Source organism: Hippocampus bargibanti, unplaced genomic scaffold, assembly GCF_051943395.1.
Source record: "Hippocampus bargibanti isolate YZ-2025 unplaced genomic scaffold, ASM5194339v1 Contig00087_ERROPOS6900000+, whole genome shotgun sequence".
In the NCBI taxonomy this organism is placed as follows: Eukaryota; Metazoa; Chordata; class Actinopteri; order Syngnathiformes; family Syngnathidae; genus Hippocampus; species Hippocampus bargibanti.
In genome coordinates this window covers 1,265-73,353 of record NW_028296999.1, presented here as the reverse complement: position 1 = coordinate 73,353, position 72,089 = coordinate 1,265, and the positions used below count along the sequence as shown (strand labels likewise).

The following is a 72,089-nucleotide window of genomic DNA, read 5'->3' as shown; positions in this document are numbered from 1 at the left end:
TCCCCTTCATGCATTTGTTGATACAAAACCTTTGTGTAGTTCACCTGAGAATTAGTTATCATATTCATTAGCGTTGCTCTTAAGCATGGAATAATACAACCAATGACTAAGAAAATAAGTACAATCACGATCGCGATAGGCATAAACAGTCTAAGCAAAGTCGTATACCAAGGGCCCCCAAAGAGCATGTCGAAGCTCCACGGGTGATTAATCCGTCGTTAGCCATACCATCTCTGAGATCCCTGATAACAGAAAAAGCATTAGTCATGTTGGAATTGGAAAGGAATTCACTTCTTCGGGTATGTACATACAACAAGTGTCACACACCATAGCATAGACGCCACCTTGTGGGGCTGTCAAAAGGTCCAAAACCATTCTATTTTGCAGCACCATTTGTCTAATTGCTGCAATTTCGGTGTCTTGCATTTCATCCACTTTCAAGCTGGCATTTACAAACACTTGAAATTTGTAACCAATTGTTTCAATTCGTAGCATGTTTTTAGCCACTCCAATTTGTGGAAAAAGAGCTAACATTACCTTACTACCCGTGCTATGGTGTTCTGGAACATCAGTTCCCCAGATCGAATCAGGGGGCTTAAACGATACTCTTCTTTTCACATGATGGTGCACTGTACGACTACGTCTGTGTAAGCTCTCAGTCGTACAGGAGTGGTCCATCGATGAGAACGTTTCTTCAGCCGTCATCTGTACAAAAGTGAAGGTTTCGGACGTTTCACCTCCTATCCAAGAGGCTTCGTCAGCGAACTAAAGTCTGACTGGTCGTATCGGCCCCATTTATATATCCCTAATGTCCAGACATGGTGGCGCCGGACACAGCTATGATAGGTCCCTACTCTCAGGTTGGGGGGGGCAAGGGGGTCCCTGTGGCCCCACTGATTGTTCCTACGTTTCTGAAAAATTACAAAGAGTCCTTTGGCAACATAAAATTCCTACTTATTTCAAACCGATAAACACGTTAAGGCAAAAATTAGTGCATCCAAAAGATAGGCTACCAAATGAAAAACAAAGTAATGTAGTTTATTCCATACATTGTAAGAATGAAAATTGTAAAGAGCAGTACATTGGGGAGACTCAACAAATTCTCAAAAAAAGACTTTATCAACATCGCAGGGATAATACTAGTGGGCCTCAATCGGCAGTACATTTGCACCTAAAAGCTAGCAACCACTCATTTGACGACAATGAGGTCAAAATCTTAGCGAAAGACCATAGATGGTTTGAAAGGGGGGTAAAAGAGGCGATTCTTATAAAACAACAAAATCCTTCATTAAACCGGTCTGGTGGGGTGAGGTTCAATTTGGATCGTTCATACAATAGCCTGCTTAGGCAAAACAGGTTAGGCAACTTTCGCAATGCTGATGAGGGTCGTTATGCTGATGAGGTGATACCGGGGGGAGTGGGGGTAATAGGCCAGTCGTTAGTCAGGAATGTAGGAACAATCAGTGGGGCCACAGGGAGGGGTCCCTTGCCCCCCCCAACCTGAGAGTAGGGACCTATCATAGCTGTGTCCGGCGCCACCATGTCTGGACATTAGGGATATATAAATGGGGCCGATACGACCAGTCAGACTTTAGTTCGCTGACGAAGCCTCTTGCGGGTTACATGTTAGGGTTAGGGTTACTTGTTAGGGTTAGGGTTACTTGCTGGGGTTACTTGTTAGGCCTATGGTTACTTGTTGCTTGTTAGGGTGAGGGTTACTTGTTAGGGTGGGGGTTACTTTCTGGGTTTACTTGTTAGGATTATTTCTTAGGGTGAGGGTCACTTGTTAGGGTGAGGGTTACTTGTTAGGGTTAGGGTTACTTGTCAGGGTTAAGGTTACTTGCTGGGGTTACTTGTTCGGGTTACTTGTTAGGCTTAGGGTTACTTGTCAGGGTTAAGGTTACTTTCTAGGTTTACTTGTTAGGGTTAGGGTTACTTGTTAGGGTTAGGGTTACTTTCTGGGTTTACTTGTTAGGGTTACTTGTTAGGGCTAGGGTTACTTTCTGGGTTTACTTGTTAGGGTTACTTGTTAGGGCTAAGGTTACTTTCTGGGATTACTTTTAGGGTTACTTGTTAGGGGTAGGGTTACTTGTCAGGGTTAAGGTTACTTTCTGTGTTTATTTGTTAGGGTTAGAGTTACTTGTCAGGGTTATGGTTACTTTCTGGGTTTACTTGTTAGGGTTACTTGTTAGTTTTAGAGTTACTTTCTGGGGTTACTTGTTAGGGTTACTTGTGAGGGTTAGGGTTACTTGCTGGGGTTACTTGTTAAGGTTACTTGTTAAGGTTACTTGTTGGGGTATTTGTCAGTGTTACTTGTCAGGGTTAAGGTTATTTTCTGGGGTTAGTTGTTAGGGTTACTTGTTAGGGTTACTTGTTAGGGTTACTTGTTAGGGTTACTTGTTAGGGTTACTTGTTAGGGTTAGGGTTACTTATCAGGGTTAAGGTTACTTTTTCGTTTACTTGTTCGGGTCACTTGTTAGAGATACTTGGTAGGGTTACTTGTTCGGGTCACTTGTCAGGGACACTTGACAGGGTACTGTCATATTCTATGATATATATGATGATATATTCTCCTCGGTGTCCCTCAGCAACTTTTCCACAAGCTTCAACTGGTCCAGAATTCTTCAGCCGGGCGCCCCCAGATCATCGCAGGCAGCCCATCCTCTTGCCAGGTCACCCTGGTCCTCCAAGAGCTCCTACCCACTCCCGGTCAAAGGATAGAATCAACTTTTTAAATGTTTCATTTAAACGCCAACTGACGCCACCAGACAAGTTGTGTCCATCATTTGTAAAATCGCTTCGCTTACTTGTTAGGGTAAGTGATACTTGTTGGGGTTACTTGTTAGGGTTAAGGTTACTTTCTGGGATTACTTGTTAGGGTTACTTGTTAGGGTTTGGGATACTTGTTGTGGTTACTTGTTATGGTTACTTGTCAGGGTTAAGGTTATTTTCTGGGGTTACTTGTTAGGGACACTTGTTAGGGTTAGAGCTACTTGTTAGGGTTACGTTGTTAGGGTTACTTGTCAGGGTTAAGATTACTTGTTAGGGTTAAGGTTACTTGCTGGGGTTACTTGTTAGGGTTACTTGTCAGGGTACGGTTACTTTCTGGGGTTACTTGTTAGGGTTACTTGTTAGGGTTTGGGATACATGTTGTGGTTACTTGTTATGGTTACTTGCCAGGGTTAAGGTTATTTTCTGGGGTTACTTGTTAGGGTTACTTGTTAGGGTTAGAGCTACTTGTTAGGGTTACGTTGTTAGGGTTACTTGTCAGGGTTAAGGTTACTTGTTAGGGTTAATGTTACTTACTGGGGTTACTTGTTAGGGTTACTTGTCAGGGTTATGGTTACTTTCTGGGGTTACTTGTTAGGGTTAGAGCTACTTGTTAGGGTTACGTTGTTAGGGTTACTTGTCAGGGTTAAGGTTACTTGTTAGGGTTAATGTTACTTACTGGGGTTACTTGTTAGGGTTACTTGTCAGGGTTATGGTTACTTTCTGGGGTTACTTGTTAGGGTTTGGGATACTTGTTGTGGTTACTTGTTATGGTTACTTGTCAGGGTTAAGGTTATTTTCTGGGGGTACTTGTTAGGGTTTGGGATACTTGTTGTGGTTACTTGTTATGGTTACTTGTCAGGGTTAAGGTTATTTTCTGGGGTTACTTGTTAGGGACACTTGTTAGGGTTAGAGCTACTTGTTAGGGTTACGTTGTTAGGGTTACTTGTCAGGGTTAAGGTTACTTGTTAGGGTTAATGTTACTTACTGGGGTTACTTGTTAGGGTTACTTGTCAGGGTTACGGTTACTTTCTGGGGTTACTTGTTAGGGTTTGGGATACTTGTGGTTACTTGTTATGGTTACTTGTCAGCGTTAAGGTTAGTTTCTGGGGTTACTTGTTAGGGTTACTTGTTAGGGTTACTTGTTAGGGTTAGGGTTACTTGCTGGGGTAACTTATTAGGGTTAGTTGTTAGGGTTACTTGTTAGGGTTAGAGTTAATTTTTAGGGTTAGGGTTACTTGATAGGGTAAGGGTTACTTGTTAGGATTAAGGTTACTTGTCAGGGTTAAAGTTATTTTCTTGGTTTACTTGTTAGGGTTACTTGTTAGGTTTAGGGTTACTTTCTGGGGTTACTTGTTAGGGTTAGGGTTACTTGTGAGGGTTAGGGTTACTTGCTGGGGTTACTTGTTAAGGTTACTTGTTGGGCTACTTGTTAGTGTTACTTGTCAGGGTTAAGGTTACTTTCTGGGGTTAGTTGTTAGGGTTACTTTTTAGGGTTATTTGTTAGGGTTAGGGTTACTTATCAGGGATAAGGTTACTTTTTGGTTTACTTGTTCGGGTCACTTGTTAGAGATACTTGTATCTCTAACAAGTATCTCAAGTCATATATATCATATTGTATGATATATATGATGATATATTCACCTCGGTGGCGCACAGCAACTTTTCCACAAGCTTCAACTGGCCCAGAATTCTTCAGCCGGGGGCCCACAGATCATCGCAGGCACCCCATCCTCTGGCCAGGTCACCCTGGTCCTCCAAGAGCTCCTACCCACTCCCGGTCAAAGGATAGAATCAACTTTTTAAATTTTTCATTTAAACGACAACCGACGCCACCAGACAAGTTGTGTCCATCATTTGTAAAATCGCTTCAAATGACTTCTCCTTGTTACTTTCTGGGGTTACTTGTTAGGGTTAGCGATACTAGTTGGGGTTACTTGTTAGGGTTAAGGTTACTTTCTGGGGTTACTTGTTAGGGTTACTTGTTAGGGTTTGGGATACTTGTTGTGGTTACTTGTTATGGTTACTTGTCAGGGTTAAGGTTATTTTCTGGGGTTACTTGTTAGGGACACTTGTTAGGGTTAGAGCTACTTGTTAGGGTTACGTTGTTAGGGTTACTTGTCAGGGTTAAGATTACTTGTTAGGGTTAAGGTTACTTGCTGGGGTTACTTGTTAGGGTTACTTGTCAGGGTACGGTTACTTTCTGGGGTTACTTGTTAGGGTTACTTGTTAGGGTTTGGGATACATGTTGTGGTTACTTGTTATGGTTACTTGCCAGGGTTAAGGTTATTTTCTGGGGTTACTTGTTAGGGTTACTTGTTAGGGTTAGAGCTACTTGTTAGGGTTACGTTGTTAGGGTTACTTGTCAGGGTTAAGGTTACTTGTTAGGGTTAATGTTACTTACTGGGGTTACTTGTTAGGGTTACTTGTCAGGGTTATGGTTACTTTCTGGGGTTACTTGTTAGGGTTAGAGCTACTTGTTAGGGTTACGTTGTTAGGGTTACTTGTCAGGGTTAAGGTTACTTGTTAGGGTTAATGTTACTTACTGGGGTTACTTGTTAGGGTTACTTGTCAGGGTTATGGTTACTTTCTGGGGTTACTTGTTAGGGTTTGGGATACTTGTTGTGGTTACTTGTTATGGTTACTTGTCAGGGTTAAGGTTATTTTCTGGGGGTACTTGTTAGGGTTTGGGATACTTGTTGTGGTTACTTGTTATGGTTACTTGTCAGGGTTAAGGTTATTTTCTGGGGTTACTTGTTAGGGACACTTGTTAGGGTTAGAGCTACTTGTTAGGGTTACGTTGTTAGGGTTACTTGTCAGGGTTAAGGTTACTTGTTAGGGTTAATGTTACTTACTGGGGTTACTTGTTAGGGTTACTTGTCAGGGTTACGGTTACTTTCTGGGGTTACTTGTTAGGGTTTGGGATACTTGTGGTTACTTGTTATGGTTACTTGTCAGCGTTAAGGTTAGTTTCTGGGGTTACTTGTTAGGGTTACTTGTTAGGGTTACTTGTTAGGGTTAGGGTTACTTGCTGGGGTAACTTATTAGGGTTAGTTGTTAGGGTTACTTGTTAGGGTTAGAGTTAATTTTTAGGGTTAGGGTTACTTGATAGGGTAAGGGTTACTTGTTAGGATTAAGGTTACTTGTCAGGGTTAAAGTTATTTTCTTGGTTTACTTGTTAGGGTTACTTGTTAGGTTTAGGGTTACTTTCTGGGGTTACTTGTTAGGGTTAGGGTTACTTGTGAGGGTTAGGGTTACTTGCTGGGGTTACTTGTTAAGGTTACTTGTTGGGCTACTTGTTAGTGTTACTTGTCAGGGTTAAGGTTACTTTCTGGGGTTAGTTGTTAGGGTTACTTTTTAGGGTTATTTGTTAGGGTTAGGGTTACTTATCAGGGATAAGGTTACTTTTTGGTTTACTTGTTCGGGTCACTTGTTAGAGATACTTGTATCTCTAACAAGTATCTCAAGTCATATATATCATATTGTATGATATATATGATGATATATTCACCTCGGTGGCGCACAGCAACTTTTCCACAAGCTTCAACTGGCCCAGAATTCTTCAGCCGGGGGCCCACAGATCATCGCAGGCACCCCATCCTCTGGCCAGGTCACCCTGGTCCTCCAAGAGCTCCTACCCACTCCCGGTCAAAGGATAGAATCAACTTTTTAAATTTTTCATTTAAACGACAACCGATGCCACCAGACAAGTTGTGTCCATCATTTGTAAAATCGCTTCAAATGACTTCTCCTTGTTACTTTCTGGGGTTACTTGTTAGGGTTAGCGATACTAGTTGGGGTTACTTGTTAGGGTTAACATTACTTTCTGGGGTTACTTGTTAGGATTACTTGTCAGTGTTAAGGTTACTTTCTGAGGTTACCTGTTAGGGATACTTGTTAGGGTTACTTGTCAGGGTTAAGGTTACTTTCTGGGGTTATTGTTAGGGTTGCTTGTTAGGGTTTGGGATACTTGTTGTGGTTACTTGTTATGGTTACTTGTCAGGGTTAAGGTTACTTTCTGGGGTTATTGTTAGGGTTGCTTGTTAGGGTTTGGGATACTTGTTGTGGTTACTTGTTATGGTTACTTGTCAGGGTTAAGGTTATTTTCTGGGGTTACTTGTTAGGGACACTTGTTAGGCTTAGAGCTACTTGTTAGGGTTACGTTGTTAGGGTTACTTGTCAGGGTTAAGGTTACTTGTTAGGTTTAATGTTACTTGCTGGGGTTACTTGTTAGGGTTACTTGTCAGGGTTACGGTTACTTTCCGGGGTTACTTGTTAGGGTTTGGGATACTTGTTGTGGTTTCTTGTTATGGTTACTTGTCGGGGTTAAGGTTATTTTCTGGGGTTAATTGTTAGGGACACTTGTTAGGGTTAGAGCTACTTGTTAGGGTTACGTTGTTAGGGTTACTTGTCAGAGTGAAGGTTACTTGTTAGGGTTAAGGTTACTTGCTGGGGTTACTTGTTAGTGTTACTTGTCAGGGTTAAGGTTACTTTCTGGGGTTACTTGTTAGGGTTACTTGTTAGGGTTTGGGATACTTGTTGTGGTTACTTGTTATGGTTACTTGTCACGGTTAGGGTTACTTATCAGGGTTAAGGTTACTTTTTGGTTTACTTGTTCGGGTCACTTGTTAGAGATACTTGTTAGGGTTACTTGTTCGGGTCACTTGTCAGGGAAACTTGACAGGGTAGTCTCATATTCTATGATATATATATATATATATAACCAAACTTAAACCGGATCACATCTGCCAATTATTAGAAATCTGCCTTAATACTACGTATTTTCAATTTCGGGAAAAAAATTTATAAACAAATTCATGGTTGTGCTATGGGCTCACCAGTTTCACCCATAGTGGCTAATCTTTACATGGAAGATATGGAGAAACAGGCCCTCGCATCCTTCCCGGGGACAAAACCTAGACACTGGTTTAGATATGTGGACGATACTTTTGTCATAATTAAGAAACGAGAAATTCAATCCTTCACAGATCACCTCAACTCTGTAGACTTCAACATTAAATTTACTCGTGAGGACATTCAAGAGAACCAACTAGCCTTCTTGGATTGTAAAGTAATTATAAAAGAGGACAGAGCGCTAAAAACAGAAGTCTTAAGGAAGGCTACGCACACTGATCAATACTTACTTTTTGACTCTAACCACCCTTTACAACATAAACTAGGAGTTATCAGAACCCTCCAGCATAGGGCTAAACCAATACCAACTACCACTGAAGGTAGTGAAAAGGAGTCAAAACATATCAGGAGAGCACTCACTAACTGTGGGTACCCTCAGTGGTCATTCAACAAATGTCAGAAAGAAAGAATAGCGAACGAAACCAATAATTCTCAAGATTCTAAAAGGAGAGGAGTAGCAGTACCGTACATTGCAGGAGTTTCTGAAAAATTACAAAGAGTCCTTTGGCAACATAAAATTCCTACTTATTTCAAACCGATAAACACGTTAAGGCAAACATTAGTGCATCCAAAAGATAGGCTACCAAATGAAAAACAAAGTAATGTAGTTTATTCCATACATTGTAAGAATGAAAATTGTAAAGAGCAGTACATTGGGGAGACTCAACAAATTCTCAAAAAAAGACTTTATCAACATCGCAGGGATAATACTAGTGGGCCTCAATCGGCAGTACATTTGCACCTAAAAGCTACTAACCACTCATTTGACGACAATGAGGTTAAAATCTTAGCGAAAGAACATAGATGGTTTGAAAGGGGGGTAAAAGAAGCGATTCTTATAAAACAACAAAATCCTTCATTAAACCGGTCTGGTGGGGTGAGGTTCAATTTGGATCGTTCATACAATAGCCTGCTTAGGCAAAACAGGTTAGGCAACTTTCGCAATGCTGACGAGGGTCGTTATGCTGATGAGGTGATACCGGGGGGAGTGGGGGCAATAGGCCAGTCGTTAGTCAGGAATGTAGGAACAATCAGTGGGGCCACAGGGAGGGGTCCCCTGCCCCCTCCTACCTGAGAGTAGGGACCTATCATAGTGGTGTCCGGCGCCACCATGTCTGGACATTAGGGATATATAAATGGGGCCGATACGACCAGTCAGATTTTAGTTCGCTGACGAAGCCTCTTGGATAGGACGCGAAACGTCCGAAACCTTCACTTTTGTACAGATGACGGCTGCAGAAACCTTCTCATCGATGGACCACTCCTGTACGACTGAGAGCTTACACAGACGTAAAGCACAAGTTGTGTCCATTTGCAAAATCGGTTCAAATAACTTCTACTTGTTCGGGATACTTGTTGGGGTTCGGCTTACTTGTTAGGGTTAGGGTTACTTGCTGGGGTTCCTTGTTAGGGTTAGTGTTACTTTCTGGAGTTACTTGTTAGGGTTGGGGTTACTTTCTGAGGTTATTTGTTAGGGACACTTGACAGGGTACTGTCATATTCTATATGATATAAATGATGCTATATTCTCCTTTGTGTCCCTCAGAAACTTTTCCACAAGCTTCAACCAGCTTCAACCGGTCCAGAAATCCTCCAATAGCTCCTACTGTCTCCTGGTCAAAGGTTAGAATCGACTTTTGAAATTTTTCGTTTAAAGGACAAGTTGTGTCCATTTGCAAAATCGCTTCAAATAACTTCTACCTGTTCGGGATACTTGGGGTTAGGCTTACTTGTTAGGGTTAGCGTTACTTGTTAGGTTTAGGGTTACTTGTCAGGGTTAAGGTTACCTTCTGCGTTTACTTGTTAGGGTTACTTGTTAGGGTTATGGTTACTTCTTAGGGTTAGGGTTACTTTCTGGGTTTACATGTTAGGGTTACTTGTTAGGGTTAAGGTTACTTTCTGGGTTTACTTTTTAGGGTCACTTGGTACGGTTAGGGTTACTTGTTAGGGTTAAGGTTACTTTCTGGTTTACTTTTTAGGGTCACTTGGTACGGTTAGGGTTACTTGTTAGGGTTACTTGTTAGGGTTACTTGTCAGGGTTAAGGTTACTTTCTGGGTTTATTTGTTAGGGTTACTTGTTAGGTTTAGGGTTACTTGTCTGGGTTAAGGTTACCTTCTGGGTTTACTTGTTAGGGTTACTTGGATTGGATTGTATGTGCCATTATTAGTCTCACAGTGGAGAAATTTACATTTAACAGCAGCAAAGTGATGAAAGGAATGAAAGTAGAAAAACAAAATACATGAGCTGCTGGAAAGGCAGCCACTCTCGCGGCGCCGTCTTGAAGTCAAAATAACAAAAAAAAACTAAATAACAAATAATATAACAGCATAGAGACACTATGACAAAACAAAGACACAGAGAGACATTCATTCTTCAGGACTTGCTGTACCCTCTTTGTGATGACATGAAGCAGTTATAGATGAAAGAGGAGGGATCAAAGCGTCTTTCCACCAGTGGATCAGGGACATCATGGTGGAATGTGCACGTCAACTACAAGCTAAATGTTGAAAGCAAACACGCAGCTGTAGCATCCATTGATGAAAAGAGATTGTCTCACATCTCCTGTTCCACATAAATCTGCTTCAATTGCAAGCCGCAACAGCTCCACATACGCATCGGCGGTTTGCGCTGACGCTCCTTTCTTCTTATCGTGGGTTCCTCAAGCCATGCATCCATCCAGCCGCAGACTGTCCAACAGCACTGACCTTTCGCTAAACAAAGCGGGGCTGTGAAGATGCTGCCCATTACAGGCGCAAAAAAAGCACAATGGCCCCAGTGATGTCCAGCGAAGACAGTGGAATGGCACTACTATGGTTACTTGTTAGGGTTACTTGTTAGGGTTAGGCTTCTTGTTAGGGTTAGGCTTACTTGATGTGGTTACTTGTTAGGGTTAGGGTTACTTGTTAGGTTTAGGGTTACTTTCTGGGGTTACTTTTTAGGGTTACTTGTCAGGGTTAAGGTTACTTGTTGGGGTTAGTGTTACTTGCTGGGGTTACTTGTTAGGGTTAGGGTTACTTGTTGGGGTTAGGGTTACTTGTCAGGGTTAAGGTTACTTGTTGGGGTTAGTGTTACTTGCTGGGGTTACTTTTTAGGGTTACTTGTCAGGGTGAGGGTTACTTGTTAAGGTTAAGGTTACTTGTTAGGGTTAGGGTTACTTGTCAGGGTTAAGGTTACTTGCTGGGTTTATTTGTTATGGTTACTTGTTAGTGATAGAGTGTTTATGCACATTAGTAAACGTATTATGTTATCCCATGTTAGTTTAGTTCATATTATGTTATTGCATGTTCAATTCAGTCGAACCGTATGAAAGCAGGATGTAACGAGTATCAAGTTTCCGTCTATGTCCAGCCAACACTGAGTTGTCCGTAGCTGATTGGACAACAGATCGCCGCTGTGGACGTTCAAAAACTAGTCAGAGCGGAAGCTCTACCCTCTTTGTTCCTATCTTTGTTCGTGTGCTCTGACTTCGCTCCTGCCTAGACGATAGAAGTGCTTTTTCTGTCTCACTAGAATAAAGTAGTTTTTTGTTCACCATCTATCATCGTCACTGATATTTTTATCACTGAACTTCGTTGAACACCGAACCAGAAGAGAAACAAGAATTTGAACCGAACATTAATTGGTGCCGAGAAACCCGTGCCAGTCAACCAGCCTGAGCGTTTGAAGAGTGCCACCTGTGTGCCCCAGTCAACAGGAGACGGGAAAAAAACTCAAAAAGCTCCCGGGTGGTTTTGCCCGTTAAAGAATCCCGTACGGGAGACGAATGTAGGAAAGTCGGTCCTCCTCGGTGAGCCTGCCTCTTGATTGCCGCCAACCGACGAGAGACGGAGAGTTGTTTTTTTTTTTCATCTCTACGGTGGAGTTGCCCGTAATCGCGGGAGACATGAAGACCATAATCTTCTTGGAAACACCTGCTCGTATCGGCTGTAAATCTCCCATCGTTCTGACTAGGTGAGTGACACGCTAGGCAGCAGCCATTATTTGAATGTATTGTGAGATTCCTTTTTGGCCAGAGGTGTCTTATTCATGTAACCCATGTACCTACCGGTGTAATGCGGTTTTCTTTGGACTAAGGTGAGCCCAAAAAAGAAAACGGAACGGTGCACGCGACGTCTTCTGGTGCTTATTTATGGGCCAGATGCGTTTGGTTTGTCCACACGCCGACTTGATTCGGAAGTCTTCCAGCGAAAAGATTATTCACAAGGTGGTTATACCCTGGGATTCAGTTCTGTGTGAGGGCCGTTTTTGGATTGGAATACCGAAAGGTTTTGAATTCTGATGCGGACGTTATATGTTATTTTAAAGAGCAGCTGCTACGGTACTGGGTTATCTGAAATTTAATACATTTTAAATTGGTTGTTCTATGCTAGAATATTGATACAGAAAAGTTTCTTTGTCTCACAAAGAAAAAAAAGGTGGGGCGAAGAAGTCATTTGAGCCGTTAGTGCGCGTATCAGTGCGCGTGTGTGTGCGTGTGCGCGTAAGTGCATTCATTGTGTGTGCGTGAATGCGCATCGTGACTGAGGATTGGTGCGGTTCGCGCCCCTTTGTTCTTTGTGTTCGAATCAACATCATGGTGTGCCCTTTTCTGAGTGATAGTAAACAGAAGGAATTTGTTTGTTGGAAAATTGCAAATGGGTGCATTTTTTTTCCAAAAAGACTCCAATTCACCAGGATGTTGAATTTATGTCTAAAAAGTTGCAAGGAAGTGAACTTTATTGCAAGAAGTGGATGAACGTGGTGAATTTTCTGGTGCTTTGCAAGTTCAGCCATTGAAACTCCAGGAGGCGTCTGCGGTTGGCAGATCTCTCCAAAAGATCCGTGATGAGATTTTAGCTTGTGATAGATGGCTTATACAAGCGCGAATCAGAGAGCATGAATTGGAAGTGAAACGAATTTAAAAAGATGGCAGATCGGATGCAGCCATTGTTACAAATTGCAGAACACCCCCATGGGAGACCAAGAGGAGAGGCTGTGGGCTGCCCCGGGCAAGCGCCTCAGACCCCCCTCCTCCTTCTACCCCTCCTTCGCTGCTCTCAAGAAAGGGGAGGAAGCCATCTGTTCAACCCCTGTGGGGCGGGTGCCCCCCCCCCCCCTGTGATGACTGCCTCTTGGGCAGACCAGCAGCATGGAGCGCTCATGACCCCTACTGGAGGAATATGAGAATTACTACCGGATTTTGCAAATCCGATTGTTGGTGACGGTGATTGTGTTTCTTTGCGTACAAGGAACGAAGCAAATTGTTCTGAACAATTGTATCCGCTTGAAGAATTGAAACAAGGTGTCTGGGACATCATTGGATTCGGGTGAAAGGGTGTTATTCTGGTAAAACATAGACGGGATCAACCATTACGTATGAGGAGGTGACAGCCCAACGGAGATTGGTTTGTGAGAACATCCGGACATTATGGAAAATATCCACCGGAGTAGGAAATTCAACATTAAAAAAAAAAAACAAATGGGATACATGTGAAAACATACTGAAAGGACGCTTTCAATGTGTTTTTCTGACACCCCAACTGTATTCTTTTCTGACATGATGAGGATTCCATATATGTTGACCAATTCAAGCAGATTGGAAAGAATGAAAAAGCTATGTCTTCAAAGATGGCCGCTGAAGAAGTACCTCCTGCCTTAGAAGGACAAAGGAGCTCATGTTCTTAAAATCGCCATTGCTGAGACAGAGAATTAACCGATGCAGTAGGCGGGGCGAGCTGTGGAATGGGGAATTTGAGCTTGGAGTCAGAGGTCAAGGGGGGGGGGGGGGGGGGGGGATCTTCGCGCGGGGTCCACTCCACCACTTCCTCGAGAAGGCTGCCCTCTCTTTTCCCCCCATTCACTCTCCCCCGTCACCTTACTGCTTTATGTAGACCAGGTGTGGGTTAGGATAAGAAAAGATTGGAACATACGTACCCTACTGGGGACACTCAGTCGTTACACCATTTTTTTCTCACAAGAAATGTCTTCATGTATTGTTGACCTTAAAAAAGAAAAAAAAATCGATGACTTGTCAAATTCTTTTGTACGTTGACGACATCTTAATTGCTTCACCGACTGAAGATGAGAACAAGACTGTATCAATAGCTTTGTTCCAATATTTAGTGAATACAGGTAACAAAGCTTCTTTGGATAAGTTACAGTTTTGCCAAAAATAAGTTGTTTTTCTAGGACATCTTTTGTCAAGAAAGGGAAGAGAGTTGACAACTAAAAGAAAACACACAATTTTACAGGTTCCTTGACCTAAGACGAAAAAACAGATGATGACGTTTTGATGTTTTTGGGACTGTGCAATTATTGCAGAACTTGGATTTCGCATTATGTACAAGTTACTCAACCATTATCAACACTTATATACCAAGACGAGATGGCACTGAAAGACTCTATTCAGTGGACTGAAGAGGACAGTAAAGCATTTACAGAATTAAAAAAATTGATAGCAAACACTAGTGTTTTAGCTTTGCCTGACTATGACAAACCCTTTGTTCAAACAGTTGACTGCAAAGACAAATACATGACTTCAGTCCTGTTACAAAAGCATGGACAAAAGCTGAGACAAGTTGCATTTTATTCTAAAAGACTGGATGCAGTGGCTGCAGCTCTTCCAGCATGTGTTAGAGCAGTGTGTGCCGCAGCGTTGGCAGTTCAGGCGTCAGCTGAACTAGTACTTTTTCATCCCACAACGCTGATGGTACCACACTCGGTTGACTTATTGATTACAGGCACGAAAATGACTTTTTTTTCACCAGCACGACATTTGTCTATCATGACAACTTTGCTGGAACAACCACACATAACTGTTGAGAGGTGCAATAGCATTAACCCAGCGACACTTGTATCTCTACCTGTTGACGGAGAACCACATTCATGCATTGACAGAATAAATGAGAACTGCAAACCACGACCAGACTTGAAAGACACACCTTTACCTGACAGCATCTACCTGTACGTTGACGGCTCTGCGTCTAGGTCAGATGCAGGGGCTAACAGGGTAGGCTATGCTGTTGTGACCGATGTTGAAATTATTGCTGATGGCTCATTACCAAACGTATTCAGCACAAGCAGCAGAAATTGTTGCATTGACTGAAGCGTGTAAATGGGCGGAAGGGAAAACAGTGACGATTTTTACAGACAGTCAATATGCGTTTTTCACACTTCACTGCTTTGCAACTCTGTGGAACCGCAGAGGAATGACTACATCGAACGGAAAATCTGTTGAACATGCAGATTTATTGAGAGGCTTATTGAAAGCTATCCTCCTTCCAAAAAGTGTAGCTGTATGCAAATGTGCAGCGCACACGAGGGATAAAGACAGAAATAGCAGAGGTAATGCTAGAGCAGATGCAGCCGCCAAGAAGGCTACTCAGACTACTTTCAATTTGGTAAATCAAGAAATGCGTGAATTAGTGCCTACACAAGATTTGCAGGACATCCAAGCGTTAGCTACAAAATCCGAAAAAGATTTGTGGCTTGCCGATGGTGCTAAGCTCGTTGATGAGCTGTATAAAATAGACAGAAAACCATGTTTACCGAGAGACATGTTCCCTTTGGTGGCTCGATTGAGCCATGGTAGGTCACATGTATCAACAGGGGGCATGGTGTTTATAGCAGGGAAAGTATTCCATTTAAGCAGAGGTTTCAATTCGCATGCAAAAAACTTTTGTCGGAGTTGTTTGATTTGCTGTAAACACAATCCACAAGGTAACATGCGACCAAAAAGAGGAACATTTCCACAGGGGTCATACCCATTTGAAGTGGTCCACATGGATTTCATTGAACTAAGCACAAGTAATTCTTATAAATACTGTTTGGTGTTAATTGATTCATTCACCAAATGGGTGGAAATTGTGCCTTCAAAGAAATCCGATGCATTATCCGTTGCAAAAGAATTATGCAAACATATTATTCCAGAACATGGCATAGCAAGAATAATTTGGAGTGATAATGGGCCACATTTTGTTAATGACGTAATAACCAAAATTTCTGAACATGTAGGTATTAAATTAAAGAACCACTGTGCATATCATCCACAGAGTGCAGGATTAGTTGAAAGAATAAATGGTACGATAAAAAATCGACTCAGAAAAACTATGGAGGCAACGGGCAAACAATGGCCTGAATGTCTGTTTTTGGTTAAACTATATATGAGAATAACTCCCACTAATAATGGCTTAACACCTTTTGAGATATTGCAATGGAAGACCATTCTTCCTCCCATTATGGGAAGGTGAACTTTGGGCAAAAGAATGAATCAGATCCAAGCGCTTTGTTGGCAAAATCGTTGTGTGAAATTTTTACAACAAAAAGAGGTCCAGTCAGTATGTGTACTGCCGCAGTCCTTTTTGTTCCCTCCACAGGCACAGAGGCTGCTGCGCCCCGTAGACGCGGTGCTGATCAAGGCGATCAGGAGGCAGTCCTGGTCTGCACCAAAGTCGGAGGGGCCATTCACCGTGCTGATCAAGATCGCCGAAAGAGCCACCTGGGTGCATCAAAGCCACTGCAAGATCGCTCACCAACCATATCCTGAGCAGGTGGAAGGGAGACGGAGCCAAACTACTCAATAGTCATGGGTTTGGTCCACATCATCTTGCTGTACGAATTCGCGAAGACAATCCAAATGACACACGTAGAACCTCCCATTCCATCAGCCTGCGAAATTCCACTAATACATCCAACAAATTCAGAAAGTTGCCCTAGCATGGCACATCCTGTAGCCTGCTTGCCACTACAAGATGCATGAATCATCTCATTTCCTCTTAACATCCTCATGAACGAAGCACGACAAAATGGAAGTGATTATCCTCATGGTTCTTGGTACGCTCGTATCAAGTCAGGGAAGCACTGGTTGCGACTCCGTTGTGGTCGATTCTGAGCCCAAAACAAAATGGGTTCGAAATAGCTGTGCCCAAGAAGCAAAACGAATTGTCACAAAGATAACTCGAGGGAACTGGTTAGGAACTGGCACAATGACAGATATCCAACTCGTTATCGTAACTCACAAGGTTGCAGGATGCATGGACTTGAGACTCTGTCCTGATTTTCGTGAACATCACATTGGTTTTCCCATAACTATATGCATGATGTCATCTGTGACATCACCAGTCGTAACATCGCCTTTCCAGCGCAAACCACACATCAAACTGACAGCCTGGATGGAAAAGGACACCCCCATTTCCCCGGTCTGCCCAACATTACCAGAACCTACCGTATCTCCGCCCTCTGCCCTACAGATCCACGAACTGCACGTTAGACGGCTCTTCAAGCAGCAGAAGATCAAGAAAGCTGCAGGACCTGACAGAGTGTCCCCCTCCTGCCTGAGAGTCTGCGCTGACCAGCTGGCTCCGGTCTTCACACAAATCTTCAACAGATCCCTGGAGCAGTGTGAAGTCCCATCCTGCTTCAAACAGTCTACTATCGTCCCAACTCTTTCAACAGTAGCCAAAATGGAACTGTATCGTGCCACTTAGCAGTTTTTTTTGACAACGATACTAGTGCAGCGTGTTCTACCGGAAACAAATTCCTTGTGTGTTCTACATACTTGGCAATAAAGATGATTCTGATTCTGATTCTGAACACCTGACAAAAAGGCCCAAAATTCAGTGTTCGGTTCAAATTCTTGCTTCTTTCCTGGTTCGGTGTTCAAAGAAGTTCAGTGATAAAAATATCAGTAACGACGATAGATGGTGAACAAAAAAACTACTTTATTCTAGTGAGACAGAAAAAGCACTTCTCGTCTAGGTAGGAGCGAAGACATGAGCACACGGACAAAGATAGGAACAAAGAGAGCGAGCTCCCGCTCTGACAAGTTTTTGAATGTCCACAGCAGCGATCTGTTGTCCAATCAGCGACGGACAACTCGGTCTTAGATTGAAGTTGGAGCCGTTGCTTCTTTGCAACGACTATTGAACTAATAAGATTGATAATGCTATTAGACTGAAATTAAACGTGCAATAATCATAATGTGTACTAAGCTAAACATGAAATAACATAATATGTTTACTAATGTGCATAAAACACTCTATCATTCAGGTGTCATGGACACATTATATCAACCGTTTGCAGGAGAAAAACATGACTGGAATCCATTGTTATCAAACACGTGGTATCGTTATGCTACATTAATTGCTAAACAAAATAGGAAAAGTAATTGTTTTTTATGCCTCATTCAGTGACAACAACGTGTGCATTCAAAAGTATTTGGAGATAAAATGGTTCGAGCTGCGTATATGTTAATATCTTCGCATAAACCTGATCAACATTATCCAGTTCTTCTCAATGCTTCGAGAGGAGAGATTGTTCCAAGTTTAGACACCATTTTGGAAACTGAAAATCAGGTTATGACCAAGAGCGGGTTGCGATTACCAGTATGCGTTGCAATATACGGTACAGGTCAAAACTTAGAAAGTATATTCTTTTATTCCTCCGAGAGCCTACGGTATGTGTGCACCTGTTACTGTAACTGACAATACTCTCATCATTACCAGTCGTCCAGCGCACCATCATGTGAAAAGAAGAGTGTCGTTTAAGCCCCATGATTCGATATGGGGAACTGATGTTCCAGAACAATTCAAACACCATAGCACGGGAAGTAAGGTAATGTTAGCTCTTTTTCCACAAATTGGAGTGGCTAAAATCATGCTACGAATTGAAACAATTGACTACAGGTTTCAAGTGTTTGTAAATGCCAGTTTGGAAGTAGATGAAATGCAAAACACTGAAATTGCAGCAATGGTGCTGCAAAATAGAATGGTTTTGGACCTTTTGACAGCCCCACAAGAGGGCGTCTGTGTTATAGTGGGTGACACTTGTTGTACGTACATACCCGAAGAAGCGAATTCCATAAACATGACTGATGCTTTGTCTGTTATCAGGGATCTCAGAGACGCCATGGCCAAAGATCGACGGACTGATCACCCGTGGATCTTTTACGGGCTCTTTGGGGCCCTTCGTATCGGACTTTGGTCAGAGTGTTTATCCCTTTCGCAACTGTGATTGTACTTATTTTCTTAGTCATTGGTTGTATTATTCCATGCTTAAGAGCAATGCTAATGAATATGATAACTAATTCTCAGGTGAATTACGCAAAGGTTTTGTATCAACAAATGCGTGAAGGGGACCCTGTGTTGTAGCTAGGAATAGTACACCATGGCCAGAGTGTGGTTGCTCCAACAAACAAAAGCAAAAAGAGAAACGGAGAGCCGAGAAGGAGTTTTCCTCATTAAAATGTAAAAACCCACGAAAAATGGAGAGGTTATATATCACAGCAGCAAAATTGTGATAGAGGTTTTTCGCCTTCTCCATGGTTAGTTAATATTAGACGTTGGATAGATTAGATTAGTATGGTTCCCTGTGCAATTAGTATGACGTGCATGCATGAAAACTTTTGGAAATGTATGAACTGATGTTTAAATGTACAACAGGAGGGAATGATAGAGTGTTTATGCACATTAGTAAACATATTACGTTATTTCATGTTTAGATTAGTAAACATATGTTATTTCATGTTTATCATAGTACCCATTATGATTATTGCACGTCTAATTTAGTTAAATAAAATTATCAAGTTTATTAGTTCAATAGTTGTCGCAACAGCAAATACAGTCTAAGACCCTCCCAACACAGAGTTGTTCGTAACTGATTGGACGGGAAGATCAACTTGTCCGCAACTGATTGGACAACAGATCGCCACTGTGTATGTTCAAAAAGTTGTCAGAGCGGGAGCTCGTTCTCTTTTTTCTCTATCTTGTGATGTGCTCATGTCTTCGTCCCACCGAGACGAGAAGTGCCTTTTCTGTCTCATTAGAATAAAGTAGTTTTTTGTTCACCATCTATCGCCGTCACTCACATTTTTCATGGGACTTCGTTGAATACCGAACCAGGAAAGACGAACAAGAATTTAATTCGAACAGGGAGCTTGATCTTAGTTTGAGACTTGATGCCTCTTACCTGTAGACCTGTCACCTTTTCGCTGGACACAACTTTGGTTTGAGAAGTGATTGTAGATATCTTAAGCTTTACCTTATCTTTCTTCACATTCATTGTGTCAGCTACATCCTTTAGAATGAAGGTAGTGTCACTTTGAGTGTCGAGTAATGCGTACACCAACACTTCCTTGTCTGGTTCGGTCGGTGTGGAAACATAGACCGGAACGATTGGTGAAGTGTAAGTGCTGCTCCTCTCCTGTACAATTCTAAGAGAGGTAGCTACATCGGACTCTTGTTTGGTTGGTTTAGACTCCTCTTCTTCGTCCCTTTCTCTGGGCCGGTCTCGTTGTCCTTGCTTGTACTCTTTCCTGTCACAATTTCGATGTAAGGATGTTGGATGGTGCCTTTCACATGTGTCACATGTGCTTCTAGATCTGCAGTTCTTTGAAAGATGACCAGCTTCACGGCAACCAAAACAAAGTTTCTCCTGCTGCACAAACTTTACTCTTTCCTCTATTGGTTTTCCCATAAACCTTCGACACTTGTGGAGAGTGTGATTTACTTTCTTGCAGAACGGACATTGAATGTCTGTCCTTTCACTTGAACTTGTAGTGAAAGTTTTGGCATCAATGTTTCGTTTTCTATATTCCTTCAAGTTGAGTTGCTGGCTTGCCTTTGTTTTCTCATCTTTTGGGTTCATAGCTTGCCACGATGTTACAGGGTGGCAGGCAATACGAGCCTCCTTTCTGAGGAATGACACAAAGGCCTTAAAATCAGGAAGCGCATTGGTTTCATCCTCGATCGTTACAACTGCACGATTCCAGCGTGAGCTGCACCAATCAGGCAGTTTGGCTGCTATTCTTTGGTTCTCCAAGCAGTCATTGAGAACTTGCAGTCCTGGTACATAAGGCATGGCTGATTCAACGCTGCTGAGAAAGTCTGCAAATTCCCGTAGGTCTTGATTATCCTTTGGGCCAATTTTGTGCCATGCATGTATCTTATCCCTGTATGCTTTGCTAATTAAGAAAGGATTTCCATATCTGTCTTCCAATATACTCCAGGCGGCACGGTAAGCAGATTCTGTACCTACCAGAAAATGTCCTTCAATAGCTTTCTTTGCCGAACCACCGACGTACTTTCGTAGGAAAAACAGCCTTTCTTCAACTGGCAGGTTCTTCCTATCAATCAGCGTTGAGAACGAAAGCTTCCAATCGTTAAACTGGAGGTGATCTCCTATAAAGACAGCAGGCTCTGGGATTGGAATGCGATTTGCTGTAATGGCTTGAGCTAAGGTTTTCACAAGATCATTACAAATGTTATGAGATGTAGTTGTATGAGTGTATGAATGGAAGTTAGGTTGGTGTACTGGAAGTGTGTGAGTAAAAGGCTCTTGTGGGGGAAGAGCTAGAAGTGATTGTTTGGGAAAAAGAGGTAATGAGTGCTTATCCTCTTCGTCATCACTTTGAACACTTTCAGAGTGAAATTTCAGTTTAGCTTCTGCTGCGCTGAGCCTTTTGAATTCCTTTAATTGCTCAACTTCTCTCCTTTTCTCCTCTAACCGTGTTTTTCTATCAGCACTTGCTGCAAAGAAGAGAGCTCTTTTCTTTGCATTCTCTGCTTCATTTTCGGCTCTCCATGTTTCGTCTTGTATCTCCAGTCTTCGGATTTCTTCTTCCTTTTCACTAATTTCTTTCATGGCTCTGAGAGCTTCTCTTGACGATGCTGCTTTAGCTGCAGCTTGTCTTGCGTCTTGGGGGACGTACGAAGACTGCTTAGTGTTCGTGTTGTGTGAAGATAAGGAGACATTGGAGAGTGTAGTCTCAAACACGGATTCGTTGTCTGGCCAAGATGAGATTTCTGACCTATGATCTTTGAGGACTTGCTGAGCCTTTTTATTGGCAGTTTGGGTGAGTGCTTTACATGTGTCATTCTTTCTACGGAGTTCTGAGTCTGGGTGCTCTGGATGTAGAGTGTCTCTGATCTTTAAGTAAGTAACATCAATCACATATTGAGCTGTATTTATTCTGCTCATTGTATTCGCTAGGTCAGAATTGTCATGGTATTTGATGGCCCTTTTTAGTCCATTAATATCGTTTTTCCACCTTTCATAGGTCACTTTGAACTTTGCTCGCAGATCTTTCAACTTGGCAACTACAAGTGCCTGTCCCTTTTCAGTTCGTGTGCGAGTGCGTTCACTTGTCTTAGGCAGTGTGGAATAAAGAGGGATTTTCTGGCACAGTCCCTCTCTTACGGCTATACTACCCTGAGAACGCCCGATCTTGTCTGATCTCGGAAGCTAAGCAGGGTCGGGCCTTGTTAGTACTTGGATTGGAGACCGCCTGGGAATACCATGTGCTGTAAGCTTTTTTTTTTTTTTTTTTTTTGCAGCCGCCCCAAACTCTGTGGGCCGAGAAATGGTCTCTCCCGTTCGCGATCCGATTTCACTTCACATTTCACGATCAACCCCGACGCGATTTTAAACGGCTTCCCACACGTTGATTTTACTCTTGAGTCGCTGCGTGTAACGATATGGCTTTCCGGCAGAGGGAGCTGTCCGCATGGGGGACCGTCATGACAGTACTCGTACGCGAAGCAGAACTGGGCTTCTGCGTGCTGGACAGCTTCTTTTACTCCCCTTTCAAACCATCTATTTTCCTTTCGCTACAATTTTAACCTCATTGTCGTCAAATGAGCGGTAGCTAGCTTTGAGGTGCATATGTACTGCAGATTGATGCCCAGTAGTATTATCCCAGCGGTGTTGATAAAGTATTTTTTTTCGAGAATTGGTTTAGTCTCCCCAATGTTTTGCTCTTTATAATTTTAATTTTTCCAATGTATTGAATAAACTACATTACTTTGTTTTTCATTTGACAGCCTATCTTTTGGATGCACTCATTTTTGCCTTCAAGTGTTTATCGGTTTGAAATAAGTAGGAATTTTGTGTTGCCAAAGGACTCTGTAGTTTTTCAGAAAGCTCTGCAATGTTACGTAATGCTACTCCTCTCCTTTTAGTATCTTTAGAATTTTGGGGTTTAATTCCCTATCCTTTTCTTTTGACATTTGTTAAATGACCACTGAGGGCAACCACAGTTTGTGAGTGCTCTCCTGACATGTTTTGACTCCTTTTCTCTACTTTCGACGCTGGTTGGTATTAGCCCTATGCTGGAGGGTTCCGATAACTCATTGTTTGTGTTGTCAAGGGTGGTTGGATTAAAAAAGTAAGTATTGGTCAGTGTGTGTGGCCTTCCTAAAGATTTCAGCTTTTAGCGCTCTGTCCTCTTTTATAATTACTTTACACTCCAAAAAGGCTTGTTGTGTCTCTTTAATGTCGTCGCGAGTATATTTAATATTGATGTCTACCGAGTGCAGGTGATTTGTGAAGGATTGAATTTCTTCTTTTTTAATTATGACGAAAGTGCCCTCCACATATCTAAACCAGTGCCTCGGTTTTGTACCCGGGAAGGATTTGAGAGCCTGTTTCTCCACTTTTTTCATGGCCAGATTGTCCACTATGGGTTAAACTGGTGAGCCCAAAGCACAACTGTGAATTTGTTTATAATTGTTTTTCCCGGAATTTAAAATACGTAAAGTTCAGGCAAGTAATCACGTAATAAAGTAATCAGTGTAGCCTCAGGGTATAGTCCTCTGCTCTCCCCAACCTGAGAGCAGTGACCTATCATAGCAGAGGTCTGGCACCGCCACCTCTGGACATTAGGGATATACATATGGGGCCGAAACTACTAGCAAATTTTAGTTCGCTGACGAAGCCTCTTCGATGAGAAACGAGACGTTCAACACCTTCAAAGAAGTACAGGTGATGGCTGAAGAAACATTTTCATCGATGTTTATTTGTTAGGGTTAGGGTTACTTGCTGGGGTTACTTGTTAGGGTTACTTTTTAGGGTTAGGGTTACTGTTGGATTATTTTTATCGTTCGCCCTTGGTTCATTGCTTCGACGGGTGTTGATGGAGATCGATGGTTAAATCATCAAGGAGCCACGTCTTGAACAGACAGTTGATTTAATTTGGGAGAGCGCGGAGGGAGCATGGAGAGAGAGAGAGAGACGAACGGGCTGCAGGAGAATTTATGCGGCGCATACTAATGACGCGACAGGATGTGACGTAATGAAAATGTGACATAATGTAAAGGAAGGCATGATATGACGTATGAAGAAGTTCAAAATGTAAACAAAGATTACGGAGCGATGTTTAGAGATGTTTGTATGGCGAATTACCCCAACATCTCCCCCCTGACGAACATTTTTAACATCGGTCGAGGTGAACAGAAAGAAGGAAAAAAAATCACAATGGAAACATTCTCAAATCAAAGTCATGTCATTCGCTAGCTACAATAGTCAAATCTTCATGGCATCCTGGATGGTGATCACCAGGATCCGCAACCGGTCCATCCCACTTTGGCGTCGCCCACGTCGCCTTCTTCAAACCGCAGCTCTGTCTTGTGGAGAACAAAAGAAGACTTGTGCCAGGTCACATGTCGAAAGGATGGTTTCATTCTGGACATCAAACTTTCTTGCCGTTTCTTTCCCTATCAAAATCTGTCTCATCGTTTAGGCTCTGCAATGCATTCTCTCACAGAAATGGCAGACATTGTTATTGGTAGATGTTAGTTGGTTAGTATATGTTATTGGTCAGTGAGTCTGCATTTCTGGAGGGCACCACTTTCTTGGGGAATGACGTAGCAGCCAACATCAATCACCACCAAAAGTGAACATTTTGGCAATGATGATCTATTGTCACTCCCCCCTGTTGAGACATGAAAAGTCTCAATTTGCCAATTGGGAACGTGTTTGCGCGGAACACGATCCGTCTTTGACATTGCACAGATCATCAATTTGCATAAAACTGTTAATCATTGGTCAAAAATTTTGGAGGCCAAATTTTGCATTCGAACCAATTCATGTAAGGTGTACCACGAAAATTTTGTACATTGAGCACAGCTTCTCATGCTGTTACTCCTCTGCTGGCACCCAGCAAATCATCTCTGCAAAAATGTGTTTTTGGTGGACATTTGCATGTCGCCAAATTGTATCGGTGGAGGACAGCCTTCTACAATTTGCACAAGTTGACATGGTCGTCAACATTATGGCGATCTGTGTAAATGGTCATCTCATACTCGCCTTTTGTCATTCAGTTGGAGGGCACCAGTTGTCAGTCATTTTCGCTTCTGCGTAGGACAGTCATTTGCGCAACCCAGCTTCATCTGCGGCCACCCTGGCACGGATTCTGCAGGAGTCCTCCCCTTCTGAAGGATCTCCTTCTCTCAATTCTGAAAGAAGCTGGTTAGCGTGGAAGCCCTACACAATATATCTGATTTCGCCTGAATCTCTGGCTGACATCGGTGCCCACTCAACTCATTTGCCAATTTCATTCTTACCGGTGAGAAATTCCTTTAATGTGCACTGCAGTCAATTACTTCAATGTGCACTGCAGTCAATTACTTCAATGTGCACTGCAACCAATTCATAACAGTAATGATAATAATCCGCAATCCTGACAGGTTTTCCTGCACTTTTTGTCGTAACTATAAACTACTTTTGAACTGACAAATGTCATCGCTGTACGCAAAGGCAGCCAGAAGATAAATTAGCATCTGCATGCTGTATAAATAAACGTTGGATTTCATCCACTGCATCTCCAACATTGAATACTTTCCATTCAATCAAGCCTAATTGTAACAATTCGTTGCTCGCTAGATGGTTGGATGAGAAATATGTGCAATAAAAATTGTCATGCATTACAATAAATGCCACACATTATGCTTTTGGAAAACAAAACTATTCTAAATATGGGCTTTGTCATCGATCCCAAATCATCAGGTGGGTGTGCCAACTCTAGTTGTGCAGGTGCATCCCACCAGCCATTGTGGCCTCTCCTTTGTTGGATCTCCTATGACAATTCAAGCGGAGATTAAACTTTGTTTCCAAAAACACCAAGAATGCAAATTCGGTTCGGATGATACTCCGGATGAAAATCACAGGATGGGTGGATGCAAATGGCTTGTGCACCCCACAGTTCATCAATTCATCCTGCAAATGGAACAATTTCTCAACCATCATCCCAGCTCTGTTTGCGAATTGTTGCTTTACACATCATCTGCACAAAAAGCATAATGAAAAAAGTTCAGTCATCAAATTTTGCAACTACATCTTTTCCTTTTGAAATTAATTTCTCTGCTCAGAAACTAATAAAGGTGCATCCGATCAAATTCAATTTATCGTTTTTATGAATCAAATCATCTGCTCTTTGATTTCAGGGGATGACAATTGTCAGGTCAAAACCATTGTAATGATCACGTCACAATAATTATCTTAATAAATCTATAACCTTTCCTTCTATGAAATGTCCAACAATATCAACTGGTCAAGGACTTAATCACCAGCAAATTTAGTTACATTTACCTTGCCAATTCCATCCAATTCAAGATAAATGTTCCTGTTATTCAGCCCAATTTACTGACCATTTTATTTACTTTTTCCAATTGAACCGTCGTTTACGAGCCAGCACAGTGGGGCCCCAAAATTGTCTCTGGGTGTTTTAAACCCGTCTTTGAAGCTCTGTGCTGACAAAAACCCTTGATAAGAGGCATCGTAAATAACTCTGGCTTGTTTCAAATGGCTTCAACAAGCTGTGGACAGAACAAGGTTCAGCTCAGTTTGACAAAACTAAACTGATAATTTTATAAAGTCACTCTTTGATTCTGTCATTTTATACAATTTCCATTTCATTTCGTATTTGCCCAAATCAGGATTTCAAAATGATTTGTCTTTCATGGAAAAGGGCATGTAGCTTCAAAAGTGTGAATTAATCATAATCATTGTCACATCTCGTCGCCGTCCTGGGCGCGCCCCGCCCCTCCTGTCACCTCCTCCGCTGCTCCCGGGGAGACGGCCCTCTCCCATCATCACGCACCTGGGTCCCCACAGCTGATTGTCATTCCCTTGATTGTGCCTTCTGACTATATCTACCGATCGCGCTAGACAGTCGCCGTCGGAGTATTCTGGAAGCTATAATATTCACCCCTTCACCGTCTTCACTGACCATAAGAACCTGGCGGCCATCCGGTCGGCCAAGAGACTGAACTCCCGTCAGGCCCGATGGTCACTCTTCCTCACCCGTTTTAACTTTTCTCTCACCTACTGCCCAGGGTCACAGAACACCAAGCCCGATGCCCTATCCCGCATCCATGAGCCGGCAGAAAAGTAGGAGACTACCACCAACATTCTGCCGGCCCAGCGCATCCTGGGTGCCCTGAGGTGGGAGGTTGAGAGAAAAGTCCAGCAAGCCCAGGGGACGACCCCCATCCCCAGGGGCTGTCCGAAGGATCGCCTGTTCGCCCTCCCCCCCCCCTCTTCGCACGGAGGTGCTCGTCTGGGGGCACACCTCCAGGATTGCCTGTCACCCGGGGGTCAACAGGACGATCCAACTCATCGCCCAACGATTCTGGTGGCCGGGGTTCCGGAGGGACATCACCCTCTTCGTGAAGGCCTGCCCGACCTGTGCCTGTGGGAAAGCCTCCCATCAGCCCCCGGCAGGACTCCTCCGGCCGCTACCGGTACCGTCCAGACCCTGGTCCCACATCTCCGTCGACTTCGTGACAGGCCTCCCCCCCTCCCGTGGCAAGACGGTCATCCTTACCGTTGTGGACCGATTCTCCAAGTCGGCCCACTTCGTCCCGTTAACCAGGTTGCCGTCTGCCATCGAGACGGCTCAACTCCTGGTTAACCACGTCGTCCGTCTCCACGGGATTCCGACGGACATCGTGTCGGACCGGGGACCGCAGTTCGTGTCCAAGGTATGGAAAGGTTTCTGTCGGTCCCTAGGGGCGTCGGCGAGCCTGTCGTCTGGATACCATCCCCAGACCAACGGACAGACGGAGAGGAAGAACCAGGACCTGGAGGCGGCCCTCCGGTGCGTGTGCCTCCACAACCCGGCGTCGTGGGCCCTGCACCTACCCTGGGTGGAGTACGCCCACAACTCCCTGGTCTCTGCAGCCACAGGTCGGTCCCCATTTATGGCCGCCTGTGGCTATCAGCCGCCCTTGTTTCCCACTCAGGAGGGCCAGGTGGAGGTCCCGTCTATTGAACATCACCTCAGACGGGCCCACCGAGTCTGGAAGGAGACCAGGGACGCCCTGACACGCACTGCATCCCGGAACCAGCGGGTGGCGGACCGTCACCGGAGACAGGCACCCAACTACCAGGTCGGGCAGGAGGTGTGCTGTCGACGAGGGACCTTAGGCTGGCAGGGTCTTCAGCCAAGCTGGGCCCACGCTTCACGGGTCCCTTCCCCATCGAGGCCATCCTCAGCCCAGTCTCGGTGAGGCTCCGGCTGCCACCCACCATGAGGATCCACCCCGTTTTCCACGTTTCCCTCCTCAAGCCAGTGGAAACCTGCTCCTTAGGGGGGGGGGGGGTCACTGTCACATCTCGTCGCCATCCTGGGCGCTCCCCGCCCCTCCTGTCACCTCCTCCGCTGCTCCCGGGGAGACAGCCCCTCCCATCATCACGCACCTGGGTCCCCACCGCTGATTGTCATTCCCTTGATTGTGCCTTCTGACTATATCTACCGATCGCGCTAGGTTAATTCCTTAAAAATTTTGGAGTCCCTTTTCTTTTAAAAAATTGAAAGGGGGGCCCCGGGGAGGGGGGGGGGGGGGGGGAAAAAGGGGGCCCCCCCCAAAAAAATGGGGGTTTTAAAAAAAAGTTGGTAAAGGAAAAAATTTTAAACAAAGGGGGGGTTTTTGGGGGTTTTTTGGGTTTTTTAAACCTTTGGGGGGGGGGGGAAAAGGAAAAAATTTAAAAAAACCCAAAAAAAGGTTATTTTTTCCCCCCAAAAAAAAAGGGCCCGGGTTTAAAAAGGGGCCCAAAACCCCAAATTTTGGGGGGGGGCCCCCCCAAAAAAATTTTTTAAAAAAAAAAAAAGGGTTTTGTTGGGAATTCCCCAAGAAACGTCCGAAACCTTCACTTTTGTACAGATGACGGCTGCAGAAACCTTCTCATCGATGGACCACTCCTGTACGACTGAGAGCTTACACAGACGTAAAGCACAAGTTGTGTCCATTTGCAAAATCGGTTCAAATAACTTCTACTTGTTCGGGATACTTGTTGGGGTTCGGCTTACTTGTTAGGGTTAGGGTTACTTGCTGGGGTTCCTTGTTAGGGTTAGTGTTACTTTCTGGAGTTACTTGTTAGGGTTGGGGTTACTTTCTGAGGTTATTTGTTAGGGACACTTGACAGGGTACTGTCATATTCTATATGATATAAATGATGCTATATTCTCCTTTGTGTCCCTCAGAAACTTTTCCACAAGCTTCAACCAGCTTCAACCGGTCCAGAAATCCTCCAATAGCTCCTACTGTCTCCTGGTCAAAGGTTAGAATCGACTTTTGAAATTTTTCGTTTAAAGGACAAGTTGTGTCCATTTGCAAAATCGCTTCAAATAACTTCTACCTGTTCGGGATACTTGGGGTTAGGCTTACTTGTTAGGGTTAGCGTTACTTGTTAGGTTTAGGGTTACTTGTCAGGGTTAAGGTTACCTTCTGCGTTTACTTGTTAGGGTTACTTGTTAGGGTTATGGTTACTTCTTAGGGTTAGGGTTACTTTCTGGGTTTACATGTTAGGGTTACTTGTTAGGGTTAAGGTTACTTTCTGGGTTTACTTTTTAGGGTCACTTGGTACGGTTAGGGTTACTTGTTAGGGTTAAGGTTACTTTCTGGGTTTACTTTTTAGGGTCACTTGGTACGGTTAGGGTTACTTGTTAGGGTTACTTGTTAGGGTTACTTGTCAGGGTTAAGGTTACTTTCTGGGTTTATTTGTTAGGGTTACTTGTTAGGTTTAGGGTTACTTGTCTGGGTTAAGGTTACCTTCTGGGTTTACTTGTTAGGGTTACTTGGATTGGATTGTATGTGCCATTATTAGTCTCACAGTGGAGAAATTTACATTTAACAGCAGCAAAGTGATGAAAGGAATGAAAGTAGAAAAACAAAATACATGAGCTGCTGGAAAGGCAGCCACTCTCGCGGCGCCGTCTTGAAGTCAAAATAACAAAAAAAAACTAAATAACAAATAATATAACAGCATAGAGACACTATGACAAAACAAAGACACAGAGAGACATTCATTCTTCAGGACTTGCTGTACCCTCTTTGTGATGACATGAAGCAGTTATAGATGAAAGAGGAGGGATCAAAGCGTCTTTCCACCAGTGGATCAGGGACATCATGGTGGAATGTGCACGTCAACTACAAGCTAAATGTTGAAAGCAAACACGCAGCTGTAGCATCCATTGATGAAAAGAGATTGTCTCACATCTCCTGTTCCACATAAATCTGCTTCAATTGCAAGCCGCAACAGCTCCACATACGCATCGGCGGTTTGCGCTGACGCTCCTTTCTTCTTATCGTGGGTTCCTCAAGCCATGCATCCATCCAGCCGCAGACTGTCCAACAGCACTGACCTTTCGCTAAACAAAGCGGGGCTGTGAAGATGCTGCCCATTACAGGCGCAAAAAAAGCACAATGGCCCCAGTGATGTCCAGCGAAGACAGTGGAATGGCACTACTATGGTTACTTGTTAGGGTTACTTGTTAGGGTTAGGCTTCTTGTTAGGGTTAGGCTTACTTGATGTGGTTACTTGTTAGGGTTAGGGTTACTTGTTAGGTTTAGGGTTACTTTCTGGGGTTACTTTTTAGGGTTACTTGTCAGGGTTAAGGTTACTTGTTGGGGTTAGTGTTACTTGCTGGGGTTACTTGTTAGGGTTAGGGTTACTTGTTGGGGTTAGGGTTACTTGTCAGGGTTAAGGTTACTTGTTGGGGTTAGTGTTACTTGCTGGGGTTACTTTTTAGGGTTACTTGTCAGGGTGAGGGTTACTTGTTAAGGTTAAGGTTACTTGTTAGGGTTAGGGTTACTTGTCAGGGTTAAGGTTACTTGCTGGGTTTATTTGTTATGGTTACTTGTTAGTGATAGAGTGTTTATGCACATTAGTAAACGTATTATGTTATCCCATGTTAGTTTAGTTCATATTATGTTATTGCATGTTCAATTCAGTCGAACCGTATGAAAGCAGGATGTAACGAGTATCAAGTTTCCGTCTATGTCCAGCCAACACTGAGTTGTCCGTAGCTGATTGGACAACAGATCGCCGCTGTGGACGTTCAAAAACTAGTCAGAGCGGAAGCTCTACCCTCTTTGTTCCTATCTTTGTTCGTGTGCTCTGACTTCGCTCCTGCCTAGACGATAGAAGTGCTTTTTCTGTCTCACTAGAATAAAGTAGTTTTTTGTTCACCATCTATCATCGTCACTGATATTTTTATCACTGAACTTCGTTGAACACCGAACCAGAAGAGAAACAAGAATTTGAACCGAACATTAATTGGTGCCGAGAAACCCGTGCCAGTCAACCAGCCTGAGCGTTTGAAGAGTGCCACCTGTGTGCCCCAGTCAACAGGAGACGGGAAAAAAACTCAAAAAGCTCCCGGGTGGTTTTGCCCGTTAAAGAATCCCGTACGGGAGACGAATGTAGGAAAGTCGGTCCTCCTCGGTGAGCCTGCCTCTTGATTGCCGCCAACCGACGAGAGACGGAGAGTTGTTTTTTTTTTTCATCTCTACGGTGGAGTTGCCCGTAATCGCGGGAGACATGAAGACCATAATCTTCTTGGAAACACCTGCTCGTATCGGCTGTAAATCTCCCATCGTTCTGACTAGGTGAGTGACACGCTAGGCAGCAGCCATTATTTGAATGTATTGTGAGATTCCTTTTTGGCCAGAGGTGTCTTATTCATGTAACCCATGTACCTACCGGTGTAATGCGGTTTTCTTTGGACTAAGGTGAGCCCAAAAAAGAAAACGGAACGGTGCACGCGACGTCTTCTGGTGCTTATTTATGGGCCAGATGCGTTTGGTTTGTCCACACGCCGACTTGATTCGGAAGTCTTCCAGCGAAAAGATTATTCACAAGGTGGTTATACCCTGGGATTCAGTTCTGTGTGAGGGCCGTTTTTGGATTGGAATACCGAAAGGTTTTGAATTCTGATGCGGACGTTATATGTTATTTTAAAGAGCAGCTGCTACGGTACTGGGTTATCTGAAATTTAATACATTTTAAATTGGTTGTTCTATGCTAGAATATTGATACAGAAAAGTTTCTTTGTCTCACAAAGAAAAAAAAGGTGGGGCGAAGAAGTCATTTGAGCCGTTAGTGCGCGTATCAGTGCGCGTGTGTGTGCGTGTGCGCGTAAGTGCATTCATTGTGTGTGCGTGAATGCGCATCGTGACTGAGGATTGGTGCGGTTCGCGCCCCTTTGTTCTTTGTGTTCGAATCAACATCATGGTGTGCCCTTTTCTGAGTGATAGTAAACAGAAGGAATTTGTTTGTTGGAAAATTGCAAATGGGTGCATTTTTTTTCCAAAAAGACTCCAATTCACCAGGATGTTGAATTTATGTCTAAAAAGTTGCAAGGAAGTGAACTTTATTGCAAGAAGTGGATGAACGTGGTGAATTTTCTGGTGCTTTGCAAGTTCAGCCATTGAAACTCCAGGAGGCGTCTGCGGTTGGCAGATCTCTCCAAAAGATCCGTGATGAGATTTTAGCTTGTGATAGATGGCTTATACAAGCGCGAATCAGAGAGCATGAATTGGAAGTGAAACGAATTTAAAAAGATGGCAGATCGGATGCAGCCATTGTTACAAATTGCAGAACACCCCCATGGGAGACCAAGAGGAGAGGCTGTGGGCTGCCCCGGGCAAGCGCCTCAGACCCCCCCTCCTCCTTCTACCCCTCCTTCGCTGCTCTCAAGAAAGGGGAGGAAGCCATCTGTTCAACCCCTGTGGGGCGGGTGCCCCCCCCCCCCCTGTGATGACTGCCTCTTGGGCAGACCAGCAGCATGGAGCGCTCATGACCCCTACTGGAGGAATATGAGAATTACTACCGGATTTTGCAAATCCGATTGTTGGTGACGGTGATTGTGTTTCTTTGCGTACAAGGAACGAAGCAAATTGTTCTGAACAATTGTATCCGCTTGAAGAATTGAAACAAGGTGTCTGGGACATCATTGGATTCGGGTGAAAGGGTGTTATTCTGGTAAAACATAGACGGGATCAACCATTACGTATGAGGAGGTGACAGCCCAACGGAGATTGGTTTGTGAGAACATCCGGACATTATGGAAAATATCCACCGGAGTAGGAAATTCAACATTAAAAAAAAAAAACAAATGGGATACATGTGAAAACATACTGAAAGGACGCTTTCAATGTGTTTTTCTGACACCCCAACTGTATTCTTTTCTGACATGATGAGGATTCCATATATGTTGACCAATTCAAGCAGATTGGAAAGAATGAAAAAGCTATGTCTTCAAAGATGGCCGCTGAAGAAGTACCTCCTGCCTTAGAAGGACAAAGGAGCTCATGTTCTTAAAATCGCCATTGCTGAGACAGAGAATTAACCGATGCAGTAGGCGGGGCGAGCTGTGGAATGGGGAATTTGAGCTTGGGAGTCAGAGGTCAAGGGGGGGGGGGGGGGGATCTTCGCGCGGGGTCCACTCCACCACTTCCTCGAGAAGGCTGCCCTCTCTTTTCCCCCCATTCACTCTCCCCCGTCACCTTACTGCTTTATGTAGACCAGGTGTGGGTTAGGATAAGAAAAGATTGGAACATACGTACCCTACTGGGGACACTCAGTCGTTACACCATTTTTTTCTCACAAGAAATGTCTTCATGTATTGTTGACCTTAAAAAAGAAAAAAAAATCGATGACTTGTCAAATTCTTTTGTACGTTGACGACATCTTAATTGCTTCACCGACTGAAGATGAGAACAAGACTGTATCAATAGCTTTGTTCCAATATTTAGTGAATACAGGTAACAAAGCTTCTTTGGATAAGTTACAGTTTTGCCAAAAATAAGTTGTTTTTCTAGGACATCTTTTGTCAAGAAAGGGAAGAGAGTTGACAACTAAAAGAAAACACACAATTTTACAGGTTCCTTGACCTAAGACGAAAAAACAGATGATGACGTTTTGATGTTTTTGGGACTGTGCAATTATTGCAGAACTTGGATTTCGCATTATGTACAAGTTACTCAACCATTATCAACACTTATATACCAAGACGAGATGGCACTGAAAGACTCTATTCAGTGGACTGAAGAGGACAGTAAAGCATTTACAGAATTAAAAAAATTGATAGCAAACACTAGTGTTTTAGCTTTGCCTGACTATGACAAACCCTTTGTTCAAACAGTTGACTGCAAAGACAAATACATGACTTCAGTCCTGTTACAAAAGCATGGACAAAAGCTGAGACAAGTTGCATTTTATTCTAAAAGACTGGATGCAGTGGCTGCAGCTCTTCCAGCATGTGTTAGAGCAGTGTGTGCCGCAGCGTTGGCAGTTCAGGCGTCAGCTGAACTAGTACTTTTTCATCCCACAACGCTGATGGTACCACACTCGGTTGACTTATTGATTACAGGCACGAAAATGACTTTTTTTTCACCAGCACGACATTTGTCTATCATGACAACTTTGCTGGAACAACCACACATAACTGTTGAGAGGTGCAATAGCATTAACCCAGCGACACTTGTATCTCTACCTGTTGACGGAGAACCACATTCATGCATTGACAGAATAAATGAGAACTGCAAACCACGACCAGACTTGAAAGACACACCTTTACCTGACAGCATCTACCTGTACGTTGACGGCTCTGCGTCTAGGTCAGATGCAGGGGCTAACAGGGTAGGCTATGCTGTTGTGACCGATGTTGAAATTATTGCTGATGGCTCATTACCAAACGTATTCAGCACAAGCAGCAGAAATTGTTGCATTGACTGAAGCGTGTAAATGGGCGGAAGGGAAAACAGTGACGATTTTTACAGACAGTCAATATGCGTTTTTCACACTTCACTGCTTTGCAACTCTGTGGAACCGCAGAGGAATGACTACATCGAACGGAAAATCTGTTGAACATGCAGATTTATTGAGAGGCTTATTGAAAGCTATCCTCCTTCCAAAAAGTGTAGCTGTATGCAAATGTGCAGCGCACACGAGGGATAAAGACAGAAATAGCAGAGGTAATGCTAGAGCAGATGCAGCCGCCAAGAAGGCTACTCAGACTACTTTCAATTTGGTAAATCAAGAAATGCGTGAATTAGTGCCTACACAAGATTTGCAGGACATCCAAGCGTTAGCTACAAAATCCGAAAAAGATTTGTGGCTTGCCGATGGTGCTAAGCTCGTTGATGAGCTGTATAAAATAGACAGAAAACCATGTTTACCGAGAGACATGTTCCCTTTGGTGGCTCGATTGAGCCATGGTAGGTCACATGTATCAACAGGGGGCATGGTGTTTATAGCAGGGAAAGTATTCCATTTAAGCAGAGGTTTCAATTCGCATGCAAAAAACTTTTGTCGGAGTTGTTTGATTTGCTGTAAACACAATCCACAAGGTAACATGCGACCAAAAAGAGGAACATTTCCACAGGGGTCATACCCATTTGAAGTGGTCCACATGGATTTCATTGAACTAAGCACAAGTAATTCTTATAAATACTGTTTGGTGTTAATTGATTCATTCACCAAATGGGTGGAAATTGTGCCTTCAAAGAAATCCGATGCATTATCCGTTGCAAAAGAATTATGCAAACATATTATTCCAGAACATGGCATAGCAAGAATAATTTGGAGTGATAATGGGCCACATTTTGTTAATGACGTAATAACCAAAATTTCTGAACATGTAGGTATTAAATTAAAGAACCACTGTGCATATCATCCACAGAGTGCAGGATTAGTTGAAAGAATAAATGGTACGATAAAAAATCGACTCAGAAAAACTATGGAGGCAACGGGCAAACAATGGCCTGAATGTCTGTTTTTGGTTAAACTATATATGAGAATAACTCCCACTAATAATGGCTTAACACCTTTTGAGATATTGCAATGGAAGACCATTCTTCCTCCCATTATGGGAAGGTGAACTTTGGGCAAAAGAATGAATCAGATCCAAGCGCTTTGTTGGCAAAATCGTTGTGTGAAATTTTTACAACAAAAAGAGGTCCAGTCAGTATGTGTACTGCCGCAGTCCTTTTTGTTCCCTCCACAGGCACAGAGGCTGCTGCGCCCCGTAGACGCGGTGCTGATCAAGGCGATCAGGAGGCAGTCCTGGTCTGCACCAAAGTCGGAGGGGCCATTCACCGTGCTGATCAAGATCGCCGAAAGAGCCACCTGGGTGCATCAAAGCCACTGCAAGATCGCTCACCAACCATATCCTGAGCAGGTGGAAGGGAGACGGAGCCAAACTACTCAATAGTCATGGGTTTGGTCCACATCATCTTGCTGTACGAATTCGCGAAGACAATCCAAATGACACACGTAGAACCTCCCATTCCATCAGCCTGCGAAATTCCACTAATACATCCAACAAATTCAGAAAGTTGCCCTAGCATGGCACATCCTGTAGCCTGCTTGCCACTACAAGATGCATGAATCATCTCATTTCCTCTTAACATCCTCATGAACGAAGCACGACAAAATGGAAGTGATTATCCTCATGGTTCTTGGTACGCTCGTATCAAGTCAGGGAAGCACTGGTTGCGACTCCGTTGTGGTCGATTCTGAGCCCAAAACAAAATGGGTTCGAAATAGCTGTGCCCAAGAAGCAAAACGAATTGTCACAAAGATAACTCGAGGGAACTGGTTAGGAACTGGCACAATGACAGATATCCAACTCGTTATCGTAACTCACAAGGTTGCAGGATGCATGGACTTGAGACTCTGTCCTGATTTTCGTGAACATCACATTGGTTTTCCCATAACTATATGCATGATGTCATCTGTGACATCACCAGTCGTAACATCGCCTTTCCAGCGCAAACCACACATCAAACTGACAGCCTGGATGGAAAAGGACACCCCCATTTCCCCGGTCTGCCCAACATTACCAGAACCTACCGTATCTCCGCCCTCTGCCCTACAGATCCACGAACTGCACGTTAGACGGCTCTTCAAGCAGCAGAAGATCAAGAAAGCTGCAGGACCTGACAGAGTGTCCCCCTCCTGCCTGAGAGTCTGCGCTGACCAGCTGGCTCCGGTCTTCACACAAATCTTCAACAGATCCCTGGAGCAGTGTGAAGTCCCATCCTGCTTCAAACAGTCTACTATCGTCCCAACTCTTTCAACAGTAGCCAAAATGGAACTGTATCGTGCCACTTAGCAGTTTTTTTTGACAACGATACTAGTGCAGCGTGTTCTACCGGAAACAAATTCCTTGTGTGTTCTACATACTTGGCAATAAAGATGATTCTGATTCTGATTCTGAACACCTGACAAAAAGGCCCAAAATTCAGTGTTCGGTTCAAATTCTTGCTTCTTTCCTGGTTCGGTGTTCAAAGAAGTTCAGTGATAAAAATATCAGTAACGACGATAGATGGTGAACAAAAAAACTACTTTATTCTAGTGAGACAGAAAAAGCACTTCTCGTCTAGGTAGGAGCGAAGACATGAGCACACGGACAAAGATAGGAACAAAGAGAGCGAGCTCCCGCTCTGACAAGTTTTTGAATGTCCACAGCAGCGATCTGTTGTCCAATCAGCGACGGACAACTCGGTCTTAGATTGAAGTTGGAGCCGTTGCTTCTTTGCAACGACTATTGAACTAATAAGATTGATAATGCTATTAGACTGAAATTAAACGTGCAATAATCATAATGTGTACTAAGCTAAACATGAAATAACATAATATGTTTACTAATGTGCATAAAACACTCTATCATTCAGGTGTCATGGACACATTATATCAACCGTTTGCAGGAGAAAAACATGACTGGAATCCATTGTTATCAAACACGTGGTATCGTTATGCTACATTAATTGCTAAACAAAATAGGAAAAGTAATTGTTTTTTATGCCTCATTCAGTGACAACAACGTGTGCATTCAAAAGTATTTGGAGATAAAATGGTTCGAGCTGCGTATATGTTAATATCTTCGCATAAACCTGATCAACATTATCCAGTTCTTCTCAATGCTTCGAGAGGAGAGATTGTTCCAAGTTTAGACACCATTTTGGAAACTGAAAATCAGGTTATGACCAAGAGCGGGTTGCGATTACCAGTATGCGTTGCAATATACGGTACAGGTCAAAACTTAGAAAGTATATTCTTTTATTCCTCCGAGAGCCTACGGTATGTGTGCACCTGTTACTGTAACTGACAATACTCTCATCATTACCAGTCGTCCAGCGCACCATCATGTGAAAAGAAGAGTGTCGTTTAAGCCCCATGATTCGATATGGGGAACTGATGTTCCAGAACAATTCAAACACCATAGCACGGGAAGTAAGGTAATGTTAGCTCTTTTTCCACAAATTGGAGTGGCTAAAATCATGCTACGAATTGAAACAATTGACTACAGGTTTCAAGTGTTTGTAAATGCCAGTTTGGAAGTAGATGAAATGCAAAACACTGAAATTGCAGCAATGGTGCTGCAAAATAGAATGGTTTTGGACCTTTTGACAGCCCCACAAGAGGGCGTCTGTGTTATAGTGGGTGACACTTGTTGTACGTACATACCCGAAGAAGCGAATTCCATAAACATGACTGATGCTTTGTCTGTTATCAGGGATCTCAGAGACGCCATGGCCAAAGATCGACGGACTGATCACCCGTGGATCTTTTACGGGCTCTTTGGGGGCCCTTCGTATCGGACTTTGGTCAGAGTGTTTATCCCTTTCGCAACTGTGATTGTACTTATTTTCTTAGTCATTGGTTGTATTATTCCATGCTTAAGAGCAATGCTAATGAATATGATAACTAATTCTCAGGTGAATTACGCAAAGGTTTTGTATCAACAAATGCGTGAAGGGGACCCTGTGTTGTAGCTAGGAATAGTACACCATGGCCAGAGTGTGGTTGCTCCAACAAACAAAAGCAAAAAGAGAAACGGAGAGCCGAGAAGGAGTTTTCCTCATTAAAATGTAAAAACCCACGAAAAATGGAGAGGTTATATATCACAGCAGCAAAATTGTGATAGAGGTTTTTCGCCTTCTCCATGGTTAGTTAATATTAGACGTTGGATAGATTAGATTAGTATGGTTCCCTGTGCAATTAGTATGACGTGCATGCATGAAAACTTTTGGAAATGTATGAACTGATGTTTAAATGTACAACAGGAGGGAATGATAGAGTGTTTATGCACATTAGTAAACATATTACGTTATTTCATGTTTAGATTAGTAAACATATGTTATTTCATGTTTATCATAGTACCCATTATGATTATTGCACGTCTAATTTAGTTAAATAAAATTATCAAGTTTATTAGTTCAATAGTTGTCGCAACAGCAAATACAGTCTAAGACCCTCCCAACACAGAGTTGTTCGTAACTGATTGGACGGGAAGATCAACTTGTCCGCAACTGATTGGACAACAGATCGCCACTGTGTATGTTCAAAAAGTTGTCAGAGCGGGAGCTCGTTCTCTTTTTTCTCTATCTTGTGATGTGCTCATGTCTTCGTCCCACCGAGACGAGAAGTGCCTTTTCTGTCTCATTAGAATAAAGTAGTTTTTTGTTCACCATCTATCGCCGTCACTCACATTTTTCATGGGACTTCGTTGAATACCGAACCAGGAAAGACGAACAAGAATTTAATTCGAACAGGGAGCTTGATCTTAGTTTGAGACTTGATGCCTCTTACCTGTAGACCTGTCACCTTTTCGCTGGACACAACTTTGGTTTGAGAAGTGATTGTAGATATCTTAAGCTTTACCTTATCTTTCTTCACATTCATTGTGTCAGCTACATCCTTTAGAATGAAGGTAGTGTCACTTTGAGTGTCGAGTAATGCGTACACCAACACTTCCTTGTCTGGTTCGGTCGGTGTGGAAACATAGACCGGAACGATTGGTGAAGTGTAAGTGCTGCTCCTCTCCTGTACAATTCTAAGAGAGGTAGCTACATCGGACTCTTGTTTGGTTGGTTTAGACTCCTCTTCTTCGTCCCTTTCTCTGGGCCGGTCTCGTTGTCCTTGCTTGTACTCTTTCCTGTCACAATTTCGATGTAAGGATGTTGGATGGTGCCTTTCACATGTGTCACATGTGCTTCTAGATCTGCAGTTCTTTGAAAGATGACCAGCTTCACGGCAACCAAAACAAAGTTTCTCCTGCTGCACAAACTTTACTCTTTCCTCTATTGGTTTTCCCATAAACCTTCGACACTTGTGGAGAGTGTGATTTACTTTCTTGCAGAACGGACATTGAATGTCTGTCCTTTCACTTGAACTTGTAGTGAAAGTTTTGGCATCAATGTTTCGTTTTCTATATTCCTTCAAGTTGAGTTGCTGGCTTGCCTTTGTTTTCTCATCTTTTGGGTTCATAGCTTGCCACGATGTTACAGGGTGGCAGGCAATACGAGCCTCCTTTCTGAGGAATGACACAAAGGCCTTAAAATCAGGAAGCGCATTGGTTTCATCCTCGATCGTTACAACTGCACGATTCCAGCGTGAGCTGCACCAATCAGGCAGTTTGGCTGCTATTCTTTGGTTCTCCAAGCAGTCATTGAGAACTTGCAGTCCTGGTACATAAGGCATGGCTGATTCAACGCTGCTGAGAAAGTCTGCAAATTCCCGTAGGTCTTGATTATCCTTTGGGCCAATTTTGTGCCATGCATGTATCTTATCCCTGTATGCTTTGCTAATTAAGAAAGGATTTCCATATCTGTCTTCCAATATACTCCAGGCGGCACGGTAAGCAGATTCTGTACCTACCAGAAAATGTCCTTCAATAGCTTTCTTTGCCGAACCACCGACGTACTTTCGTAGGAAAAACAGCCTTTCTTCAACTGGCAGGTTCTTCCTATCAATCAGCGTTGAGAACGAAAGCTTCCAATCGTTAAACTGGAGGTGATCTCCTATAAAGACAGCAGGCTCTGGGATTGGAATGCGATTTGCTGTAATGGCTTGAGCTAAGGTTTTCACAAGATCATTACAAATGTTATGAGATGTAGTTGTATGAGTGTATGAATGGAAGTTAGGTTGGTGTACTGGAAGTGTGTGAGTAAAAGGCTCTTGTGGGGGAAGAGCTAGAAGTGATTGTTTGGGAAAAAGAGGTAATGAGTGCTTATCCTCTTCGTCATCACTTTGAACACTTTCAGAGTGAAATTTCAGTTTAGCTTCTGCTGCGCTGAGCCTTTTGAATTCCTTTAATTGCTCAACTTCTCTCCTTTTCTCCTCTAACCGTGTTTTTCTATCAGCACTTGCTGCAAAGAAGAGAGCTCTTTTCTTTGCATTCTCTGCTTCATTTTCGGCTCTCCATGTTTCGTCTTGTATCTCCAGTCTTCGGATTTCTTCTTCCTTTTCACTAATTTCTTTCATGGCTCTGAGAGCTTCTCTTGACGATGCTGCTTTAGCTGCAGCTTGTCTTGCGTCTTGGGGGACGTACGAAGACTGCTTAGTGTTCGTGTTGTGTGAAGATAAGGAGACATTGGAGAGTGTAGTCTCAAACACGGATTCGTTGTCTGGCCAAGATGAGATTTCTGACCTATGATCTTTGAGGACTTGCTGAGCCTTTTTATTGGCAGTTTGGGTGAGTGCTTTACATGTGTCATTCTTTCTACGGAGTTCTGAGTCTGGGTGCTCTGGATGTAGAGTGTCTCTGATCTTTAAGTAAGTAACATCAATCACATATTGAGCTGTATTTATTCTGCTCATTGTATTCGCTAGGTCAGAATTGTCATGGTATTTGATGGCCCTTTTTAGTCCATTAATATCGTTTTTCCACCTTTCATAGGTCACTTTGAACTTTGCTCGCAGATCTTTCAACTTGGCAACTACAAGTGCCTGTCCCTTTTCAGTTCGTGTGCGAGTGCGTTCACTTGTCTTAGGCAGTGTGGAATAAAGAGGGATTTTCTGGCACAGTCCCTCTCTTACGGCTATACTACCCTGAGAACGCCCGATCTTGTCTGATCTCGGAAGCTAAGCAGGGTCGGGCCTTGTTAGTACTTGGATTGGAGACCGCCTGGGAATACCATGTGCTGTAAGCTTTTTTTTTTTTTTTTTTTTTTTGCAGCCGCCCCAAACTCTGTGGGCCGAGAAATGGTCTCTCCCGTTCGCGATCCGATTTCACTTCACATTTCACGATCAACCCCGACGCGATTTTAAACGGCTTCCCACACGTTGATTTTACTCTTGAGTCGCTGCGTGTAACGATATGGCTTTCCGGCAGAGGGAGCTGTCCGCATGGGGGACCGTCATGACAGTACTCGTACGCGAAGCAGAACTGGGCTTCTGCGTGCTGGACAGCTTCTTTTACTCCCCTTTCAAACCATCTATTTTCCTTTCGCTACAATTTTAACCTCATTGTCGTCAAATGAGCGGTAGCTAGCTTTGAGGTGCATATGTACTGCAGATTGATGCCCAGTAGTATTATCCCAGCGGTGTTGATAAAGTATTTTTTTTCGAGAATTGGTTTAGTCTCCCCAATGTTTTGCTCTTTATAATTTTAATTTTTCCAATGTATTGAATAAACTACATTACTTTGTTTTTCATTTGACAGCCTATCTTTTGGATGCACTCATTTTTGCCTTCAAGTGTTTATCGGTTTGAAATAAGTAGGAATTTTGTGTTGCCAAAGGACTCTGTAGTTTTTCAGAAAGCTCTGCAATGTTACGTAATGCTACTCCTCTCCTTTTAGTATCTTTAGAATTTTGGGGTTTAATTCCCTATCCTTTTCTTTTGACATTTGTTAAATGACCACTGAGGGCAACCACAGTTTGTGAGTGCTCTCCTGACATGTTTTGACTCCTTTTCTCTACTTTCGACGCTGGTTGGTATTAGCCCTATGCTGGAGGGTTCCGATAACTCATTGTTTGTGTTGTCAAGGGTGGTTGGATTAAAAAAGTAAGTATTGGTCAGTGTGTGTGGCCTTCCTAAAGATTTCAGCTTTTAGCGCTCTGTCCTCTTTTATAATTACTTTACACTCCAAAAAGGCTTGTTGTGTCTCTTTAATGTCGTCGCGAGTATATTTAATATTGATGTCTACCGAGTGCAGGTGATTTGTGAAGGATTGAATTTCTTCTTTTTTAATTATGACGAAAGTGCCCTCCACATATCTAAACCAGTGCCTCGGTTTTGTACCCGGGAAGGATTTGAGAGCCTGTTTCTCCACTTTTTTCATGGCCAGATTGTCCACTATGGGTTAAACTGGTGAGCCCAAAGCACAACTGTGAATTTGTTTATAATTGTTTTTCCCGGAATTTAAAATACGTAAAGTTCAGGCAAGTAATCACGTAATAAAGTAATCAGTGTAGCCTCAGGGTATAGTCCTCTGCTCTCCCCAACCTGAGAGCAGTGACCTATCATAGCAGAGGTCTGGCACCGCCACCTCTGGACATTAGGGATATACATATGGGGCCGAAACTACTAGCAAATTTTAGTTCGCTGACGAAGCCTCTTCGATGAGAAACGAGACGTTCAACACCTTCAAAGAAGTACAGGTGATGGCTGAAGAAACATTTTCATCGATGTTTATTTGTTAGGGTTAGGGTTACTTGCTGGGGTTACTTGTTAGGGTTACTTTTTAGGGTTAGGGTTACTGTTGGATTATTTTTATCGTTCGCCCTTGGTTCATTGCTTCGACGGGTGTTGATGGAGATCGATGGTTAAATCATCAAGGAGCCACGTCTTGAACAGACAGTTGATTTAATTTGGGAGAGCGCGGAGGGAGCATGGAGAGAGAGAGAGAGACGAACGGGCTGCAGGAGAATTTATGCGGCGCATACTAATGACGCGACAGGATGTGACGTAATGAAAATGTGACATAATGTAAAGGAAGGCATGATATGACGTATGAAGAAGTTCAAAATGTAAACAAAGATTACGGAGCGATGTTTAGAGATGTTTGTATGGCGAATTACCCCAACATCTCCCCCCTGACGAACATTTTTAACATCGGTCGAGGTGAACAGAAAGAAGGAAAAAAAATCACAATGGAAACATTCTCAAATCAAAGTCATGTCATTCGCTAGCTACAATAGTCAAATCTTCATGGCATCCTGGATGGTGATCACCAGGATCCGCAACCGGTCCATCCCACTTTGGCGTCGCCCACGTCGCCTTCTTCAAACCGCAGCTCTGTCTTGTGGAGAACAAAAGAAGACTTGTGCCAGGTCACATGTCGAAAGGATGGTTTCATTCTGGACATCAAACTTTCTTGCCGTTTCTTTCCCTATCAAAATCTGTCTCATCGTTTAGGCTCTGCAATGCATTCTCTCACAGAAATGGCAGACATTGTTATTGGTAGATGTTAGTTGGTTAGTATATGTTATTGGTCAGTGAGTCTGCATTTCTGGAGGGCACCACTTTCTTGGGGAATGACGTAGCAGCCAACATCAATCACCACCAAAAGTGAACATTTTGGCAATGATGATCTATTGTCACTCCCCCCTGTTGAGACATGAAAAGTCTCAATTTGCCAATTGGGAACGTGTTTGCGCGGAACACGATCCGTCTTTGACATTGCACAGATCATCAATTTGCATAAAACTGTTAATCATTGGTCAAAAATTTTGGAGGCCAAATTTTGCATTCGAACCAATTCATGTAAGGTGTACCACGAAAATTTTGTACATTGAGCACAGCTTCTCATGCTGTTACTCCTCTGCTGGCACCCAGCAAATCATCTCTGCAAAAATGTGTTTTTGGTGGACATTTGCATGTCGCCAAATTGTATCGGTGGAGGACAGCCTTCTACAATTTGCACAAGTTGACATGGTCGTCAACATTATGGCGATCTGTGTAAATGGTCATCTCATACTCGCCTTTTGTCATTCAGTTGGAGGGCACCAGTTGTCAGTCATTTTCGCTTCTGCGTAGGACAGTCATTTGCGCAACCCAGCTTCATCTGCGGCCACCCTGGCACGGATTCTGCAGGAGTCCTCCCCTTCTGAAGGATCTCCTTCTCTCAATTCTGAAAGAAGCTGGTTAGCGTGGAAGCCCTACACAATATATCTGATTTCGCCTGAATCTCTGGCTGACATCGGTGCCCACTCAACTCATTTGCCAATTTCATTCTTACCGGTGAGAAATTCCTTTAATGTGCACTGCAGTCAATTACTTCAATGTGCACTGCAGTCAATTACTTCAATGTGCACTGCAACCAATTCATAACAGTAATGATAATAATCCGCAATCCTGACAGGTTTTCCTGCACTTTTTGTCGTAACTATAAACTACTTTTGAACTGACAAATGTCATCGCTGTACGCAAAGGCAGCCAGAAGATAAATTAGCATCTGCATGCTGTATAAATAAACGTTGGATTTCATCCACTGCATCTCCAACATTGAATACTTTCCATTCAATCAAGCCTAATTGTAACAATTCGTTGCTCGCTAGATGGTTGGATGAGAAATATGTGCAATAAAAATTGTCATGCATTACAATAAATGCCACACATTATGCTTTTGGAAAACAAAACTATTCTAAATATGGGCTTTGTCATCGATCCCAAATCATCAGGTGGGTGTGCCAACTCTAGTTGTGCAGGTGCATCCCACCAGCCATTGTGGCCTCTCCTTTGTTGGATCTCCTATGACAATTCAAGCGGAGATTAAACTTTGTTTCCAAAAACACCAAGAATGCAAATTCGGTTCGGATGATACTCCGGATGAAAATCACAGGATGGGTGGATGCAAATGGCTTGTGCACCCCACAGTTCATCAATTCATCCTGCAAATGGAACAATTTCTCAACCATCATCCCAGCTCTGTTTGCGAATTGTTGCTTTACACATCATCTGCACAAAAAGCATAATGAAAAAAGTTCAGTCATCAAATTTTGCAACTACATCTTTTCCTTTTGAAATTAATTTCTCTGCTCAGAAACTAATAAAGGTGCATCCGATCAAATTCAATTTATCGTTTTTATGAATCAAATCATCTGCTCTTTGATTTCAGGGGATGACAATTGTCAGGTCAAAACCATTGTAATGATCACGTCACAATAATTATCTTAATAAATCTATAACCTTTCCTTCTATGAAATGTCCAACAATATCAACTGGTCAAGGACTTAATCACCAGCAAATTTAGTTACATTTACCTTGCCAATTCCATCCAATTCAAGATAAATGTTCCTGTTATTCAGCCCAATTTACTGACCATTTTATTTACTTTTTCCAATTGAACCGTCGTTTACGAGCCAGCACAGTGGGGCCCCAAAATTGTCTCTGGGTGTTTTAAACCCGTCTTTGAAGCTCTGTGCTGACAAAAACCCTTGATAAGAGGCATCGTAAATAACTCTGGCTTGTTTCAAATGGCTTCAACAAGCTGTGGACAGAACAAGGTTCAGCTCAGTTTGACAAAACTAAACTGATAATTTTATAAAGTCACTCTTTGATTCTGTCATTTTATACAATTTCCATTTCATTTCGTATTTGCCCAAATCAGGATTTCAAAATGATTTGTCTTTCATGGAAAAGGGCATGTAGCTTCAAAAGTGTGAATTAATCATAATCATTGTCACATCTCGTCGCCGTCCTGGGCGCGCCCCGCCCCTCCTGTCACCTCCTCCGCTGCTCCCGGGGAGACGGCCCCTCCCATCATCACGCACCTGGGTCCCCACAGCTGATTGTCATTCCCTTGATTGTGCCTTCTGACTATATCTACCGATCGCGCTAGACAGTCGCCGTCGGAGTATTCTGGAAGCTATAATATTCACCCCTTCACCGTCTTCACTGACCATAAGAACCTGGCGGCCATCCGGTCGGCCAAGAGACTGAACTCCCGTCAGGCCCGATGGTCACTCTTCCTCACCCGTTTTAACTTTTCTCTCACCTACTGCCCAGGGTCACAGAACACCAAGCCCGATGCCCTATCCCGCATCCATGAGCCGGCAGAAAAGTAGGAGACTACCACCAACATTCTGCCGGCCCAGCGCATCCTGGGTGCCCTGAGGTGGGAGGTTGAGAGAAAAGTCCAGCAAGCCCAGGGGACGACCCCCATCCCCAGGGGCTGTCCGAAGGATCGCCTGTTCGCCCTCCCCCCCCCCCTCTTCGCACGGAGGTGCTCGTCTGGGGGCACACCTCCAGGATTGCCTGTCACCCGGGGGTCAACAGGACGATCCAACTCATCGCCCAACGATTCTGGTGGCCGGGGTTCCGGAGGGACATCACCCTCTTCGTGAAGGCCTGCCCGACCTGTGCCTGTGGGAAAGCCTCCCATCAGCCCCCGGCAGGACTCCTCCGGCCGCTACCGGTACCGTCCAGACCCTGGTCCCACATCTCCGTCGACTTCGTGACAGGCCTCCCCCCCTCCCGTGGCAAGACGGTCATCCTTACCGTTGTGGACCGATTCTCCAAGTCGGCCCACTTCGTCCCGTTAACCAGGTTGCCGTCTGCCATCGAGACGGCTCAACTCCTGGTTAACCACGTCGTCCGTCTCCACGGGATTCCGACGGACATCGTGTCGGACCGGGGACCGCAGTTCGTGTCCAAGGTATGGAAAGGTTTCTGTCGGTCCCTAGGGGCGTCGGCGAGCCTGTCGTCTGGATACCATCCCCAGACCAACGGACAGACGGAGAGGAAGAACCAGGACCTGGAGGCGGCCCTCCGGTGCGTGTGCCTCCACAACCCGGCGTCGTGGGCCCTGCACCTACCCTGGGTGGAGTACGCCCACAACTCCCTGGTCTCTGCAGCCACAGGTCGGTCCCCATTTATGGCCGCCTGTGGCTATCAGCCGCCCTTGTTTCCCACTCAGGAGGGCCAGGTGGAGGTCCCGTCTATTGAACATCACCTCAGACGGGCCCACCGAGTCTGGAAGGAGACCAGGGACGCCCTGACACGCACTGCATCCCGGAACCAGCGGGTGGCGGACCGTCACCGGAGACAGGCACCCAACTACCAGGTCGGGCAGGAGGTGTGGCTGTCGACGAGGGACCTTAGGCTGGCAGGGTCTTCAGCCAAGCTGGGCCCACGCTTCACGGGTCCCTTCCCCATCGAGGCCATCCTCAGCCCAGTCTCGGTGAGGCTCCGGCTGCCACCCACCATGAGGATCCACCCCGTTTTCCACGTTTCCCTCCTCAAGCCAGTGGAAACCTGCTCCTTAGGGGGGGGGGGGCACTGTCACATCTCGTCGCCATCCTGGGCGCTCCCCGCCCCTCCTGTCACCTCCTCCGCTGCTCCCGGGGAGACAGCCCCTCCCATCATCACGCACCTGGGTCCCCACCGCTGATTGTCATTCCCTTGATTGTGCCTTCTGACTATATCTACCGATCGCGCTAGACAGTCGCCGTCGGAGTATTCTGGAAGCTACCCTGCTACTTCCGTGCCGTCAGATCAGCTGTCACCGATCTCCCTCACTCACCTCATCCTGCTGTCTTTTTTTCATGTGTGCCTCAGTAAGGACTTTTGTTCACGACTGTCTCTGTCTCGCCGTGTATTTTGGATCCGCACTCCCCGCTTTCCTTTCGTCACTCGAGCCCAGCCCTCGAGCCTCAAGTGACGTGACAGGTAGACATCAATATTAAATATACTCGCGAGGACATTAAAGAGACCCAACAAGCCTTTTTGGAGTGTAAAGTAATTATAAAAGAGGACAGAGCGCTAAAAGCAGAAATCTTTAGGAAGGCCACACACACTGACCAATACTTACTTTTTTAATCCAACCACCCTCGACAACACAAACAGTTATCAGAACCTTCCAGCATAGGGCTAATACCAACCAGCGTCGAAAGTAGAGAAAAGGAGTCAAAACAGGTCAGGAGAGCACTCACAAACTGTGGTTGCCCTCAGTGATCATTTAACAAATGTCAAAAGAAAAGGATAGGGAATTAAACCCAAAATTCTGAAAATACTAAAAGGAGAGGAGTAGCATTATGTTAGCATTAGTATGGCCATAAGTGAGGGAATTTGCCAGAAAATCCCTCTTTATAGTGTTGCAGGGAGAGCGTCTTTCTTTGCTCATGGTGTTCGTTCTTGTCGGATGATGGTTGAGGTTTTATTTGTGTCTGTGTTGTCAAATAAGGCGCATGTGAGTCCAGCTGATGCGTTAACGTGGGTAACTTTTCTTTGACTTCCAATGCAATCCATTTCGTCCATTCATTCCGGGTAAAATCGCGTCGGGGGTGATCGTGAAATGAAAAGTGAAATCGGATTGCGAACGGGAGAGACCATTTCTCGGCCGACAGTGTTTGGGGTGGCTGCAAAAAAAAAAAAAAAGCTTACAGCATCTGGTATTCCCAGGCGGTCTCCCATCCAAGTACTAACCAGGCCCAACCCAGCTTAGCTTCCGAGATCAGACGAGATCGGGCGTTCTCAGGGTAGTATGGCCGTATGCGAGGGAATGTGCAAGATAATCCCTCTTTATGGTGTTGCAGGGAGAGCGCCTTTCTTTGCTCATGGTGTTCGTTCTTGTCGGATAATGGTTAGTTGGTTTTCCAAATACAGGCTTGAATCGATGAAAGTGTTATTTGTGTCGTGTTGTCAAGTAAGGCGCATGTGAATCCAGCTGATGCGTTAACGTGGGTAACTTTTCTTTGACTTCCAATGCAATCCGTTTTGTCCATTCATTCCGGGTAGAGTGAACGCTGGCGTGAATGGTTGCCTCTGTTCACTCGCACAAAAAACGTTCTTATCCCGTGACTGTAAAGTGGCCTTTAGAGCTTTGAAAGGCGCTTAAAATGTTATGTAAAACTATGAATATTATGTGGTGAAATGGTTGATCACGAGATCAGTGTCGCTGTGTGATTACGTCAGCAGAGGGCGTCAAGGACCAGACGGAGAGTAATCATAATAAATGTCAAAAGAAAAGGATAGGGAATTAAACCCAAAATTCTAAAGATACTAAAAGGAGAGGAGTAGCATTACCTTACATTGCAGGGCTTTCTGAAAAACTACAGAGTCCTTTGGCAACACAAAATTCCTACTTATTTCAAACCGATAAACACTTGAAGGCAAAAATGAGTGCATCCAAAAGATAGGCTGTCAAATGAAAAACAAAGTAATGTAGTTTATTCAATACATTGGACAAATGAAAATTATGAAGAGCAAAACAATGGGGAGACTAAACCAATTCTCAAAAAAAAAAATACTTTATCAACACCGCTGGGATAATACTACTGGGCATCAATCTGCAGCACATATCAGAATCAGAATCAGAATCATCTTTATTGCCAAGTATGTAGAACACACAAGGAATTTGTTTCCGGTAGAACACGCTGCACTAGTATCGTCGTCGAAAAAAAACTGCTAAGTGGCGCAAAAAACAAATGAAAATGACAAAACCAAGAACAATACTAGGGAGCGTGTGACCGAGGCTGCCATCCGCGGCGCCATCTTGGATCAGTGATTATGCACGTCAAAGCTAGCTACCGCTCATTTGACGACAATGAGGTTAAAATTGTAGCGAAAGGAAAATAGATGCTTAGCTTCCAAGATCGGACAAGATCGGGCATTCTCGGAGAGTAATCATAATAAATGTCAAAAGAAAAGGATAGGGAATTAAACCCAAAATTCTGAAGATACTAAAAGGAGAGGAGTAGAATTAGCTTACATTGCAGGGCTTTCTGAAAAACTACAGAGTCCTTTGGCAACACAAAATTCCTACTTATTTCAAACCGATAAACACTTGAAGGCAAAAATGAGTGCATCCAAAAGATAGGCTGTCAAATGAAAAACAAAGTAATGTATTCAATCCATTGGAAAAATGAAAATTATAAAGAGCAAAACATTGGGGAGACTAAACAAATTCTCAAAAACAAAATACTTTATCAACACCGCTGGGATAATACTGCTGAGCCTCAATCTGCAGTACATATGCACCTCAAAGCTATCTACCGCTCATTTGACGACAATGAGGTTAAAATTGTAGCGAAAGGAAAATAGATGGTTTGAAAGGGGAGTAAAAGAAGCTGGACGAGGACTGTCATGACGGTCCCCCATGCGGACAGCTCTCTCTGCCGGAAAGCCATATCGTTACACGCAGCGACTCAAGAGTAAAATCAACGTGTGGGAAGCCGTTTAAAATCGCGTCGGGGGTGATCGTGAAATGAAAAGTGAAATCTGATTGAGAACGGGAGAGACCATTTCTCGGCCTACAGTGTTTGGGGTGGCTGCAAAAAAAAAAAAAGCTTACAGCACCTGGTATTCCCAGGCGGTCTCCCATCCAAGTACTAACCAGGCCCAACCCAGCTTAGCTTCCGAGATCAGACGAGATCGGGCGTTCTCAGGGTAGTATGGCCGTATGCGAGGGAATGTGCAAGAAAATCCCTCTTTATAGTGTTGCAGGGAGAGCGCCTTTCTTTGCTCATGGTGTTCGTTCTTGTCGGATGATGGTTATTTGGTTTTCCAAATACAGGCTTGAATCGATGAAGGTGTTTTTTGTGTCGTGTTGTCAAATAAGGCGCATGTGAGTCCAGCTGATGCGTTAATGTGGGTAACTTTTCTTTGACTTCCAATGCAATCCGTTTCGTCCATTAATTCCGGGTAGAGTGAACGCTGGTGCGAATGGATGCCTCTGTTCACTCGCACCAAAAAAACGTTCTTATCCCGTGAGTGTAAAGTGGCCTTTAGAGCTTTGAAAGGCGCTTAAAATGTTCTGTATAACTATGAATATTATGTGGTGAAATGGTTGATCACGAGATCAGTGTCGCTGTGTGATTACGTCAGCAGAGGGCGTCAAGGACCAGATGGAGAGTAATCATAATAAATGTCAAAAGAAAAGGATAGGGAACTAAAGCCAAAATTCGGAAGATACTAAAAGGAGAGGAGTAGCATTACCTTACATTGCAGGGCTTTCTGAAAAACTACAGAGTCCTTTGACAACACAAAATTCCTACTTATTTCAAACCGATAAACACTTGAAGGCAAAAATGAGTGCATCCAAAAGATAGGCTGTCAAATGAAAAACAAAGTAATGTATTCAATCCATTGGAAAAATGAAAATTATAAAGAGCAAAACATTGGGAAGACTAAACAAATTCTCAAAAAAAAATACTTTATCAACACCGCCGGGATAATACTACTGGGCCTCAATCTGCAGTACATATGCACCTCAAAGCTATCTACCGCTCATTTGACGAGAATGAGGTTAAAATTGTAGCGAAAGGAAAATAGACGGTTTGAAAGTGGAGTAAAAGAAGCTGTCCAGCACGCAGAAGCCCAGTTCTTCTTCGCGTACGAGTACTTTCATGACGGTCCCCCATGCGGACAGCTTCCTCTGCCGGAAAGCCATATCGTTACACGCAGCGACTCAACAGTAAAATCAACGTGTGGGAAGCCGTTTAAAATCGCGTCGGGGGTGATCGTGAAATGAAAAGTGAAATCGGATTGCGAACGGGAGAGACCATTTCTCGGCCTACAGTGTTTGGGGTGGCTGCAAAAAAAAAAAAAGCTTACAGCACCTGGTATTCCCAGGCGGTCTCCCATCCAAGTACTAACCAGGCCCAACCCAGCTTAGCTTCCGAGATCAGACGAGATCGGGCGTTCTCAGGGTAGTATGGCCGTATGCGAGGGAATGTGCAAGAAAATCCCTCTTTATAGTGTTGCAGGGAGAGCGCCTTTCTTTGCTCATGGTGTTCGTTCTTGTCGGATGATGGTTATTTGGTTTTCCAAATACAGGCTTGAATCGATGAAAGTGTTATTTGTGTCGTGTTGTCAAATAAGGCGCATGTGAGTCCAGCTGATGCGTTAATGTGGGTAACTTTTCTTTGACTTCCAATGCAATCCGTTTCGTCCATTAATTCCGGGTAGAGTGAACGCTGGTGCGAATGGATGCCTCTGTTCACTCGCACCAAAAAAACGTTCTTATCCCGTGAGTGTAAAGTGGCCTTTAGAGCTTTGAAAGGCGCTTAAAATGTTCTGTATAACTATGAATATTATGTGGTGAAATGGTTGATCACGAGATCAGTGTCGCTGTGTGATTACGTCAGCAGAGGGCGTCAAGGACCAGACGGAGAGTAATCATAATAAATGTCAAAAGAAAAGGATAGGGAACTAAAGCCAAAATTCGGAAGATACTAAAAGGAGAGGAGTAGCATTACCTTACATTGCAGGGCTTTCTGAAAAACTACAGAGTCCTTTGACAACACAAAATTCCTACTTATTTCAAACCGATAAACACTTGAAGGCAAAAATGAGTGCATCCAAAAGATAGGCTGTCAAATGAAAAACAAAGTAATGTATTCAATCCATTGGAAAAATGAAAATTATAAAGAGCAAAACATTGGGAAGACTAAACAAATTCTCAAAAAAAAATACTTTATCAACACCGCCGGGATAATACTACTGGGCCTCAATCTGCAGTACATATGCACCTCAAAGCTATCTACCGCTCATTTGACGACAATGAGGTTAAAATTGTAGCGAAAGGAAAATAGACGGTTTGAAAGTGGAGTAAAAGAAGCTGTCCAGCACGCAGAAGCCCAGTTCTTCTTCGCGTACGAGTACTTTCATGACGGTCCCCCATGCGGACAGCTTCCTCTGCCGGAAAGCCATATCGTTACACGCAGCGACTCAACAGTAAAATCAACGTGTGGGAAGCCGTTTAAAATCGCGTCGGGGGTGATCGTGAAATGAAAAGTGAAATCGGATTGCGAACGGGAGAGACCATTTCTCGGCCGACAGTGTTTGGGGTGGCTGCAAAAAAAAAAAAAAAAGCTTACAGCACCTGGTATTCCCAGGCGGTCTCCCATCCAAGTACTAACCAGGCCCAACCCAGCTTAGCTTCCGAGATCAGACGAGATCGGGCGTTCTCAGGGTAGTATGGCCGTATGCAAGGGAATGTGCAAGAAAATCCCTCTTTATAGTGTTGCAGGGAGAGCGCCTTTCTTTGCTCATGGTGTTCGTTCTTGTCGGATAATGGTTATTTGGTTTTCCAAATACAGGCTTGAATCGATGAAAGTGTTATTTGTGTCGTGTTGTCAAATAAGGCGCATGTGAGTCCAGCTGATGCGTTAACGTGGGTAACTTTTCTTTGACTTCCAATGCAATCCGTTTTGTCCATTCATTCCGGGTAGAGTGAACGCTGGCGTGAATGGTTGCCTCTGTTCACTCGCACCAAAAAACGTTCTTATCCCGTGAGTGTAAAGTGGCCTTTAGAGCTTTGAAAGGCGCTTAAAATGTTATGTATAACTATGAATATTATGTGGTGAAATGGTTGAGCACGAGATCAGTGTCGCTGTGTGATTACGTCCATAGAGGGCGTCAAGGACCAGACGGAGAGTAATCATAATAAATGTCAAAAGAAAAGGATAGGGAATTAAACCCAAAATTCTGAAGATACTAAAAGGAGAGGAGTAGCATTACCTTACATTGCAGGGCTTTCTGAAAAACTACAGAGTCCTTTGGCAACACAAAATTCCTACTTATTTCAAACCGATAAACACTTTAAGGCAAAAATGAGTGCATCCAAAAGATAGGCTGTCAAATGAAAAACAAAGTAATATAGTTCATTAAATCCATTGGAAAAATGAAAATTATAAAGAGCAAAACATTGGGGAGACTAAACAAATTCTAAAAAACAAAATACTTTATCAACACCGCTGGGATAATACTACTGGGCCTCAATTTGCAGTACATATGCACCTCAAGCTATCTACCGCTCATTTGACGACAATGAGGTTAAAATTGTAGCGAAAGGAAAATAGATGGTTTGAAAGGGGAGTAAAAGTAGCTGTCCGGCACGCAGAAGCCCAGTTCTGCTTCGCGGACGAGTACTGTCGTGACGGTCCCCCATGCGGACAGCTCCCTCTGCCGGAAAGCCATATCGTTACACGCAGCGACTCAAGAGTAAAATCAACGTGTGGGAAGCCATTTAAAATTGCGTCGGGGGTGAACGTGAAATGAAAAGTGAAATCGGATCGCGAACGGGATAGACCATTTCTCGGCCCACAGAGTTTGGGGTGGCTGCAAAAAAAAAAAGCTTACAGCACCTGGTGTTCCCAGGGGGTCTCCGAGCCAAGTACTAACCTGTCCCAACCCAGCTTAGCTTTCGAGATCAGACGAGATCGGGCGTTCTCAGGGTAGTATGGCCGTTAGCGAGAGAATGTGCCAGAAAATCCCTCTTTATAGTGTTGCAGGGAGAGCGTCTTTCTTTGCTCAAGGTGTTCGTTCTTGTCGGATGATGGTTATTTGGTTTTCCAAATACAGACTTGAATCGATGAAGGTGTTATTTGTGTCGTGTGGTCAAATAAGACGCATGTGATTCCAGCTGATGCGTTAACGTGGGTAACTTTCTTTGACTTCCAATGCAATCCGTTTCGTCCATTCATTCCGGGTAGAGTGAACGCTGGCGCGAATGGTTGCCTCTGTTCACTCGCACAAAAAAACGTTCTTATCCCGTCACTGTAAAGTGGCCTTTAGAGTTTTGAAAGGCGCTTAAAATGTTATGTATAACTATGAATATTATGTGGTGAAATGGTTGATCACGAGATCAGTGTCGCTGTGTGATTACGTCCGCAGAGGGCGTCAAGGACCAGATGGAGAATAATCATAATAAATGTCAAAAGAAAAGGATAGGGAATTAAACCCAAAATTCTGAAGATACTAAAAGGAGATGAGTAGCATTACCTTACATTGCAGGTGATAGAGTGTATTATGCACATTAGTAAACATATTATGTTATTTCATGTTTAGCTTAGTACACGTTATGATTATTGCACGTTTAATTTCAGTCTAATAGCATTATCAATCTTATTAGTTCAATAGTCATTGCAAAGAAGCAACGGCTCCAACTTCAATCTAAGACCCTCCCAACACTGAGTTGACCGTAGCTGATTGGACAACAGATCGCTGCTGTGGACATTCAAAAACTTGTCAGAGCTGGAGCTCGCTCTCTTTGTTCCTATCTTTGTCCGTGTGCTCATGTCTTCGCTCCTACCTAGACAAGAGAGTGATTTTTCTGTCTCACTAAAATAAAGTAGTTTTTGTTCACCATCTATCGTCGTTACTGATATTTTTATCACTGAACTTCTTTGAACACCGAACCAGGAAAGAAACAAGAATTTAAACCGAACATTAATTGGCGCCAAAACCCGATGCCAGTCTGCCAGCCTAAGCGGTTGAGGAGTGCCACCTGCTTGCCCGGTCAACAGGAGACGTGGAAAGTTCCCGGTGGTCTGCCCGTTAAAAAATTCGACGGGTGAGAGCGGAGGAAAGCAGTTCCTTCACTGGACTTGCGTCTTGACTGACGCAGAAAGAGCGGAAGAGCGCAGAAAAGTTTTTTTCTTTCTCCCTCTTCGCTGAAGCCTGCTTGTGAGTCCTCACGAGAGACGGGAAGATCCTCACTATTTTCTGGTGGCTGTGCGACTCCTGACCTTCTGGCTGGAGGATAACACGGCAGTTTTCAAAAGTTCACTAGGTGAGTAACGCGCTAGCTAGCAGCCATTATTTGAATGTATTGTGAGACTCCTCCTGGCCAGAGGTATCTTTCATTCATTCATTTCATTCATTCATTCATTCATTCATTCATTCATTCATTCATTCATTCATTTAACCCATGTACATACCGGTGTAACGCGGTTTTCTTTGGACTAAGGTGGGCCCAATAAGAAGACGGGGACGGTGGTACACAAAAGGACTTGTGTACGCGACATCCTAGTGCTTTTATGGGCTAGAGTGTCTGGTTTTGTTCCACATGCCGACTTATGATTCGGAAGTTTTCCAGCGAAAGAAATTGATCACAAGGTGGTGATAATCTGGAACTCAGTTGTGTGAGGACTGCGTCTGGTTGACAAAACCGAAAGGTTTTTAATTCTGATGCAGACGTTATATGTTATTTTAAAGAGCAGCTGCAAAAGTACTGGGTTATCTGAAAAATTAATGCATTTAAAATGGTTTGTTCTATGCTAGAATAGTGACACAGAGAGGGTTCTTTGTCTCAGAGAGAAAAAAGAGAAAGGGTGGGGGCGAAGTCATTTGAGCCGTTAGTGCGTGCCAGAGAGTGTGTGTGTGTGTGCGTGCATAAGTGCATTCCTTGTGTGTGCGTGAACGCGCATCGTGACTGAGAATTGGCGCGAATCACGCCCTTTGTTCTTGGGTTCGAATCAACATCACGGAGTGTGCCTCTTTTCTGAGTGATAGTCACTGAAGGAATTTGTTTGTTGGAAAATTGAAAATGGGTGCTATTTTTTCTAAAAAGACTCCAATTCATCGGGACGTCGAATTCAAGTCCAAAAAAATTCTAGGAAGCGAACTTTATTGCAAGAAGTGGATGGAACATGGTGAATTTTCTGGTGCTTTGCAAGTTCAACCTTTGAGAGAGCTCATGTTTCGATTAAAATTGCAGGAGGCATCCGCGGTTAACAAGTCTCTTAGGAAGATTCGGGCCGAAATCCTCGCTTGTGAGACTTGGATGGCACAAGAAAAGATCAGAGAACAGGAACTTGAAGCGAAACGAATGAAGAAAGAGGAGAAAGCAATGGTCGCGATGTCTTCCAAAGTGAGCTCTGACGATGAGACTGTGGCTTCATCTGTTGCACGTCCTAATGAAAAGTTCGTGGAAAATAAAAAGCAGCCATTGTTTCAATCCCCAGAACTCCCCCATGGGAGACGAGGGGGTGACGCGGGGGGCTGCCCCGGGCAGGCGCCTCACCCCCCCCCTCCTACCCCTCCTACCACTCCTCCTCCTTCTCTTCCCCCTCCTCCTTCTACCCCTCCTCCGCCGGGCTGAAGAAAGGGGAAGACGCAATCTGTTCAACCCCTGTGGGGCGGGTGGCCCCCCCGGTGATGACTCCAAATGTCTGTTGGGCAGACCAGCAGAATGGAGCGCTCATGACCCCTACTGGAGGAATATGAGAATTGCAACCTGATATTAAAAATCAGATTGCTGGTGACTGGGTGTCTTCGCGTATAAGGAGCAAAGCAAATTTGTTCTGGACAATTGTATCCGCTTGAAGAGTTGAATGAAATAAAAATGAATAATGAAAGCGATTGTGAAGCTTTCCCACTTAGACAGGTAGCTAACCCTCATGCTTCTGGCCTCAATGATCAAACAATCTTGGTCTATAGGCCGTGGTGTGACAGTGATGTCGCTGAAGCATGCAAAGGACTAGGTGATGTTGAAAATGCGGAAAGTTGGACTGAGAATTTTGAGTTATTGTGTGCTTCTTACCAGTTGAATGGACAAGAAGGTTCTCAGGAGATGTTTGGGACACCATTGGAATCGGGTGAAAGGTGACTTTACTGGGAAAACATCGACGGGAACGAACATGACGTATGAGGAGGTGACAACCCAACGGAGATTGGTTTGTGAGAACATCCGAACATTATGGAAAAAATCACCAAACTTTGGCATGATTCAGAATTGTAGACAGTTACGTGGAGAATATTAACATTTTTCGAGGACGCTTGGAAAATGTTTTTCGAAACCACTGCTGTATTCCTGAATCTGCTTATGAGAATTCCATATACAGTAAAGTCTCGTTATATCGATATTCAAGGGAGTCCGAAAATATATCGATATAACCGGGACTATCGATATATACGACCCTGTTTGCATGTAATTTTCTCCGCGCGTGCATAGAAATAGTATCGATATAACTGGGACTATCGATATATCCGATATCGATATAACGAGACTTTACTGTATGTCAACCAATTCAAGGAAACATTTCTCCAGAATTTGACGCCAGAGATTTGAGATTTCATTCGCAAACATTATGTCCAACACCGGACTGGAAGGTTGGTTGATCTCATGAAGTGGGCAATACAAGCCCAAGAAGTGGTGAGAAAAAAGTGGGGAAATGGTGCAAATTCGCCGGTGGAACATGTAATGGCATCTACCATGGGTAACATAATGGAGAACGTGTTATACCAGGATCGGGTGAAGAGACGGATGCCGCCCAGTGATCGATGCTACAGTTGTGGCAATGTAGGGCATATTGCTCGCCACTGCAAAAAGAAACATATACCGAAAAAGAAACATGGGAAATCTTACAGACCTCCACCATATAATACACGATATGGTAAAGAACAAAAAACAAAACATTCAGATTGACGCGCGGAACCCCATTTCAACACTGATGACAACAATCACAACAGTGGGAAATGGGGATCAATGACACCAGTTGAAATCTTGGATTTGACAAATGTCTTTGCCTTGACTTTGCCGGAAAACGAAAAACCTTATTATTGGCTAAAAATTGGGAAAAAGGATGTCAATTTTCTTTGCGATAGTGGTGTATGCAGATCAGTGTTAAGAGACACCATTCCAGGTGTCACTCCGAGTCGACAACAAAATTCTGTGGTATCTGCAGATGGGAACGTGACACACAAAATGGAACTGTATAGTGCCACTTAGCAGTTTTTTTGACAACGATACTAGTGCAGCGTGTTCTACCGGAAACAAATTCCTTGTGTGTCCTACATACTTGGCAATAAAGATGATTCTGATTCTGATTCTGATTCTGATTCTGATTCTGATTGTTACCTATTTCTAAACCAATAAAAATTTTAGATGAGGGACTAACTCCATACAAGGTCACTATGGTCTTGAGTGGAGAGTGTCCAATAAATTTGTTGGGGAGAGACCTGATACAACAACTACAAATAGCTTTAATACCGAAGAAGAAGGGTACAAACCCAGAAAAGTGAACTTTCTGGAGTCTTTCGTAGTTGACGCTATGGGAGACCCAGTAAAGGTCGATTCACTAGAATTATGACTAATGGCCACTTTAGGGGCGGAGGACTTTCCAGACGTCCCTGCCACCCTTTGGTCATCGGGAAAAACAGATGTGGGCTTACTTAAAACAGCAAAACCAGTTGAAGTACTGCCTAAAATGACTTATCGACCAAGACTTAAACAATATCCATTAAAACAGGATGCTATTATTGGCATCACTCCCGTAATACGGGATATGGTGAAAGCTGGTATTTTGATTGAAGACCCAACTTGTGAATGTAATACACCGATATTTCCTGTTAAAAAAGTGAAATCTGGAGTTTGGAGAATGGTGCATGATTTACGACAGATAAATAAATCTATACAATCACGTGCTCCGTGTGTGCCAGACCCACACACATTATTGAACAGTTTAAAACCTGACAAAAAATGGTTTACAGTAATTGATTTGAGCAATGCCTTTTTCTCCATTCCGTTACACAAAAATTCACGTCATTGGTTCGGATTTACATTTAATGGAAAAAAATATACATATACAAGATTGCCACAAGGGTTTACAGATAGCCCTACAATTTTTTCACAGGAAATGTCTTCGTGTATTGCTGATTTTAAACATCCTGAGTCTTCTCAGATTCTTTTGTACGTTGACGACATCTTAATTGCTTCACCGACTGAAGATGAGAACAAGACTGTATCAATAGCTTTGTTCCAATATTTAGCGAATACAGGTAACAAAGCTTCTTTGGATAAATTACAGTTTTGCCAAGAAGAAGTTGTTTTTCTAGGACATCTTTTGTCAAGAAAGGGAAGAGAGTTGACAACTAAAAGAAAACAGACAATTTTGCAGATTCCTCATCCTAAGACGAAAAAACAGATGATGACGTTTCTGGGACTGTGCAATTATTGCAGAACTTGGATTCCACGTTATGCACAAGTTACTCAACCATTATTGACACTTATATACCAAGACGAGATGGCACTGAAAGACTCTATTCAGTGGACTGAAGAGGGCAGTAAAGCATTTACAGAATTAAAAAAATTGATAGCAAACGCTAGCGTCTTAGCCTTGCCTGACTATGACAAACCTTTTGTTCAAACAGTTGACTTCAAAGACAAATACATGACTTCAGTCCTGTTACAAAAGCATGGACAAAAGCTGAGACCAGTTGCATTTTATTCTAAAAGACTGGATCCAGTGGCTGCAGCTCTTCCAGCATGTGTTAGAGCAGTGTGTGCCGCAGCGTTGGCAGTTCAGTCGTCAGCTGAACTAGTACTTTTTCATCCCACAACGCTGATGGTACCACACTCGGTTGACATATTGATTACAGGCACGAAAATGACCTTCTTGTCACCAGCACGACATTTGTCTATCATGACAACTTTGCTGGAACAACCACACATAACTGTTGAGAGGTGCAATAGCATTAACCCAGCGACACTTGTACCTCCCTGTTGACGGAGAACCACATTCATGCGTTGACAGAATAAATGAGAACTGCAAACGACGACCAGACTTGAAAGACACACCTTTACCTGACAGCATCTACCTGTACGTTGACGGCTCTGCGTCTAGGTCAGATGCAGGGGCTAACAGGGTAGGCTATGCTGTTGTGACCGATGTTGAAATTATTGCTGATGGCTCATTACCAAAAACGTATTCAGCACAAGCAGCAGAAATTGTTGCATTGACTGAAGCGTGTAAATGGGCGGAACGGAAAACAGTGACGATTTTTACAGACAGTCAATATGCGTTTTCCACACTTCACTGCTTTGCAGCTCAGTGGAACCGCAGAGGAATGACTACATCGAACGGAAAATCTGTCGAACATGCAGATTCATTGAGAGGCTTATTGAAAGCTATCCTCCTTCCAAAAAGTGTAGCTGTATGCAAATGTGCAGCGCACACAAGGGCTAAAGACAGAATTAGCTCAGGTAATTCAGAGCAGCTGCAGCCGCCAAGAACGCTGGTCAGACGACTTTCAATTTGGTAAATCAAGAAATGCGTGAATTGGTGCCTACACAAGTTTCGAAGGACATGCAAGCGTTAGCTACAAAATCCGAAAAAGATTTGTGGCTTGCCGATGGTGCTAAGCTCGTTGATGAGCTGTATAAAATAGACAACAAACCATGTTTACCGAGAAACATGTTCCCTATGGTGGCTCGATTGAGCCATGGTAGTTCACATGTATCAACAGCGGGCATGGTCTTTATAGCAGGGAAAGTATTCCATTTAAGCAGAGGTTTCAATTCGTATGCAAAAAAACTTTTGTCGGAGTTGTTTGATTTGCTGTAAACACAATCCACAAGGTAACATGCGACCAAAACGAGGAACATTTCCACAGGGGTCATACCCCTTTGAAGTGGTCCACATGGATTTCATTGAACTAAGCACAAGTAATTCTTATAAATACTGTTTGGTGTTAATTGATTCATTCACCAAATGGGTGGAAATTGTGCCTTCAAAGAAATCCGATGCATTATCCATTGCAAAAGCATTATGCAAACATATTATTCCAGAACATGGCATACCAAGAATAATTGGGAGTGATAATGGGCCACATTTTGTTAATGACGTAATAACCAAAATTTCTGAACATTTAGGTATTAAATTAAAGAACCACTGTGCATATCATCCACAGAGTGCAGGATTAGTTGAAAGAACGAATGGTACGATAAAAAATCGACTTAGAAAAACTATGGAGGCAACAGGCAAACCATGGCCTGAATGTCTGTTTTTGGTTAAATTGTACATGAGAATAACACCCACTAACAACGGCTTAACGCCTTTTGAGATCTTGCATGGCAGACCTTTCATCCTCCCATTATGGAAAGGTGTGCCCTGGCAAGAAAATGAATCAGATCCAGGCGCTTTGTTGGCAAAATGGTTGTGTGAAATGTTTACAACAAAAGAGGTCCAGTCAGCATGTGTACTGCCGCAGTCTCTGTTCTGGTCCCTTCACAGGAACAGAGACTGCTTCGCCCCGGAGACCAAGTGCTGATCAAGGCGATTAAGAGGAAGTCCTGGTCTGCACCAAAGTGGGAGGGGCCATTCACCGTGCTGATAACAACGCCAACTGCCATCAAGATCGCCGAGAGATCTACCTGGGTGCATCAAAGCCAGTGCAAAATTGTTCACCAACCAGATCCGGAGCAGGTGGAAGAGAGACAGAGCCAAACTACTCAATAGCCATGGGTTTGGTCCACATCATCTTGCTGTATGAATTAGTGGAGGCAATCCAGATGACGCACGTAAAGCCTCCCATTACATCAACCTGCCAAACTCCACCCTTACATCCAACGACGGCAGAAAAGTGCCCAAGCATGGCACATCCTGTACCCTGCTTTCCACTAGAAGCTGCAGGAATTGTGTCATTTCTCCTTAGCGTCCTCGTAAACGAAGCACGACAAGATGGAAGCAATTATCCTCAAGAGTTTTGGTACGCTCGTATCAAGTCTTTGAAGGCTTGGACCACTGATTGGGATTCCGTTGTGGTCCGTTCTAAGCCTAACACAGAATGGGTTCAAAATAACTGTGCCCAAGAAGCAAAACGAATCGTCATCAAGATAGCTCGAGGGAACTGGTTAGGAACAGGAACTGGAACTGGTTCAATGACTGATATCCAACTCGCCATCATAACTCATGATGTTGCAGGATGCATGGACTTGAGACTCTGTCCTGATTCTCGTGAACATCACACTGGTTAAATGCATCATGTCATCTTTGACATCACCAGTCGTGACATCGCCGTTCCAAAATAAACCGCACATCAGACTGACAGCCTATGTTGAAATACCTGCCGAAAAAGCCCAAAATTCAGGTGTCATGGACGCATTATATCAAACATTTGCAGGAGAAAACCATGACTGGAATCCATTGTTCTCAAACACGTGGTATCGTTATGCTACACTAATTGCTAAACAAAATAGGAAAAGTAATTGTTTTGTTTGTTCGTATATGCCACATTCCGTGACGCAACAAAAGGTGCATTCAAAGGTATTTGGAGACAAAATGGCTTGAGCTGCATATATGTTAATATCTTCGCATGAACCTGATCAACATTTTCCAGTTCTTCGCAATGCTTCGAGTGGAGAGATTGTTCCAAGTTTAGATACCATTTTGGAAACTGAAAATCAGGTTATGACCGAGAGCGGATTGCGATTACCAGTATGTGTTGCAATATACGGTACAGGTCAAAACTTAGGTTTTATATATGAGGATAAATGTTTATATGTTCTACCGTTAAACACCAATGTCACCATCTTACCCGTATCTTCACATCTTTGGTGGTTATGTGGTTGGAAAGTATATTCTTTTATTCCTCCGAGAGCCTACGGTATGTGCGCACCTGTTACTGTCACTGACAATACTCTCATCATTACCAGTTGTCCAGCGCACCATCATGTGAAAAGAAGAGTGTCGTTTAAGCCCCATGATTCAATCTGGGGAACTGATGTTCCAAAACAATTCAAACACCATAGCACAGCAAGTAAGGTAATGTTAGCCCCTTTTCCACAAATTGGAGTGGCTAAAAACATGCTACGAATTGAAACAATTGACTACAGGTTTCAAGTGTTTGTAAATGCCAGTTTGGAAGTAGATGAAATGCAAAACACTGAAATTGCAGCAATTAGACAAATGGTGCTGCAAAATAGAATGGTTTTGGACCTTTTGACGGCCTCCTTGACGCCCTCTGCTGACGTAATAACACAGCGACACTGATCTCGTGATCAACCATTTCAACACACCTCATCTCATCTCATTTTCCGTACCGCTTATTCCTCATTAGGGTCGCGGGGGTTGCTGGAGCCTATCTCAGCTGTCTTCGGGCACGAGGCGGGGTACACCCTGAATTGGTTGCCAGCCAATCGCTGGGCACACAAAGACATACAACAGTCACTCTCACACTCACACCTAGGGACAATTTGGAGTGGTTAATCTGCCTGCCATGCATGTGTTTTTTGAGTGTGGGAGGAAACCGGAGGACCCGGAGAAAACCCACGCGCGTCTGGGGAGAACATGCAAACTCCACACAGGGAGGCCGGACAGGGATGCGAACCGGCGACCTCTGCACTGTGAAGCCGGTGTGCTAACCACTCGACTACAGGGCCGCCCCATTTCAACACATAATAATCATAATTACACATAACATTTTAAGTGCCTTTCAAAGCTCTCAAGGACACTTTACAGTCACAGACAAGCAGAGGTACTATAATAAATACAATACAATCACAAATAGATTGCAATGAATAAAATACAATTATAAATAGAAACAGGAGAGAGAGCTACACACAGAAAATGCAATTTTAAATAGCTGGGTTTTGAGATGGGACTCGAAGGTGGGAAGAGAATCGATGTTATGAAAGTTCGGAGGAAGTGACTTCCAAAAATTGGGGGCAGAGCATCTGAGGGCTCTGTCACCCATCATGCTGAGACAGGCAGTGAGGGGCACACAGAGGTGTAGGGAGGAAGAGGATCTGATGGAACGAGGGGCACTTGAAATCATTCGGTAGACCACCTACGATTCAAAAGAACTTTAGGATTATTCTGCCTCGATGTGTAAAAACACATCTGGTCCTCTATAAACAGCAAGGGGGGAAGAGTGAGTGGGGGGAAAAGAGAGTGCAGCCGTTAGAGGAAGTGTTGGAGTGGACCCCGCGCGCAGATCGCCCCCCCCTTTGACATCTGAATCCCAAACTCAAATTCCCCAATTCACAGCTCGCCCCTCCTCCCGCAGCGGTTAATTCTCTGTCCAGTAATGGCGATTTTAAGACGACGAGCACCTTTGCCCTTTTAAGGCAGGAGGTACTTTACCAGCCGCGTGTAAGTATTTGAAGTCACACAGCAGCGATCTGTTGTCCAATCAGCTACGGACAACTTTGTTGAGAAAACATTTAGACTGAAACTTGATACTTGTTGCATTCTGCTTTCACAACGATTAAACTAATAAACTTCATAGATCCATGTAGACTAAATTAAACATGCAATAACATAATATGTGGGACGAGCGGACGCTGGCGCGCTTTGGCTGCCGCTGCTTTCCCGCGTAATGTTTTTTACCTGTTTTTTACCTTCTTTTAGCCTTTTAAACCTCTTTTTAGCTTTTTTATGGTTCACGAACCTCTGGAATTACCAGACAGTCACCAAACGAACGTTGGCTATCGATCCATCGCATGATTCCGGTCGCTTATCCGGATCACTGACGAAGCCGCGTTATCATCTCCACCCACCTGTTCCCGCTGTCGAGGGCTACCTGGCCGCTGCCTCCCTCTGTGTGTTGCTGGTGAATATCATGGCGCTTCTCCATCGACCTGTTGGGCGGCTACAGTACTCGGCGGCGGAGCTGCTGAAGTTCCGCTCCCGATGGACGAGCGTGCCACCGGCGATTCTCCGGTTTCCGGAAATCGCTCGTCGCCCTTCACGGAGGTATATCCACCGCGGATCACGTCGAGGCTTTCACCTCGATGGCTCCAAGGATATCACCTCCCTGTGGTCATCCGTCCGCCAGCCGCGCAGAGGGAGTAGCCGCAAGATCGACCACCGTATGTTAGCCGGCCTGGCTAGGTCGGCTAATGCGCCTCGTCGTGGGGACGCCACCAGCGTCAACTTCGGCCTCCTCAACGTCCGCTCGCTTACGGGAAAGGGGTGTCTTATCCAAGACATCCTAATTGACCGTAAGCTTGACTTTTTTTGTATAACTGAGACTTGGCAAACGGCGGGAGACTTCTCCGAGCTCAATGGCGCAACTCCACCAGGCTTTGTTTACATTGCTAAGCCCCGCCTCTCAGGCCGCGGAGGTGGACTTGCGATACTTTACCGCAAGAACTGGAGAATCCTTCAAGTTTCTATCCAGGAAACCCAATCCTTTGAATGTCTTGCGTGTAAAATTTCTGGACCCTCACCCACCATCATAGCCACTGTATACCGTGCACCAAAACCACATTGTGACTTTCTAAAAGAATTCTCTGAGGTCCTCACACACCTCTCCACCCTGTCACCGAATATAATTATTCTCGGAGACTTCAACATCCACATGGACAATTCCACTCTTCCCCTCACTAAAGACTTCACCTCCTCACTCGACAGCCTTGGTCTGCACCAATTCTCGGATTTTCCCACCCACATAAAAGGCCACACCCTGGACCTCATCTGCATGTCTGGCCTTACCCCTAAGAATTGCACAGCTGATGAAATCCCTATAACAGACCATTTCCTGGTTTCATTCAATGTTTCCATCACTCTCTCTCTCCCCAAACCACCCCGTGTCATCACATATCGCAACATCAAGGACATCAACGTTGCCACCCTTGCTGAGATGATTGCCACCCTGACTCTGGACCACAACTCTTCTCCTGATGAACTTGTCTCCCGGTACAACGCGGACCTCACGAACACCCTCAACGCCCTTGCTCCTCTAAAGTCCCGGTCTGTTCAATTTACCCGACCTGCACCCTGGTTCACCCCCCATCTCCGCTCCATCAAGACAAAGACTCGCCAACTTGAAAGACTTTACAGAAAGTCCGGGCTCACTATCCACAAGGACATGTATGCAACTCACCTTACCCTTTATAAGGACTCTATCTCACGCGCAAAATCGCTTTATTACTCTGGACTCATTGATTCAAATTCTGGTAACTCTCGGGCCCTCTTTTCCCTCTATCACAAAATCACACAATCTCCTATCTCTCTCCCCTCACACTTTTATTCCTCTGAGACATGCAACACTCTGCTGATGTTTTTTAGCGAAAAGATCAACAAAATCCATCAGCACCTCGGGTCCTCTGTCCGTCCCCCTTCTCCCAGCCTTTCTACTCCTTCCAAACTTTTTTCCGCTTTTGCACTCCCACATCCCTCTATAATCTCAGACATTATCACTAAATCCAAGAACTCCTCCTGTCAACTCGATCCCCTCCCCACTATCCTTATCAAGTCCTGCCTACCCTCTCTTCTCCCATTTATTTCTACTATTATTCACTCCTCATTATCAACTGGAATTGTTCCTATCCCACTCAAAACCGCAGCTGTCACTCCAATCTTGAAAAAACCTGGCTCAGACCCAAACGATTTCAATAACCTACGTCCAATTTCCCACCTTCCATTCATCGCCAAAATTCTTGAAAAGACAGTTGTTTCCCAGCTTCACTCACACCTCACTCACAATAACCTCTACGAACAATTCCAGTCTGGTTTCCGCCCCCGCCACAGTACTGAATCGGCTCTCATAAAAATCACGAATGATCTTTTTATGGCAGCCGATGCCGGTTCACTCTCCATCCTCATTCTTCTCGACCTGACCTCAGCTTTTGACACCATTTCCCACCCTATCCTTCTCGACAGACTTTCCACCCTAGGCATCAGCCACACCCCACTCCGCTGGTTTCACTCCTATCTCTCTGATCGCGCACAATTCATCCAAATCAACTCGTTCACCTCACGGTCCTCTCCGGTGTCCTCTGGTGTGCCTCAAGGGTCTGTCCTGGGGCCACTTCTCTTTATTATCTACCTACTTCCTCTTGGCAATATTTTCCGTAAGTTTGGCATTCACTTTCACTGCTTCGCGGATGACACCCAACTCTACCTCTCCAGCAAACCCGACGCTTCTCTTCCACCTTCATCCCTCTCATGTTGCCTCTCAGAAATTAAATCCTGGCTTTCCCATAACTTTCTCAAGCTCAACAGTGAAAAAACTGAACTTCTTCTTGTCGGTACCAAATCCACCCTCCACAAAACTAACAGTTTCTCCCTCACCATTGACAGTTCTACCGTGTCCCCCTCCCCTCAGGTCAAGAGTCTGGGTGTCATCCTCGATAGCTCACTTTCCTTTCACTCCCATATTAATAACATTACTCGGTCTGCTTATTTCCACCTCCGTAATATTAACCGTCTCCGTCCCTCGCTCACCCCTCACTCCGCTGCTATCCTTATCCACAGTCTTGTCACCTCCCGCATCGATTATTGCAACGCACTCCTCTTCGGTGTCAATCAGAAATTTATCCATAAACTCCAACTCGTCCAAAATTCTTCAGCCCGGATCATCACCAAAACACCCTCCTTTCACCACATCACCCCTGTACTCCAGCAACTCCACTGGCTACCGGTTAAACATCGTATCGAATTCAAAATACTTCTGTTTACTTTCAAAGCCATCCATAACCTTGCTCCTCCCTATCTTTCTGACCTGCTTCAAATCTCTGTTCCCTCTCGGTCCCTCAGATCCTCATCCTCCCTTCACCTCTATGTGCCCTCTGCCCGTCTCACCACGATGGGATGCAGAGCTTTCAGCCGCTCTGCTCCCAAACTCTGGAATTCACTCCCACCCAACATCCGTAATATTGACTCCCTCCCTATTTTCAAGGCTCATCTCAAAACCCATTTGTTTAAAATTGCTTTCAATGTCTAATTCTCTCTATTTTATTATTTATCATTTTACTTATGGTTTTATTGTTATGTGCTGTGTTCTATTGTTTTTATTGTGAAGTGTCCTTGGGTGTTTTGAAAGGCGCTTGAAATAAAATGTATTATTATTATTATTATGTACTGATCTAAACATAATATAACATAAAATGTACTAAGCTAAACATGGAATAACAATGTTTACGAATGTGCATAAAACACTATCAGTAACTGTAAAAAGTAGCCCCAGCAATTAACACTAACCCTAACAAGTAACCCTAACCCTGACAAGTAACCTTAACTCTAACAAGTAATCCCCACCAAGTAAATCTAAACCTAACAAGCAACCCTAACCCTAACAAGTGACACTAACTCTGTCAAGTAACCCTAACAAGTAACCCCAGCATGTAACCCCAGCAAGTAACCCCAGCAAGTAACCCTAACCCTGACAAGTAAGCCTAACAAGTAACCCTAACAAGTAACCCCAGAAAGTAACCCTAACAAGTAACCCTAACCGTAACAAGTGACCCTAACCCTGACAAGTAACCCCAGAAAGTAACCTCACCTCTCACAAGTAACCCTAACCCTAACAAGTAACCCCAGAAAGTAACACTAACCCTAACAACTAACCCCAGCAAGTAACCCTAACAAGTAACCCTAACCCCAACAAGTATCCCGAACCCTAACAAGTAGAAGTCATTTGAAGCCATTTTGCAAATGGACACAATTTGTCCGGTGGCGTCGGTTGTTGTTTCAACAAAAAATTTCAAAAGTCGATTCTTACCTTTGACCGGGAGACAGTAGGAGCTCTTGGATGATTTCTGGACCGGTTGAAGCCAGTTTAAGTGTGTGGAAAAGTTTCTGCGGGACACAAAGGAGAATATATCATCATATATATCATATAGAATATGACAGTACCCTGTCAAGTGTCCCTAACAAGTAACCCCAGAAAGTAACCTTAACCCTGACAAGTAACCCTAACAAGTAACCCCAGGAAGTAACCTTAACTCTGACAACTAAGCCCAGAAAGTAACCCTAACAAGTAACCCTAACCATAACAAGTAACCATAACCCTGACAAGTAACCATAACAAGTAACCCCAGAAAGTAACCATAATCAAAACAAGTAACACTAACCCTAACAAGTAACCCTAACCCTGACAAGTAACCTTAACCCTAAGAAGTAATCCTCACCAAGTAAGCCTAACCCTAACAATTACCCTAACCTTAACAAGTGACCCTAACCCTGAGAAGTAACCCTAACAAGTAACCCCAGAAAGTAGCCTTAACCCTAAGTAACCCTAACAAGTAAACCCAAAAAGTAACCCTAACCCTAACAAGTAACCCTAACAAGTAAACCCAGAAAGTAACCTTAACCCTGACAAGTAACCCTAACCCTGACAAGTGTCACATCTCGTCGCCGTCCGGGGCGCGCCCCGCCCCTCCTGTCACCTCCTCCGCTGCTCCTTGGAGACGGCCCCTCCCGTCATCACTCACCTGGGTTCCCACAGCTGTTTGTCATTCCTTTGATTGTGCCTTCTGACTATATTTGCCGATCACACACTACCTCTCCGTCGGAGTATTCTGGAAGTTACCCACGCCATTACCTTGCCGTCAGGTCTGCCATTATTTTGTCTTCTCTCGCCATCCCCTGTTTGTTATTTTTTGATCACATGTCTCAGTAAAGACTCGTGCTCCTCAATACCAGTCTCGCCGTGTATTTCGGATCCTACCTTCTTGCCTTCCCCCCCGTCACTCGAGTCCTGCCTTTTCGCCTCGAGCGACGTGATATAATATTCCGACCACCCATGGATCCCGCCGGCGAAGACAGGTACCTCGCCGCCCTTGTCCAAGAGGCGGAGCGTTCAAGCCAGCTGGCCCAAGCGATCGAGGCAGTCCGCCATGTTACTTCCTCGTTGGCTCAACGGCTTAAGGAGATGGAGACATGCATCGCCACCCTCACAGCCCCTTCCTCCCCACCCGTGGGTAGGCGCGATCTTCAGCTACCTCACCCCTCACGCTACGCAGGCGAAACCGGGCGTTGCGCGCAGTTTCTAATGCAATGCACGCTCGTGTTTGAGCCACAACCATACGCCTACGTGAGCGAGGAGGCTAAGGTAGCCTTCATCACCAGCCTGCTCACGGGAGAAGCTGAGACCTGGGTGCTGGCCATCCGGGAGTCCCGACCGGAGCTGTGCGCCTCGTACCAGGACTTCGTGGCCGAGCTACGCCGGGTGTTTCATCATCCGGTGACGGAGGTCGAAGCGGAGGGGAGAATCCTCGACTGCGTCCAAGGGGCCCGTTCGGCCGCGGAATACGCCGTCGCCTTCCGGATCCAGGCCGCTGGTAGCGGCCACGGCGACCGAGCGTTGAGTGGGGTGTTTCGTCGTGGCTTCAACGCCGATCTCAAGGACGAGTTGGCTACCCGCGACGCTGGCACCACCTTCGACGACCTGGTCAATATAGTCATCTGCCTGGATCACCATCTTCGGGAGCGGCAGAAGGAGCAGAGCGACCGACGGCCCGAGGATTTCCGGAGCCGGCCTAGGACGACCACACCCGGAAGCGAGCGCGTGCGGCACCTGGAGGGATCCCCGAACCCATGCTGATCGGGTGGGGGAACGACCGCACCAACCCCGGGGCTCGTCGCACCCGAGGCCCTCAGCCAAGGACCTCCGGACCCTGTAAGTCCCCGGCCAAGCGGTGACCTATGGAGGCCAAATCCACGACCCCGGTTACGCGGTTGGAGCTGGACAGCGAACTTATTGGCCCCTCCAGCTCCCAAACCGTGCGGGCTCTAGTTGACTCGGGGGCGGACTGGTGCATCATCGACCCCCAGCTGGTTGACTCGTTGGGCTGCCAACTCATCGATCTCCTTCCCCCCAAGGAGATCGTTGATCTGGAGGGTGGACTGTTAGCCCGAGTCACCCACCTCACGGCCCCGCTTAAACTCAGGGTGGCAGGCAATCACGTTGAGCACCGCCAATTCTTAGTTATGCCCTCCCGGAACGCGCCGTTGGTATTGGGTCTCCCCTGACTCAATATCCACGACCCGTCCATTTCCTGGGAGGGCTCCACCATTCAGGGCTGGAGCCCCTACTGCTACGCCAACTACCTGCGGTCGGCTACGGCCGGGAGAGACCCCTCCTGCGGTGGCCCGCCCGAGACCATCTGCCTCAAGGGTGTGCCGCAGTGTTACCACGACCTTCGGGAGGTGTTCAGCAAGGACAACACCCAATCTCTGCCGCCCCACCGACCATATGACTGTGCGATTGAACTGCAGCCAGGGGCTCCATTACCGGACTCCAGACTTTTTCATATTTCACAACCTGAACGGGAAGCCCTGAGCACCTATATAGACTCCTCCCTAGCGGCGGGACTCATTCGCCCGTCACGTTTCCCGCTGGGTGCAGAGTTCTTTTTTATTGATAAGAAGGACGGATCCCTGCGCCCGTGTGTCGACTACCGGAG

General features: G+C 44.3%; 1 long non-coding RNA gene, 4 other non-coding genes and 3 pseudogenes across 5 annotated transcripts; 3 read left to right on the top strand and 5 right to left on the bottom strand.

Moving 5' to 3' along the window:
- Positions 1–21,850: 21,850 nt before the first annotated feature.
- LOC148881263 (5S ribosomal RNA) lies at positions 21,851–21,969 on the top strand (annotated as a pseudogene).
- A 19,570-nt stretch (positions 21,970–41,539) lies between these two features.
- Positions 41,540–41,658, top strand: LOC148881262 (5S ribosomal RNA; annotated as a pseudogene).
- Positions 41,659–48,828: 7,170 nt separating this feature from the next.
- On the bottom strand, positions 48,829–48,947 carry LOC148881261 (5S ribosomal RNA). The gene has a single exon (XR_016114039.1). It is a non-coding gene; the product is annotated as a 5S ribosomal RNA (ribosomal RNA).
- Positions 48,948–50,737: 1,790 nt separating this feature from the next.
- On the bottom strand, positions 50,738–50,856 carry LOC148881260 (5S ribosomal RNA). Its single transcript, XR_016114045.1, has one exon. It is a non-coding gene; the product is annotated as a 5S ribosomal RNA (ribosomal RNA).
- Positions 50,857–51,999: 1,143 nt separating this feature from the next.
- Positions 52,000–52,118, bottom strand: LOC148881259 (5S ribosomal RNA). Its single transcript, XR_016114044.1, has one exon. It is a non-coding gene; the product is annotated as a 5S ribosomal RNA (ribosomal RNA).
- A 1,146-nt stretch (positions 52,119–53,264) lies between these two features.
- LOC148881258 (5S ribosomal RNA) lies at positions 53,265–53,383 on the bottom strand. Its single transcript, XR_016114043.1, has one exon. It is a non-coding gene; the product is annotated as a 5S ribosomal RNA (ribosomal RNA).
- Positions 53,384–54,528: 1,145 nt separating this feature from the next.
- Positions 54,529–54,647, bottom strand: LOC148881257 (5S ribosomal RNA; annotated as a pseudogene).
- Positions 54,648–65,236: 10,589 nt separating this feature from the next.
- Positions 65,237–67,232, top strand: LOC148881256 (uncharacterized). The gene is made up of 2 exons (XR_016114037.1): positions 65,237–65,652; positions 65,735–67,232. It is a non-coding gene; the product is annotated as an uncharacterized LOC148881256 (long non-coding RNA).
- Positions 67,233–72,089: the final 4,857 nt, after the last annotated feature.